A 72,089-nucleotide genomic window follows, 5' to 3' on the forward strand; every position below is an offset into this window, starting at 1 on the left:
CGTCTACAATGCCAGCAGCAACCGGACATTACACAACAGCCAGAGATCACCTGTGTGTCTGATGTTTTTGTGTAAATGCCATTTGAAAATTAATTCAACACTCTCCAATATTTCCCTGACGGCATACGTTCTTCTGCCAACTTTTTTTTTATTTGTAAAATGTGTCGATATTTTGCATTCAATTCCCCAAGGAGCTACTAATAAGACATTTATTAAAAAGCTTCAACCAATCAAAAGATAATAACTATATCTGAAGGCAGCATTTACCGTTACACTGTTTGTACCAATCACTGGCAAATATGAGTTGAGAGTTGCTTGTTTACAGTTTGTGGGCGATGGCAGAATTGTCTAATGACACAAAACAGCGGGAGAGGCGGAAGCTCACAGTTGAGTGACATCGAGCGGGCGAGTAAGAGCACACCCAACTTAACCTCTCATCCTATGAGCTTTCTGTGTTTGTTAGTGGGCGGTATCCACGCTTTGGCGGGCTGTTGCGAGCTTGCAGGGAAAGGAAGCAGAGATGGAGGTCAGCGGCTGCAGCGTTTTGGAGTTGGAGGAAAATAAACGCGAACCCGAACCCGAACCCGAACTGGAACTAGAACCCGGGACTGGGAACGACGCAGATATCGGGGATGCGGCTGAAAAAGCAGGCCCTTCGGAGGCAAACGGTGATGGCGGTGCGGACGGGTCCGAGAGTCGGGACACCCAGCAGAACTTGAACCTGTCGAGCGGGCCGAGCGGTTCCGGTTCGGAGCCCAAGAGGACCCGGCTAAAGCTGTTCAACAAGGTCATGGAGAAAAGTTTGCAAAGACTAATCACGGACGCGAGGTGAGGAAAACATATTTGACAGAGTATCCTATTATTATTATTGTTGTTATTATTATTATTATTATTATTGTTATTATTATTATTATTATTATTGTTGTTGTTATTCAGGGTCTTAATTTAATTTCTCTGTAATTACTGTGCTGTCAACTTGATGTGCACAGTGCTACAGTTTTTTACGTATAGAAAATGCGAATACAAAATAACTGTTTACTGTTCTGAAGTATATAACTATATGAATCCACAATCTACCGCAAATGTGGTCAAGAAAGGACTGATAAAAAATAAATATACATTTGACCTTTTTCTTCTGTTGTTCAGAAATTAAAATTGGGTGAAATTAATTATATAGGTGTATTGGAGACCAGTATTGATCATTTGATAGGAAAGACTAGTGCTTTTGAAATGCAGACTGTTCATTGAATCGTTTGAAGTAAGATTGCCCGAGAACCAATCAAGGTAAGACGTGTTTCAATAAGCGCTTGAGGAGTAACTGGTTTAAATTGTTTGTTTAATGTTTTTTTTTTTAATCCGTAAAATAAATGTGTGAAAAAAAAAAAAACATCTTACAAATAGCATTAACAATTACAATAAGAATGTTTGTTTTCACATGCCTTGCGTGTGTAACTGTCAGGGTTGGCTGATTTAAATCAAGTCGATTTAAATCACTGATTTTAAATCATTTGATTTTTTAAAAATAAAAATCGTTGATTTTAAATCCATCTGTTTTCTTTTACTACCTATTTTATATAGTTTCTCAAGGAAAAGGCATGAAAAGTATGTTTTAAAAACCTTTTATTAACACAAACATCTTAAACTCTTACTGTCTATAAACTAAAACTCTATGGCTGAATTCTGATCACAGCGCAAAAGGCGCATGCCACTGAAATGGTATTCTGAAGACATGTCTTGGCCTTTAAAGAGCGCCTGCCCCATCATTAACATATTAGCCGAAGCGATTCTGATGACAGTGCAATTGGGTCCCAAATAGACAACTGAGCAAGACCCGCTGAAACCAGGTTTATTTAGTGGTGCAATGAGGAACTTTAATGATTGAACACACTATAAAAAGCAAAGTAATCCTAAGTAACAACTGCGTTTGTTTGGACTGACTCAGAAAGAGGAAAGAAAAGTAAAAGAAAAGAATGACTGGGATGATGAGTTTTTCTCTGGCGTACTCCATCGCTAAATTCTTGTAGTTCCCATATTGTAGTTCACATTTGGAGGATGGCACAAAGATAAATCATTGGTTTTGTTCATGTGTGCATTTAAGATTGAGTAATTTTAGTTTGGTATGTAACTATTCACAAACCACCATTTCCAACATCCTTAAATTTACAGTTTGGAGGTACTGTAGAGCTACAACTAGGATGCTATCAAAAAAATCTGATTTTAAAAATAAATTAATTAAAAAATCGCCAACCCTGGTAAGTGTAATGCAGTCGACTTGCTTAAATAACATTCAATAAAACCGTAGACTAGGCAGAGTAAAGGCTGGCACAGTACAATGCACTACGGCAAGCCCTTTTAATATTTAATCCTCAATTTCTGATACCAGCAATTCTCAATATTATTTTTGATCTCACTAGAATGGTTGATATAAAAAATGGTACCTTTTTTATTTGATCTCAAAAACAGAATTGTCGATGTCAAGCACTGCAATGTTTGACGGGCGGTTCCCTGTGTGTCAGTTTTCAGCGGTTTGCCCACACCTTCCACCCGTTCTACAAGCTGCAGCCCCGTGTCACCCAGAGCATCCACAGGACCTTCATCTCCCAGCTACAGACCTCCATTCAGGTGAGGAGAGGGCTGGCGCTCCCTGAGTAATTGCAGCTGCACGCTTCTCCCTGCGATCACAGCCATTCACTATAGAGGTCTCAACAGGTTTGTAAAGAAACACCTGCTTTAGCAAACCCATTGTAACATTCACTTGCACCAGGGAAATGCATCTTTTCTAAAATACACAGGCCACTTGCATAAGTAAGAATATGAAGTGAGGGCATGGTCAGGTGTTGCCACTGCTTTAATTGAGTCCTGTGTCTGTGTGTGGCTGGCTGGCTGTGTGCTTGGCTCTGTGTGTCCTTGCAGGATGACATTTCCCAGATCATGGAGGAAGGGAATTTACAAGCACAGCTGGACGAGTTGGACCGGCTGCAGGAGGAGGCCTCAGACACAGCAGAACCAGCCTGGTGAGGACCACGTGCACTTTCAGATCACTGGCACTGCTTCAGAGGCCTTGAGACGCTTCATTTCAGTTTGCGCACCACAGCACCGAAAGGGCATTGTGGCCATAGAAAGAGTTCAGCAAAGAACAGCCACACTAATCTCAGGGTTAAAGGACTGAGCAATGAAGAGAGAGTCAAGCATGAATTGATTCAGCCTAGAACAAAGAAGAATTAGGGTGGGCTTGATTGAGGTCTTTAGAATCTTAAAAGGAGGTGACAAACCCTAAGCAATACTGTAAGCACAGAAACCAGGACCAGAGCACGCAGTTGGAAACTAAGCTGAGATAGATTTAGGATGTAGGGTAGGAGACTCTTCTTTGTAGAGAGTGGTGAGTGAGGGTGTGGAATGGGTTACCTAGTCATGCTGTTGACGCTGAATCCTTTAAGACACCAGTTTGACAAGGTTTTGGGATCAATCCACTACTAGGAACCGGACGAGTGCTGATGGGCCGACTGGCCTCTCGTTCGTAAATTTCTTATCTTACAAAACGTTACGAGGGTGAAGTGCCTTTAGATGTCACTGTACAGCGATGGCCAAAAGTGTTGCATCACCCTATATAATTAACTAATTTTGCTTCATAAAGTCAAATGAAACCTGCTGAATAATGTTATGTTAACATATTTAATTACATACCACTTTGCAATTGTTCCATATACTTACACAGACAACAATTGAAAAATGTGACATTTTGAAATTGAACATGAAATATGGTAATACTATTATGGCTCCTGGTACACTTTTGCGATATCATTTTGTAGTTCCATTGATTACATGATGTTTGAACACAGCCCTAGTGCTCTGATGTATGTGTTGAAGTGCTCTGATGTGTGTGTGTGTTTGTGTGTTTCAGGCGCCCTAGCGGGGTCCCAGAGCAGGATTTCCAAAGCTTCCTGATTCCCTATTACCTGCAGCAGCAGGAGTTCCTGCGCAAGGCTGTGAAGTCGCTGGAGCAGGAGAACGGCAGGCTGGCCCAGTCCGTGCAGGCCGGGAGAGAGCGGCTCAGTGAGGCTGAGAAACAGATCCGGGAGAGCCTGGGGGAGTGGCAGGTACTGCACTGACACACAGTAGTCTTGTCTTCTTTAGATATACATTTTTTGTAAAGCACGCTGCTTTCACATTTGTTAGCTTTGGTTTAACAAGATCACAGCACAGCTAAGGAAAGCAATTCTCAGAATGAATCTGTTTAAACTGTCTATTCCTTGCATTGTGCTTGTTCTGTTAGAAGGGCCACGGAAAATTCACAATTTCATGGAAATCGTGTATTTGACTGCCTACCGTGAAGTGTTTTTTTTTTTTTTTTTACTCTTCACCAGCTTTTATCATGTAGAAACCATAGACAACTACATAGAAATGTCTGCAACAATAATAAAACTACGACTAATAATAGATCTTCTATTTATCATGGTGTCAGTCTGGATGTCACATCTTTGCCACTAGATGCAAACCCTGATTTCACAAGCTGTAGAGATGAAATTGAATCTTACAAGCACCATGCAGCTGAAAATGACAAAAATGTCAATATTGTTGATTTCTGGGTGAGGTCTGAAATCACATTCACAAACATGGCAACAATTGCACGCTGTTTTTTGTCAATTCCACCAAACTCTGTGGATGCAGGAGGAGCAGTTTCCGCATATGGACAGGTTTTTACACCACAAAGACAAACCATGAGTGTTGAAACTGCAACAAGATGCACAATGCTGGCCTTCAACAAATAACTAGTTTTGTACTTACGGGCCAGATCGTTATTGTGTGTGTGTGTGTGTGTGTGTGTGTGTGTGTGTTAATGTGTGTGCGCACAACACGCTAGATGGATAAAAAGTCGCGTACGATTTCTTCTTGTTTTTCCTGTTCTTGTTCTTCAGATTATTTTGTATAGGTTGATTCACTCAAGTAGCACAATGTTGGTTTTAAAACGTCATCTATAATTTAGTGTGTAAAGAAAAACACAAGTTTCGGTTTTGTCACTTGCACTTAACCCTGTTTTTAACATTTTGTTTTTCAAAGTCAGTATAACGCTATACAACACAGTCTGTTTAATTACTGTATGAACACAGCCTAAGTTTTAAACGTTTCCAAAACTCGACAATGTTGCTGAATTTGTCATTCAAACTTGTTTTGTTTTAATCAGTTTTGGCTGCTTGTGACTTTTTTCAACCAACACATTTAAATGACCCTTGTTTGTTACATTTTAAAAGATTGTTTTAAACGTTACAATGTAAATGTTGACTCAGTAGCTACTATTAAATATTAAAATGTTTCAACCTTGGTGATTTTCTTTGCGTTATTAATTTTAGGCAACTTACAATATAAACTTTTTTAAAAAAAAATAAAATGGCACTTCGGTGAAATGTATTTTTTATATTTATTTTTTTTATTGTCATTCGTGAAATTCTTGAAAAAGTACCGTGAATTTTCCTTGGCCCTACTCATTAGGACTCCAGGACTGCTGTAAGCCACACCCTTGCCCTCTTCAGGGACTCGTGGGCTCCTCTCCCATCCTCACTCGTGGAATAGCCACAGCACACCGGGACTGTTCACGGAGTACATTCTGTTTGTTCAACAGATATCTCGCTGATTTCACTTTTCTATTCAAACGCTGCACTGTGAAAATTGCCTGCAATCTGTCTTGACTGTTTGCGTCACTTTCTTTCAGGTCTCTGAGACGTTCTAGAAGCGCAGCAGAAAGGAAGCCTCTCCAAACCAGGGCTTGCTGTTGCAGGTGAAACTGGGATCCTTTTTTTTTTGGGACCTCGGTCTGGACAGTGTTTGGGGCAGGGTGGCTAAATGTGGTTCACACTTGCTTTTATATACAACGGTGCCCATAAGAATTAAACCTCTATTAATGTCAGTATCATTCTCCAAAGCAACAAGTTATACATGTTGATTTAACACGGGTAGTCATGCTGCCATTTAAAAGCGAGTTTTGAGATTTCAAAGTCCTGTCTGATTCAGAGGGCAGCTACTATAGGAGCAGAAATCAGTGGGGTTTTTGATTAACTAGTAACAGCACATTCTAAGGAGGCTGTGTGGTCCAGTGGTTAAAGAAAGGGGCTTGTAACCAGGAGGTCCCCGGTTCAAATCCCACCTCAGCCACTGACTCATTGTGTGACCCTGAGCAAGTCACTTAACCTCCTTGTGCTCCGTCTTTCGGGTGAGACGTAGTTGTAAGTGACTGCAGCTGATGCATAGCTCACACACCCTAGTCTCTGTAAGTCGCCTTGGATAAAGGCGTCTGCTAAATAAACAAATAATAATAATAATAATTCTACACAAAAAGTTTAAAAGATGAAAAATTCTAGATATTAAAAAAACATATATGGGATGCTGGCTTTGTGGAGGATCTCTTCACGTTGATTGCTATTGGAATGAAGTCAGCTCCTCAAGTGGCGCGGGGGTGGGGGGTGGTGTTGGGCTGTGCACTGAAGCCCACACTCCCATACTGTAGGTAATTGTAAGCTGTGGAAAAGGGACAGTGCTGAAGTTTACACTGTGTGCTCCTGGCTGCCTCCCAGATACATCCACCAATCGGAGCACAGTCTTGTAAAGGTCACCCTCGGCTTCAAATGGAACCAATGCTGGTTTCAAGTGTGAGTGTCTCGGTTCAGAAAACAGTTGTTCAGCAAGTAGTGGGAACACATTACACACTTTATGTGTATAATACTAATATAGTGATTTAATGGAGTCCAGTATTAACCAGGCCTGGGTTAAATCCGAATGATGCCAGCGCTGTATCCGCAGCCATGCCTTTAATTGGGGTCATGAAGCAAGTCTGCTGGTGTCCTTCTGTGGGAATGAGCGGATCGGCTCCACTGAGGCTTAGTCGAGGTTTATGGGGGCGCCATATCTATGCTTTTGTCATGTTTTGAAAAAAAAATAATGTTTTGAACATTTTAATGTAATCCAGCCTCGAGTTCTTTCATAGTGTGCTTTCCACGTTTTTAAAAGACTGTTTGTGTTGTCTGTTCCATAATAAAAAAAAAAATTGTAAATACTTTATTTATTTATTCATTTATTTATTTATATATACATACATCAAATGAGAGCATTTGAGAGCGATTTCGACTAAGCAGATAAACTTATAGTAAAAATATTTGTCTGCAAGAGTAAATTTCCTTGAGCATGTAGAAAGCACAGTAAATGGATAAGAAGGATTTCAAATAAGAGCAATTACACAAAATTTGAATGCGGCTACCTTTAAGAGTAAAATCAAGAGCAAGATACAGAAAATAGTTCTAATTGAGAGCAGTAGCACGTAGTTAAGTGCAGGTACAAGATGATGCAAATACTGAAACAACTGGGCACCGTGTAGTCCAGTATAGTTGAGAGTTGTAAGGTTAAATATTGTAAAATATTACCGCTGTTTTTTGTTTTTTTTTTAAACCTGATGAGATCAAGTTCGGCAGGTCCAGGAAAAAAAAAAACAGATATTCAGAATATAGTGTAAAATTACATTCTCCAGGACTGTCGGCAGAAAGTCTTAAAAATAAATGCAAAAACAATTAAAATTGGACTGATAGAGTTCTTCAATTGGTGAGGAATAAAAATGACAAGCGTGTGTGTGATTCGTAAAAATATCCGAGACCCTCTAATGTTAAGTTATTATAACAAACTAAGATGAACAGAATGTTGTGGTCAAGGCTGTCACAATCCGTTCAGACAACTGACTTTCATGTTCAAAAAGTAGAGGGTTTACTTACTTCTAGTTTGTCTGCTGTGACTGCATTAGCCCAGGCTTTAATTCAGGCAATTTCTAATTCTGAAACACAAAAAGGGAGACAAAACCCAACCAGGTAACTACAGACCAATAAGCCTGACTTCTATTATATGTAAACTTAGATCCAAAATGGAAAATTACCTATATGGTAACAGTATCCTCGGAGACAGTCAGCATGGTTTTAGGAAAGAGAGATCGTGTCTAACTAACCTGCTTGATTTTTCTGAGGATGCAACATCGACACTGGATAATTACAAAGCATATGACAGTTTATTTAGATTTCCAGAAAGCTTTTGACAAAGTCCCGAAATAAAAGATTAATTCTCAAACTGAACAGAGTAGGGATTCAAGGAAATGCACCTTTTCAAATAACGAAGACAGAATAACTAAAACAGAGGTCAGAGAACCATTGGCAAACGCGGACCACAATATGGTCTCATTTGAAGTGATTTTTAAAACCCAAAAAGTAATGACTAAAGCTAAGGTTTACAATTTTAGAAAAGCAAACTATGAATGTATGAAACAGAGACTAATAGAAATAGATTGAGTAAAATAGAGAAAACATCCACAGAAAAAGGATGATTGTTTTTTTTTAAAATGTAGTACTAGAGGCGCAAAACAATTGCATCCCAAGAGTAGATAAATCTAAACCTAAAACAAAATGGTTTAATAGATTAAAAAAAATATTCAGCGAAAAAAGGCACTTTACAGAGCGTTTAAAAGGGACCAAAAACAAAGTACACAGAAAGAGTACTTGGAACTGCAAACACAAGTCGAAAGAAGTTAGAAAGGCCAAGAGAGAGATAGAAATGAACATTGCTAAGGGGGCTAAAACCAATTCCAAAATGTTTTTCCAATATTATAACAGCAAGAGAACATTCAAAGAGGAGGTTAAATGTCTAAGAGATACAAATGGCAAAATCATAGACGAAGAAAAAAAATAGCAAATATATTAAATGGTTACTTTTCACAAGTTTTTACAAAGGAGGATACGGACAACATGCCCCACATGTCGACCTGTTCCTATCCAGTTTTAAATAATTGTAGCATAACAGAGGCAGAAGTGTTAAAGGGACTCGGAGCTCTTAAAATAAACAAATCCCCTGGGCCGGATGAGATCCTCCCAATAGTACTCAGATTCTGGGATCAATAAGCTACGAACAACCAAACAAGCAAGATGGGCTGAATGGCCTCCTCTCGTTTGTAAACTTCCTTATGTTCTTATCAGCAATCTTACCAGTCCCGGCAGTGTCAGCACCAGTCTTACCAGTCCCAGCAGTGTCAGCACCAGCCTTACCAGTCCCAGCAGTGTCAGCACCAATCTTACCAGTCCCAGCAGTGTCAGCACCAGCCTTACCAGTACCAGCAGTGTCAGCACCAGTCTTACCTGTCCCAGCAGTGTCAGCACCAGTCTTACCTGTCCCAGCAGTATCCACACCAACACCAGTCTTACCGGTCCCAGCTGCATCAGCACCAGTCTTACCAGTCCCAGCAGTGGCAGCACAAGTCTTACCAGTCCCAGTAGTATCAGCACCAATACCAGTCTTACCAGTCCCAGCAGCATCAGTACCAGTCTTACCAGTCCCAGCAGTGTCAGCACCAGTCTTACCAGTCCCAGCAGTGGCAGCACCAGTCTTACACCAGTCTCAGCATTAACTTCAGTAGCAGTGAACCAAACCCATGTCTTTCAATGAAGGTATAGCTACTTAATCATATTTTGTCTTGTCCTTTTTAATATCACATAGTTATGACGGTGAGAATAGGATAATTTTAGGTTAGTGTGTTTTTTGCTGGGAGATTTGTTTTAAAAAATATGGGTCATGACATTTTAAACATTATTCAAGGTGGGTCACTGTGTAAAAAGAGTAAAAATCTATTCCTAGCTACGCCCCTGCTCTCCATAGAATATTTTTGCCGGAGCGCTCTCTAAATCCCATAATTCTCTGTGCGGCGGGTGACGGAAATAGTTGGCAATCTTGGTTAGAACATCTGTGTGTTAGCACAGCTCACATTACGAATTCTCGCGGGAAGTGATTATCTCGCCAGATAATAGCTGACATTTTCCTGTAGATGTTTCCCTGAATCAAAAATACCGGTATTGTTCAAATACCAGTTATTGTATTGCCTGATGAATATCGCAGTATACCCGTATATCGGTATTATCACACACCCCTAGTTACAGGCTGTAGTGGGGGCTTTACACATTACTACAGCTCCTGAACTTCAACACTGGAAATATCAAAAAGTAAAATACAAACACACCATTTCATTATTTACAGTAAAATACAAACACACCATTTCATTATTTACAGTTAGCACTCAGAATGTTAGCAACCGTAATAGATAAAGGCGACAATACAACTGTCATTTAATTTGAACACGGGAACGCAGTTTCAGTAAAGGCTTTATTTTATTTTAATGAATCCAATATGGAGGGATACTGGCACACTTTAACTCTGCATATACTATAGTAATCCTGCTGGTGTTTCACCACCAAATGGAGGATTTATTTTGACCCCCTTGTTAACATTGCTGGAGACCAGAACAACATTCAGATCTGCACCTGTTCAGAAACGTTATTTAAAAAATCGCTATATCCTGAAATAAATCATATCAAATAAGAAAAGTACCAGGCGATGTTCAACACAAGAAAAGGTAAGAAAAATATTTTAAAACCTTTGATAACTGCAGCTTTAGAGAAAGGATAAGGGTCTATAAGATGGACAAAAATGAAATATTTACTCTGAAAGTTGTTTCACGTTAAATAGATATGGTATATACAGTCACAGACAAAAGTATTGGCACCTTCTACTTAATATAAGATCATTCAAGAAAGAATGTTAAATACAACTATTTAGTGAAAACCAAAATTCACAATTTCTGGTAGTTTAACAATCCATTTCTATAAATAAAAAATAAAAAAAGAAAGACACTTCCATACCTTCAATGAAGAAACCCATTCCTCTACAGTTAAAAATGGAGGTGGTTCAATCAAGACATTATTGGTTCAATTATATGATATTATTAAAGTGTGCCAGACAGCTTTATCCAAGGCGACTTACAGAGACTAGGGTGTGTGAACTATGCATCAGCTGCAGAGTCACTTACAACTACGTCTCACCCGAAAGACGGAGCACAAGGAGGTTAAGTGACTTGCTCAGGGTCACACAATGAGTCAGTAGCTGAGGTGGGATTTGAACCATGGACCTCTTGGTTACAAGCCCTTTTTCTTTAACCACTGGACCACACAGCCTCCTTGTATAGGGAATGAATGCAGCATGTATCGGAACATGCTGCACCGTACAGTGATGTCCTCTGCTCAGACAGTTTTTCTTCCAAAATGACAGCGACCCAAAGCATACGGCTAAGTCAACACTGGAATTCTTCAAGAAAACAAAGAGAAGTTCTGATGGCCTTCGCCTCAATCCAATAGAAATAGAAGCTGACTTCTGCAACCCTATGGCTACAATGCATGAGAAATGAAAAGCTCATCTCCCAATGGTAGAAGTGAAGATGGAAGCTAACGTGGGGGGGATGGGGCTGGGGGATGGATTTGACTGAAGTCCTTTGACTGTGTTCGTGCCGCTAAGCAATTGGAGCACATCGTCTCTAATGCACAGAGGGAAAAACACTCTTTCATTTCCCATCCCTTTTATGTGGCTATCGTCCCCAGGATTAGACGGCATCTCCAGCCAGATGAAATCAATGCCATTGATTCCTCCTCGTCTCAGGAAGATTTTCTGATCTCCCTGTCACTGTTCAGGACCATGCCTTTCTACAGCAATTAGAGAAGCTTTCTGGTTTGTTTGTTTCTTTTCTTTTGCCGTCTTTCTTCTTTGAATGTGAATGTAGACCAGCACTCTAAGCCTACACTGGAGTTCCCTGCAGTCGTGTTTAATGCTGCAGCATCGATTCCTGGGTGTCTGTGTTACCGTAGTCTTCTGTTGATATTTGTATTATCTCAATAATTGTGTTTTGTCATTTTGCTTTGCTAATGAACTATTCCAGCCTTCTGAAAAGACTCCTCAGGTGAGGCTGGGGGGTTAGCATTGCACTGTGCACTGAAGCCCACAGGTGAAGCATTGTGCATGAAGGAGCCCCTGGACTGACAGGCAAAGCACCCGAACACAGCCTTATCAAACAATACAGAACACAATACTTGAGTAACTGCAATAAGAAATACTCTGAGTGATTGCAGTTATTGTTAAAATGTAAGGGGGCAGAAAAAAAACAGTGCAGGCAGATACTGATAATCACAGAATAACCGCACAGCACCTGAGAGGTTAAAAACATATATTAAAAATCAAGCTGATCCGAAACATCTACAGGAGGCTTGCAGTGTACGGCAGATGGATGCAATCAGCATAGGGTCTTCACTGAATGAGAAGCTTCTTTACAAAAGGTTGCTATAGAAAGAGGCTGCTGTATTGAAGGCAGCCCCAGTTATTGATCCGGTGCTCTTGCCTTGCTGTCTGGTGGGAGGTGTGGGCAGTGGTGGTTAAGTAATGGGTCAGGCGGTTAGCAGTGGCTGTCTGCAGACTCCCCACACCACAGCCAGAAGGTCAGCATGTCAACTTGACCCTGGATCTCCAGCAGGGGCTGCCATTCTATTGGCTGCTGCTTTTAAGGTGGCACTATTGGATTTCTCTCCCTCTTGGAAGGAGGAATGAAAAAGGAAAATACATCCAGTACTGGCTTACAAGGGAGACCAGGGGTGTCAAACTCCTGGAGGACTGCAGTGTCTTCTGGATATACTGGAGTGTTCTGAAATCCCATTGACTTTGGAGCGGTGTAATGATGTATAATATTATGAGTTATTTAAAGGATATTGCTGATAAATAAAGTTTGATGAGAAAAGTTTGGAAGTGAAAATTGACCTTCTTTAACACAAGTTATTGGGAGTGTATGGAGTCTGTCTGTCTGTCTGTCACACACATTTTAGCTAGAATCTAGGGAACTGCTTATATAAAAGCATCTGTTTGTCAAACTTACATGCGCACACAATAGATACTGCTCACTGTGAACTTATTTATCATACTGATGGTTCTCATACTGAACGTACAGCCGTGGCAGTGGGGGATGAAAGTCACTGACATGCTTGTTATTATTAATCTTTTTCTCTGCGAAGTTTTCATCGCTGCCTGGGAGAGGGGGAGCTGCTTTCCTTTTAATCTGCTCCACTCCCACAGATAATAGGGTTAACAGCTTGTGAAAGTGACACCGTGAAAGGAGTGTGTGGCTGTGAATGGGGGCTGGGTCTTGCTTGTTTGGTTCTTAGTAGCTTATTGATCCCAGAATCTCATCAAGCAGCTTCTTGAAGGATCTCAGGGTGAGATTAAGAAGCTCTGATCATCACTATGGGTTACCACGAGGTCATTATCTCTCTAATAGGATAAAAGGCCGGGGTTCGGCTGGCAGTGGCTGGCGACGGGCACTTAATAAAGCTGTGGGACAGCCAAGAAGAGAGAGAATACGAGCTGAATGCGTTACACCGGGGAGCAGGCACAGCCAGGTGTAGTGTAGTACTCAGTGGCTCTGGAACCATTTTTATAATGGTTGTAGAAACAGGTTGAACAGTTCTATTTTATTTACAGTAGTCGTTGAAGACAAGGACAGTCAGAAAACTTCAAAGGGTGATTTGTGCTCAGGTGTCATGCTGATGAGTTTTTCTTTAGAGAATGGATACCTAGCGCATCCAAAATGACACTGTGTTGGAGTTTAGTATTGCTCCACAAAGCAGCACCCCCATTTAGCAGCATTGGTGACGAGCTGATTTGACAGGCTGCAGCTCTCCTCAGTGTGACAGGCTGCAGATCCCCTCAGTGTGACAGGCTGCAGCTCCCCTCAGTGTGACAGGCTGCAGCTCCCCTCCACACACACATACACAGTAAAAGCATAGCAAATTGTAATAAAGAACATTGAAAGCATGGTAAATCACAGGTAAGCACTGTAAAGCCCATAGCGGTCTGGTAAAGCATATTAAAAAACAAAGAATGGGGAAAAGCATGACGAAAACCGCAAAATTCCCATGCAAATTTACCAGGTAAACTTTTATAAGGGCCTGTTTGTCATTCAGTCATGGTGAAACTTGATCTGGACGTAGTCTAACCCAAGCTATGGAGAGGATCAGAATCTGGGGGTGCATGAAGGCAGCTGTCTGTCTGTCTGTCTGTCTGTCTGTCTGTCTGTCAAACCCACATTCTTCCACATGCATACAGTGGGTCTGCTTGTCTATGGTATTGACGACTCTAATTCTGAATTTACATGCATGGCAATGGGGCCTGAATAAAAGTTGCAGTTTGATTTGGGCAGGATATTTCTCATTGATTATCCTTCTGTACTGGAGAGACTAAGGAATGAAAGTGAGCCTAATACCAGCCAGCAAGTCCAATGTTGTGAAAGAACCTCTGCCTCTGGGTCTCTCTCCGGGTCTGTGCTGCCTCATAAACACCACACAGCCTGCGGTTCTTTTCAGCCCATGCTGTTGCGCCTTCGCAGCCCCAGATGAGTCTGTTAATGCCGGGGTGCAAATTTGGCTCTATGGCGCTTGATTCTAGCACCAGGGTACCTCACATAGCAATGTTAAATTCTGGCACCAGTAGACATGTTTCATTTTTTTTAAATTCCTTAGCAATGGATGATGATAGTTTCTCAATGGGTCTGGACTACTCACATGACCCGCCCACACTCATCATCATACACAGGAGAGGTCTGTGTGGTGTGGGAAGTTTAACTGCAGAAACTGGTCACAGACATGTCTTCACAGCGCACTTTTACCCAATTATCAATTAAATCAGCAAGTCAAAATCATCATGGTTTGAATAGATTCATTTAATTGGGGATTTAAATTAAAACCAAATCAGTCGTTGCAGCTCATTGTAAATCTAATCCATCAGTAAGATTCATCAGCAGTGTGCACAGCTTTCCTTTTAACTATCGGCTGCAGCTGAATTCATGAGCTCTTATTTCGTTAATACGTCAAACATTTGGGCTACTCAGGTCTTCGGTTTCTTAATATTGCAGTTTTGGTTTTAAGCGATTATACATACAAATATAGAACATACGATTGTGTCTAATACCGTTTATCAGTAAACACTCATTGAAGAGCAGTGTGTGTGCGTGTGTGTGTGTGTGTGTGTGTGTGCGTGTGTGTGTGTGGGGGGGGGGTTAATTTAGCATATAGTGTGTTCATAATATATTGTCCTGTTTTCTATGAATGGGATCATACACAAGGTCATTTGTACTGTACTTAGGATAGCCACCACTGACGTACAAAAAACTCTATTTAGAAATCCTATTCATCCAAAAGGAAACACTGATAATAATATTACGACTATAATATGACAACCAATTTATATTGCGCGTCTACTGCGGTAATATTGTATCCTGATTTATCAAACACGCGCTCGATTTAACTGGAATTTGGACAAATCCTTAATGGCGGCTGGTTGATTTCTCACCCGTGATTTATAATATATATTAATAATCATCAAGCCACTCCTAGCCATTCCAAACGCTGGATTCCAGAACATTCCAGATAGATGACCAGCTGACAAAAACTCTAAAGAACTTGACAGAATCACTTAGCTTTGCTTTGCAGTCCTTTAACCACCCAAAGTGCTCACGAGGAGACTCTCCTATCCCACAGTGCACAGGGTGGACTGTACATACCAACTTCTACACAAAGGATTGTGAATAGAAATGGAGTTCCATCATTCCATGCTTTCTGTCCTGAACCCTGATGGAGATGGGGTTCCATCATTCCATGCATTCTGTTCTGAACCCTGATGGAGATGGGGTTCCATCATTCCATGCTTTCTGTTCTGAACCCTGATGGAGATGGGGTTCCACCATTCCATGCTTTCTGTTTAGAACCCTGATGGAGATGGGGTTCCATCATTCCATGCTTTCTGTTTTGAACCCTGTGAATGGAGATGGGGTTCCATCATTCCATGCTTTCTGTTTAGAACCCTGATGGAGATGGGGTTCCATCATTCCATGCTTTCTGTTTTGAACCCTGTGAATGGGGTCTTGAGGCTGGCTCGAGGACAGTCCTCTGGTCTCGGATGCACATTTAATTCAAAGACTTGAATGGCTTGCGTTTCTAACGGGTCATATCAAAATCCCCATGCTGACAACTATCATAAAAACCATGTGGAATGACCCTCCAGAACTGGGATTGGACACCCTGCACTAAAGGGACCACCCATATAAAGAGGTGATATCTACAAAGGGGGCCGAGTTATATACAAAACATGGGCTGTAAAGATGTAATGTAAAAGTTAAAGGACACCCTCCATTTTATTGCAGTAGGAACCAGTAGCAACAAGAACAGAATGAATGGAATGGATTGGACGCGCCGCTGAGTAAATGCTGGGAGCTTTACTGGCAGGAGTTATTTTCTACTTTGGTGGAATACAGTGTTTATATTTGCATTTTCCAGTTAAGAACATAAAAACATAAGAAAGTTTACAAACGAGAGGAGGCCATTCAGCCCATCTTGCTCGTTTGGTTGTTAGTAGCTTATTGATCCCAGAATCTCATCAAGCAGCTTCTTGAAGGATCCCAGGGTGTCAGCTTCAACAACATTACTGGGGAGTTGGTTGCAGACCCTCACAATTCTCTGTGTAAAAAAGTGCCTCCTATTTTCTGTTCTGAATGCCCTTTTATCTAATCTCCATTTGTGACCCCTGGTCCTTGTTTCTTTTTTCAGGTGGAAAAAGCTGTAGAAAGGTGATGAAAACTATCCACCTTTAACCCAAACTCCCCTTAATAAACAGGACTCTGTGTGTGAGTTTGTCTCATACGTGTTATTGACATTGACCTCGGCCTAACAGGCTCCAAGACAGCCTGGCCTTGAGTATTTTGGTCCTTTCATCCTAATGATCTGGAACCCGATACAGAGCCTCCGTGCTGCACTGTGTAAAGAATGGCTCTATAACTAAACACATTTAATAAAGGAGGAAGTGCACCATTGGTTCTGTGTTCGCACTCTGAGGGAAGAGCCAGTAATCACCAGCACTGGTCTACTGTTGCAACATTGTAAACTGCTGTGCCATTCTACCACAGTAAATTTGGGTTGGTGACCGTCAGAGCTTCCGAAGATCCAGTGACTGAAGGGGGAAAGGGGAATCCCCTGTACCGGCAGCCGAAGCATGCTTTGTGGTCACTTCAAAATGAAAATCGCACTCGGCTTGGGGTCTGCAAGACGCGCGACTCCGCCCTGCTGTCTCCCCCGCCGCTCTGCCATTGGATGCTTCGACAACCTGCCTTCAAGCCCCAAAGCTGTTATATCAATGTCCATTCATTGATCTGGAAGGGGGGGGGGGGGGTGTCAGGGTAGGAAAACAATACCCGAGTAAGAAATCTCCGCTGCCCCCCCGCGAAGAGGATCACAGACGAGAATAGAGAGAGACGGGGCATTGCTAAAGCCAGAGCAGGCGCGAGCTCGCTACCCGGCAGATGCGGGATAGAAACAGTCATTTAAAAGAATAAGAAGATCATGTTGTTTTGAGGTTGTGTTTAGCATTTTAAAAAGTTGTGTCTACTTTTAAAGAAGCGCGTTCCTTGCTGGTGTTTTAAAAAAATAAATAATTGGACACCACCGTGTTTTTGGGGGACTTTATTCTGGAAGACGGTGTTTTTTGGGGTGATAACGGATTTATTTGGTTCAGTCATGTTGCGGTCCGGCCTGTGGATAGCTGTATTGGTAGCGGCGTTTACTACAGGTAAGTGGACGCTTTATTTATGGATTTATTTCATCTGATGGGTTTCACGTACCTATTGTTTACTCAAAGTAACCATTGCTTATGCCATATACCTGAACGCCAAATCTATTGCTAGCTACTAAACTGATACGCTGTAAATCAAGTTTGTTAAAATAATAATAATAATCTAAACTCCATCTCGCTTCTCAGTCGTCTTGTATTATTGTCCCCGGTTACTTTAAAATGATATATTACTTCACAGGATGGAACTTGTTCAGTGGCTAAAAAAACAACAAAAAACAGAACCAGTTGTTTTAAATGATATGTTCTTGTCTATATCTATTTGTGACAGGACTGTCATATTCTTGTAATATTGTTATGGGTTATGTTCAGTGTTTAGAACACAATATCAATGCAATACGTTTCTAATTGCAGTGGCATTTTCAAAGGACACAAGCTAATATATATGCACGGCTCTGGACAAACGTTTTGCATCACCTATAGAATTTTAGCATTGAGACATAATTAAAACAAATATATGAACATAATTTAGATATTTTATTTAACATCATGTAATCAGAGAACCTACAAAATCATATCGCAAATGCCTAAAAGAATCCGTAATAGTAGTACAGTATTTCATGTTAGATTTCAAAATGTCACATTTTTCCATTTTTGTCAGTTTCGTTAAGTATATGGAAAACTACAAAGCGGTAATGTAATTCAACGTGCTAACATAACATTATTCAGCAGGTTTCATTCGAATTTCTGATTATTTTGTTAATTATATAGGGTAATGCAAAACTTTTGGCCATAGTATCTGTTTATATTAATATAAGCATGTAAAACGCAAAAGTTTCATTACCATTCAAGCACAATTCTCTGTTGTTCATGCATATTGGTAATAAAGATTCGATAATGGTAGATGACGGCTTCTGAACTTTTCTGTGTAGAATATTAAAATACTGCTGATAATATCTTATAGGAACCCTGTGAGGCTCAAAACAGTAGAACTGTCAATTTATCATAACTACAGCTCGCGCTTCGCATTCCATCGACTTCAGCCTCTCAAGAGGCTTCTTAAAGGTGAAAATCACACGTTAACGTTACACAGCTGCAAAACAAACAGCGCTTAAGAGAACCACATAAAAAATGCTTTAAAAAAAGGAGTAATTTTAAAGCTGTAGGAGCCCAAACGTTTGTCTGCTTGACTCAGTTTTGGTATCGCGTTCTGATGGAGATGGAGCGTTTTGAAGTTATAGATTTTATTTAACCATGCCCGTTCCATAATAAGAAGAGAGTGAGATAGCTATGTTTTACCTATAGATTATGTACATGACCAATGGCCATACATTATCATTTGATTTGTGTCAGACTATTAGATTATAGCGTCTAGTAGCCTCTTGTATTATTCTCTGCTAGGTTGTACTTAACTGTGTGGCAAAGTGTTGCAATGCGCGGCACAGGAACGTTTCAGCCTTTCAATGTTGCGCCTCTTTTGGTGAAATCCTAGAACTTTCTATATGCACTCTGGGATGGTTGTGCGTGTAGAGTGTAGTAGGGCAGCAAGCTTGTCTCTTCAGAGGTGGAGAGATCCCTACATTTAGTATTTCTTTGGGTTAACCTGGATGTTCTCCTAACGTAGTACAGTACAGTACTTCTCTTACTCGATGTGTCCATTTCCTATACGCGAAAGACGATGTATTGTTTAAATAGACCTAGTAGAATATTCTAGGTGTGCCAGACTGTGCATCTCCAAGCATGGCTGCGCTGAGCGCTGTGCGTAAGCGCGTAAGTGTGTGACCCGTTTAGGAAGCACGACTGTTTAATTAGCCTGCTAATTAATTAGTGGCGTTCGCGTGTGTAGGAAAGGGAGGGGTTAAGTAATTGGGGTTATTGTTTACAACTCTACTGCGCATGCACGTGTGATCATTACAATTTATTCATAAGAAAAATCTATAGGATTTCTAAAAAACAGACACGAATGCAGTAACACTATCATTATATATATATATATATATATATATATATATATATATATATATATATATATATATATATATATATATGCGCGTCCTACAGTATTTTAGGCAAAATAGTGTTTTATGTATGCATTTATTTATTTATTTATTTTGGCCGCATTAATAAATAGCCAGTAACTTAAAGTGCCTGTAGGGTTTATGTTACCCAAATCCGAGAACATTACGATTATATGGCAACAGTCTGATAACTGGACAACGCTGCACGCATAGAAAGACAATACTATATCTGTAACATAGATACACGCAAAAGCTTGCTATATTAGTAATTATTAGCAATAGAAACTTAAGAAATAAAAACATGTATTGTGTCGTATAAGACGATAATTACTGAAGAAGATATATATTTGTATATAAAAGTTTTGCTTTTGTGGATAAAGAAAACATAGCTAAAAGAAACAGATGTCTAAAATTTTTTTTTTTTTTTTGCAAAACTCCAAAAAAGCTAATTAAAAAGTATTCATACCCTGACAAGGAAAATGAAATGAATAGGTAGTTGGGGTACCTTTAGCAATATTTGTCAATGAGCTTTTGGCACGATTCTTTAGTGATCTTGACCATTCTCCAATGCAAATTTGTTCAAGCTCATTAGAATTCCGAGGACTTCTCTCGTGCGCAGCCTTCTTCAACTCATACCAAAGATTCTCAATCGGATTTAGATCGGGACATTGACTAGGCCAGCATTTTCTAGACTTTTCTAGAATTAGGTTCTGCATCATCATATCTAAATTTCTAGCACCTTGTAGAGAGAGTGCAAGGAAATACACAAGAGGAAACATTATTGAGCAATGGATCTTGACTTTGGACAGGTGTTTGCTTTTGTTTTCCAGCTGATTCTAAATTTAAACACAGTGAAAGGTCTTTATTAAGGCCAGCCAAGAAAACCAACAGAATGTGCCTCATAAGAACATAAGAGAAGTCTGGGAACGAGAAAAAGCCATTCAGCCCATCAAGGCTCGCCCCTTGATAGCACACCATTCTCCACTACTGGGGGGATCTCATTTAAAAGCTCACAATCTAGTCTTTCTTTAAAAGTGTTTTAGATCCTACTACTTCACCTGGTAGGCTATTCCATGCATGTTAACTCTCTGTGTAAAACAGTGCTTCCTGCCTTCTGTTCTAAACTCACTTTTACTCAGCTTCCAGTTATGCCCTCTTGTTCTTCTCTTTGTGCTAAGCTGGGTTAATTTATCTAAACCATTCATTATTTTAAAAGCCTCAGTAGATTCAATGGACTCAAGACAGTAACAATACCGCCCTGCTCTGCAATGCCTACAGATCAGCTGTCTGTGTCTGTCTGTCCAGAATGTCACAAAATAGCTGCAAATCTCCAAGTGGAAGGATTGCCTGAGGGGGAAGGGAGAGCCTAGCATGGGGGGCTGCAAATCCAGCTGATTAAACCCTTTAGCCTGCTTGTATCCCAGTCGGGTCAGTTTGGGAAAGACCCCTGGCACAATGACAATAGCCCCCCAACACAACGGCTGCCGGGCTGAGCCTCATTACCATGTGACTGGCCTGGACTAGGTCTCCTGATTGAGATCTTATTATGGGATGGAAATTCAGCAGCATCTGCTCCAGTGCTGGGATAACTCCCAATGTGCTCTAATCCATTAACACATGATTCGATAAGCAAGGCTGGGCAGGTTCTCAGTGCTCTAGGGTTTGTAATGGGTTTAGATGGGTCCTGCTGCCAAGACATCTTTATATTGAGGCAGACTGAAGCACTGGGTTAGTCTGAGAACAGTTTCTTAAGGAGTGCTAACCAAGGGTTTTAAAATCTCGTTCTAGCGCTGGCAACATTGTAACTGGTCTGAAGTGTGATTTATTTTTGGTTCTTACTTTTCTGATATTTTTGGGGCAGTTATTTCAAAGACAATGCTACAGAATTAAAAGTTGCACCTGCTTCCTGGTACAAAATCACTTCCTGTGTGACCTACAGCACGGGAAGTAATTACATACCAGGAAGGAACTATTTACCCTATCCCTTGTGTGGTTCTTGAAAAAACACACATTTAAGTATTAAAAAGCTAAAAAGCAGAAGAGGGGATATAGACAAACAATGTATTTTATTACATTTGTCCATAGCAGTTTATGCACTGTATCATGTTGTTGACAGTCCAGTTTGTTTGCATTCCCCAAATGTAGTTTTAGCTGTATGCTGTATTCCTCGCTCCTATGCTTGCCAATCTGTCAGAAGAAGATGTGTCTATATGAAGCTTGGGATAATTACAGTACTAGATTTTCTTAAGACTGTCCTTTTAGTATTTCATAAATATTTTATGAAATGAGTGACCATACGGCTGTAGGTTCAAACCTAATGCATTCTGGTACATGTAGTTCGGCATCTGTTGAAGAAAAGAGATTCCTGACTGCATTGGGTTGGAGATACAAATAAGCAGCTGTTTGCTCTTAAATGATACAAATGTGACAAAAACAGCATATCAGCTTTGCTTCCTGAACCTGCTACGATTGAATAAGATTTATAATATATAAACAACCCTAAGCTGCTGCAAGTTAATTATATTACAAGTTCATCTGACTGTGGAATCTCAGTTTCAGACGAGTTAAAGTGGTGTATTGGTAAAATGTGTGCCAGGTACCTCATCAAATTCCCTATGAAAGAATGCACAGTTAAACACTCCTCTGTGCAGTAGAATGGGTGTTGCTGATTTCAGAACACATTCATGCTTTAGTTTCTTTCTGATCCAGTCATTTATAAATCCTGTCATGCAAACATAATCATTTTTGACACCAAATACATTTCAAGCATGATACCCACTATCATTTTCCAAAAACTAGCACCACCAAGTAATATAAATCAAAATCTATTCTCTCAAGTTGTTTGTCACACTTTGGAAACAGTAAAACAGGACTCAATGACTAGAAGTCAAATAAAACTAAGCAGTACTGCAGTAACTCCTGGGAGGATCACCAGTGGCTTGTCCCAGAACTCCTAACTGAGCTAATCACTTTTACAATGTCCCGGAAGCTGTGCACATCATTAATGGCTCTGAGCTAATGATCCCAGCAATAATAATCAATCTTAAACAAAGCCAACACTCTGGGTGCTGTTGTTACCAGCAGTTTGTTTGCTTTGCAGAGTCTTTCTATTTAGTTTCTTGAGAGCCAGTGAGTTTAACTCCCATTAGTGAAACAAAGCACTAGTTCCTGAGCTCACAGCTTCCAGCAGCCCAGCCGATCGGAGCTTCTTTCCAGGGTCCCAGTGTCCTCTCCGCATGCCCCACATTCAGCTATTGTCTGGGAGAGGTCTCCAGCAGGTTTAATGGGAGATAATAGAAACAGGCTGTGAAAGAACAGGAATTCTCCCAGAGCACATGCATTTGTAATCCTCCACAAAGGCTGTGGCATTTTTAGAGGGGGAGGAGAAAGTTTCAATGAATTATAAATGATCACTTTGGTATTTAGTATTAAGTATTAGCTGCATTTCTTTTGTTGAAGATTTTGTTTTTTATCTAACCAACTAGTTTTAAATTGTATAGGACCGAACAACTCAGTCATACAGCTCACAATCTCTTATGCACTCGTGCTCTATTTATTTCACCTCGGTCAACATTAACGTTTAAAAAAAAAGAGTAAAAATCGCATTTTGATACAGACATATTCCCTGTGAACCTTAAGAGTTCTAAACCATGTTTAGCAATTACATCTAATTCAAAACAAACTATTAGTAAATTATTTTAAGGCGTTAAGAAAAGTAATAACTACTTGGTGAATCTCTTGGGAGTCTGTGTGTGTGTGCGGGTGGGGATTCAAGTGCCATCAGTAAGTAGATGAATAAACACAGGGATTAGCCGTTGCTGAATGCTGATAGCCAGTCTTGTGCTTACTGGAGCTTAGCAGTGCTGGGGCCACAATAGCCCAGAAGTTCACGGTCAAGCCCAGACAATAGAGGAGTGAGCGGCATTAGTGTCCGAGGCTCAAGCAGTCCCAGTGCGGCCCCTTCCAGCCAACTCTCCCATGACCCCCTTCAGCTGCGGGGTCGGAGGACAGGAGGGGACATTCACGCCTGCTGTCTGTATCGCCCTGCAGATGAGCTGGGTGGAAGGGGGGGGGGGGGTAGACCCAGCAGCTGGAAACTGGAACAGCATCATTTCAGGAGCAAGTTCAAGCCCACATTCAATCTGCAGAGCGGGGGGGGGGGGGGGTGGCTGGGAGGCTTGGGGACACTCCTGCTCCAGGTCAAGGTCTAAGTCAATGGGGGAGGAATTTAGAAGAAATCAAATGGGGCGCAATTGAGTGCAGTGACTCGAAGGGGTGAGGTCTGAGTGGTGGAGTGGCATGGGAATCTTGGAGAGGAAAGGAAGCTGGGGTGGGGGGCTGGGAAGGTGCAGATGGGTAGGGGGGGATATTGGGGCTGCTACTGCTGCCTTCTCAAAGGAGCCTGGGCTATTGTCATGCACCCGGAGTCACAATGGACCCAGGTCAGCCCAGTGACCCCTCCAAACACAGCCATTGTCCTGCTATCCAGCTCACCAGCTCCCTCTCTCTGTCACTCTCAACAGCTCAATAGCTGTGGGATTCCAGCCTCCTATTGTAACAGCCGGCCTATAGATCTGTTCTTAGAGGGGAGGAGGGGGGCAGTAAAAGAGCTATCAATCAGAATATCGGAATGTCAAGTGCACCCCCTACCCCCAAAAAACACAGCACAGCCACTCTCCCGCTGGGCCATTGTGCCATTGGAGTCGCCCCCACCCCCTTCTCCCACCCCTGCCTGGGAATGAAGTCTTCAGAAAGGAAGCGCTCACTGCTTTAGCCTTTGGTCTGTCCAGCACTCTGAGAATATCAACGTAACTATCTGTGGATTGGGTGCCCCAATATTGTAACCATTTTAAGGGGCCCTTTTTTAGTTTATTACTAGTCAGATCATGATGGACCGTTTTTTTAAAAGACAACAATAAAATGAGATAGGGAGAGTATGTATTCAACTATAAAACACACTTATTCTTCATTCAAGAGCCACTTGGTGAGCTACAATGAGCTACGGTATGCTATTACAAAATGAAACATCATGTAAAGAGATACACAAAGAACTGTTACACCACAATTGTTTTCTATAGTGAAAATATGAGAGCTGTACAGCTCCAGCAAAATCAGTACCAAGAAAACATTAAAATGCTGTTGAAAAGTGTTCAGAAAAACTAGGGAAGTAACAGCATGGTATCCTTTCTCTGATCTATACAATTGTAAAAATGATATACGGTATTAATGACTAAGAGATTATATTTATAGTCCTCCCTGCAGTCATATCACCTCCCCTTATTATAAAATAAATGAAAGATGTCAAGATGTACTTTATCACCTCATAAACTTTTATAACCTCTTATGACCTTTCTTTTACTTGTTTTGTTTTGTAAAGATCGCAAGTGTTATGTTAAAAAGATATATTTTTAGCTGTATAGCCCGGCAGTCACAGTGAGCAGGGTTAGCTGTATAGTCCAGTCATAGAGAGCAGGGTTAGCTGTATAGTCCAGTCACAGTGAGCAGGGTTAGCTGTATAGTCCAGTCATAGAGAGCAGGGTTAGCTGTATAGTCCAGCAGTCACAGTGAGCAGGGTTAGCTGTATAGTCCAGTCACAGTGAGCAGGGTTAGCTGTATAGTCCAGTCACAGTGAGCAGGGTTAGCTGTATAGTCCAGTCACAGTGAGCAGGGTTAGCTGTATAGTCCAGCAGTCACAGTGAGCAGGGTTAGCTGTATAGTCCAGTCACAGTGAGCAGGGTTAGCTGTATAGTCCAGTCACAGTGAGCAGGGTTAGCTGTACAGTCCAGCAGTCACAGTGAACAGGGTTAGCTGTATAGCTTTATATATAAGAATATAAGAACTTAATCAAATTTATGAACGAGAGGAGGCCATTCGGCCTATCTATGCTTGTCCAGTTCCTGGTAGCTGATTGATCTCATAACTTGGTCAAGTCGGGTCTTCAAAGATCCCAGTGATTCTGATTGATCTCATAACTTGGTCAAGTCGGGTCTTCAAGGATCCCAACGATTCTGATTGATCTCATAACTTGGTCAAGTCGGGTCTTCAAGGATCCCAGCGATTCTGATTGATCTCATAACTTGGTCAAGTCGGGTCTTCAAGGATCCCAGTGATTCTGATTGATCTCATAACTTGGTCAAGTCAGGTCTTCAAGGATCCCAGCGATTCGGAGTGATACTGCTCTGAATCAATAGCAGTGTCTGGAAGGTTGTGTAGGGTGTGTGGGAGTGATGCTGCTCTGAATCAATGGCAGTGTCTGGAAGGTTGTGTAGGGTGTGTGGGAGTAATGCTGCTCTGAATCAATGGCAGTGTCTAGAAGGTTGTGTAGAGTGTGTGGGAGTGATACTGCTCTGACTCAATGGCAGTGTCTGGAAGGTTATGTAGGGTGTGTGTGAGTGATGCTGCTCTGAATCAATGGCAGTGTCTGGAAGGTTGTGTAGGGTGTGTGGGAGTGATGCTGCTCTGAATCAATGGCAGTGTCTGGAAGGTTGTGTAGAGTGTGTCGGAGTGATGCTGGTCTCTTCCTGTCACTCTGAGTGTCAGACAGACAGAGAGTGAGAAAGAGACAAAGAGACAAGAGCTTCTTCACACACTGGAGGTAGTGATGCAATATTCCACCTGCACTGCACTTCAGAGGGCTGAGTTATGAGGAACTCATCTGCTAAACAATAATGAAATTTTATGCAAATATGGTGGAATTGATCATTCTAGGGGTCTGATGTTTACTGAATAGTTTCAGCTGGCTTGTTATTAGTTTAAAAATGGATTTGCGTGAAGTAAATGTGTGTTTGTGTGAATAAACTAAAACAGGATCAGAAATCTGCAGACTGTCAATGTGTCGACTGGAAAGACTCCTGTGTGGTTAAAGAAAAGGGCTTGTAACCAGGAGGTCCCCGGTTCAAATCTCACCTCAGCCACTGACTCACTGTGTGACCCTGAGCAAGTCACTTAACCTCCTTGTGCTCCGTCTTTCGGGTGAGACATAGTTGTAAGTGACTCTGCAGCTGATGCATAGTTCACACAACCTAGTCTCTGTAAGTCGCCTTGGATAAAGGCGTCTGCTAAATAAACAAATAATAATATCTACACAAGGTGATCAGCATGAATATATCGCACCCACACTCAGCGCTGCCTTTAAACATCTTCCCTTTTCTGTGAGTTCAAATGGGATAGATATTAAAAGATGATACAGATTTTCAGACGGCACATTATAATATAGATGCAAAGTAGGACCTTAAAATGAGCAAAATTACACAAATGGGTTTCAATACACATGGAAACAATAAGACAATAGAGAAGTCCTGCAAATATACCCCTTATGGTAGTTTCATTATAGGTGAGCCACTGCCACAGGACAGATTTCATTTTAAGCCCTTGTCAGTTAGCACTGCTTTAATGGTCAAGAAGTCCCCAGTAATAATATGGGACACAGCAGCTGTACAGCATGTGATTTTATTGGATATCTTTGCTCCGGAACTCTCTCTCCTCTCCAGGATTGGCTGGCAGCCCAGAGCTGGCATTCCTGGTGGAGCCCAGTGATGTCATCGCAGTGAGGGACCGCCCCCTCATGCTGAACTGCCAGGTGGAAGGGGAGGGGCCTATCTCAGTGACCTGGCGGAAGAACGGAGTTGCTATGGTGACGGGGCAGAGAGCCAGCGTCCTGGTCAATGGCTCTCTGCTGATTCAGAACTTCCACAAGCGGCGCGACGGCAACGAGACGGACGCGGGCGAGTACGAGTGTGCAGCGCAGAACCGCTATGGCATGCTGCTGAGCAGGAGGGCACGCGTGCAGCTGGCATGTGAGTGACACGGGCGCCTAAGCTCATGACACACCTTCAACACAGAGAGGCAGGGGAATACACTGATACACAGAGCGCTCATGGTACACCTTCAACACAGAGAGACGGGAATACACTGATACACAGAGCGCTCATGACACACCTTCAACACAGAGAGGCAGGGGAATACACTGATACACAGAGCGCTCATGGTACACCTTCAACACAGAGAGACGGGAATACACTGATACACAGAGCGCTCATGGTACACCTTCAACACAGAGAGACGGGAATACACTGATACACAGAGCGCTCATGACACACCTTCAACACAGAGAGACGGGAATACACTGATACACAGAGCGCTCATGGTACACCTTCAACACAGAGAGACGGGGGAATACACTGATACACAGAGCGCTCATGACACACCTTCAACACAGAGAGACGGGGGAATACACTGATGCACAGAGCGCTCATGACACACCTTCAACACAGAGAGACGGGAATACACTGATACACAGAGCGCTCATGGTACACCTTCAACACAGAGAGACGGGGGAATACACTGATACACAGAGCGCTCATGACACACCTTCAACACAGAGAGACGGGAATACACTGATACACAGAGCGCTCATGGTACACCTTCAACACAGAGAGACGGGAATACACTGATACACAGAGCGCTCATGGTACACCTTCAACACAGAGAGACGGGAATACACTGATACACAGAGCGCTCATGACACACCTTCAACACAGAGAGACGGGAATACACTGATACACAGAGCGCTCATGGTACACCTTCAACACAGAGAGACGGGAATACACTGATACACAGAGCGCTCATGACACACCTTCAACACAGAGAGACGGGGGAATACACTGATACACAGAGCGCTCATGGTACACCTTCAACACAGAGAGACGGGAATACACTGATACACAGAGCGCTCATGACACACCTTCAACACAGAGAGACGGGAATACACTGATACACAGAGCGCTCATGGCACACCTTCAACACAGAGAGACAGGGGAATACACTGATACACAGAGCGCTCATGGCACACCTTCAACACAGAGAGACGGGGGAATACACTAATACACAGAGCGCTCATGACACACCTTCAACACAGAGAGACGGGAATACACTGATACACAGAGCGCTCATGGCACACCTTCAACACAGAGAGACGGGGGAATACACTGATACACAGAGCGCTCATGGCACACCTTCAACACAGAGAGACGGGAATACACTGATACACAGAGCGCTCATGACACACCTTCAACACAGAGAGACGGGAATACACTGATACACAGAGCGCTCATGGTACACCTTCAACACAGAGAGACAGGGGAATACACTGATACACAGAGCGCTCAAGGCACACCTTCAACACAGAGAGACGGGGGAATACACTGATACACAGAGCGCTCATGGCACACCTTCAACACAGAGAGACTGGGGAATACACTGATACACAGAGCGCTCATGGCACACCTTCAACACAGAGAGACGGGGGAATACACTGATACACAGAGCGCTCATGGTACACCTTCAACACAGAGAGACGGGAATACACTGATACACAGAGCGCTCATGGTACACCTTCAACACAGAGAGACGGGAATACACTGATACACAGAGCGCTCATGGCACACCTTCAACACAGAGAGACGGGGGAATACACTGATACACAGAGCGCTCATGACACACCTTCAACACAGAGAGACGGGAATACACTGATACACAGAGCGCTCATGGTACACCTTCAACACAGAGAGACAGGGGAATACACTGATACACAGAGCGCTCAAGGCACACCTTCAACACAGAGAGACGGGGGAATACACTGATACACAGAGCGCTCATGGCACACCTTCAACACAGAGAGACTGGGGAATACACTGATACACAGAGCGCTCATGGCACACCTTCAACACAGAGAGACGGGGGAATACACTGATACACAGAGCGATCATGACACACCTTCAACACAGAGAGGCAGGCGAAACCCTTATACACTGCTGAACACACAGCAACGAGGGGTACATTCACTGCAGAGCACACAGCAACGAGGGGTACAGCACAGTGCAGAGCACACAGCAATGAGGGGTACATTCACTGCAGAGCACACGGCAATGAGGGGTACAGCACAGTGCAGAGCACACAGCAACGAGGGGTACAGTACAGTGCAGAGCACACGGCAACGAGGGGTACAGCACAGAGAGATAAAATAAAGCATTGGGAAGGCAAGGTAAAACATTGGGAAGAACAGAGAGGTAAGGTAAAGCATTGGGAAGCACAGAGAGGTGAGGTAAAGCATTGGGAAGCACAGAGAGGTGAGGTAAAGCATTGGGAAGAACAGAGAGGTGAGGTAAAGCATTGGGAAGAACAGAGTGGTGAGGTAAAGCATTGGGAAGAACAGAGAGGTGAGGTAAAGCATTGGGAAGAACAGAGAGGTGAGGTAAAGCATTGGGAAGAACAGAGAGGTGTGAGGTAAAGCATTGGGAAGAACAGAGAGGTGAGGTAAAGCATTGGGAAGAACAGAGAGGTAAGGTAAGGCATATTGAGAAACATGGCAAACCATGATAAACTATGGTGAATGCATAATATAACCATGGAAAAAGCACAGGGGAAACTGCAAAATGGCTGCTAGATTTACTTCTATCTGAAATTCTCAGTTTCCATGCCACCCTGAGGAAATCCGTTACCCTAGGTCATTTTACTTCAGTAGTGTCTTCAGGGTCATGAAAGGATGTCAGTCAATAGGGGAGCAGATGGAAAGGGGCCATTGAAAGGGATGGGGAAATGACCAAGGAAGTGCGATGCTTTCTGATTTGCAAACACAGATCTCTTTAACCTTGTGTAGTACCAGATCTCATGTTTACTATAATATGTGTTTCTTTCAAAACTCAACATTTGAGACCCATATGATAAACAGAAGCGCATAGTAATACTACAGCTCGGACCAAAAGTGTTGCATCACCTAGAATTTTAGGATTGAGTCATAATTAAATAAAGGGGAAAAAAAACTATATAAACATCATTTAGATATTTTATTTAACATCATGTAAATATAGAAACTACAAAATGATATTGCGAAAGTCTACTGGAAGCCATGATAGTATAATAATAATAACAGTTAGATTTCAAAATGTCAATTTCTTCCTTTTTGTCAGTTTTTCATTACGTATGTGGAAAACTCCAAAGCGGTATATAATTCAATATTATTCAGCAGGTTTCATTCGACTTTATGAAGCAAAATGAGTTCATTCTATAGAGTGATGCAAAACCTTTGGCCATAGCTGTACAGCACAGCACCAAATCCACCACTGCAGTCATTGCTTTGGGAAGGGGGGTTATTTGCCTAAATTAGACCCTAAATCTCTTTTTTTAACAACAAAAGAAGCCTGTTTTCTTTTCTCTTTACTATCCCCCCCTGTGATTTTTATTGCCCCCACCCCCTGCCCTCTCCAGGACCTTTCTCTAACCTGGAGGGTGCTGTTGACCCCTCCTCTACAGCCTCATACTGTCCGAGTGCTGGGTTAATAGAACTGAGTTATGGGTGACGGGGGTGGGGTTATTGTTGGGGGAGCGGTTACCAAGGTGATACAATTTCATTTAGAGGAAGCCCTCCTTTGACACCCTGCCTCTCTCTGCTCTCAGCTCTCCCCAAGTTCCACACTCACCCCCAGTCGATGCTGGTGGAGGAGGGAGGCGTGGCCCGGTTTCAGTGCCAGGTCCAGGGGATCCCGGAGGCTGTGATCAGCTGGGAATGGAACCGCACGGCTCTGCAGACCAACGATCTGAGGTAAGGACTCCCACGAGTCTGAAACATCACCCAATAGATTCCTCTCATTTACAATCGCTGTGTATGCTGTTTCACTCATCCTGGTGACTTTTTAAAGCCATGTGTGAGAAATATCTAAAAGTACAGCCAGCACACCAGAGTGTCGCCTTCAACCTGTCCCCCTGTAGCCCCCAGTACATGTAATAAATACACCAGCGTGGAATAAATGTTTCTTCCATTGGGGTGTTGCAGGGGGGGCAGGTTAAGGGCTGCACTCTGGTGTGCCGGCTGTACACATGGGTACTTTAAACTTTTTAAAAGGTCACCAAAGAATGAAACAGAACAGAAATGATATACAGAGAGATTGTAAATAGAAAGAAGCGTGAATATATTTCTACACAGCTGCTCTTTTAAGCTGCTTGCTTTTTCGTTGCTGCAGCAAGGCTGTAAATGGGTAGAATTCGTTTTCACGCACCTTATAAAAGTTAAAAGCGTAGCAAAGTGTAATAAGGCAAAGTGAAAGCATGGAAACGCATAGGTAAGCATTGTAAAGCCCAGAGCAGTATGCTAAAGCATATAAAAATAACATTGCATTACATGGTAAATGCATTATAACCATGGGAAAAGCATGGGAGAAACCTGCAAAATGACAGCGCAAGCACACCGTGGTAAACCTTTAAACAGCATTTTTGTGTTCGTATTCATAGATTGACATCAGGGCTGAAGAAATAAATCATTTTATTGTATGGTCCTTTTAGAGGAAAGGAACTGGCAGTTCTATTCCCAGTTCCGCAGGTGATATTAAGCGGAAGGGGTTCTGGGAGCTGTTTCAATTCTTGCTTTCCTTGCAGGTACACCCTGCTTCCCGCCGGCATTCTTCAAATCACCGGAGTGCGCCGCTCAGACTCCGCCCTCTACCGCTGCGTGGCGACCAACATTGCAAACACGCGCTACAGCCACGAGGGGCAGCTCAATGTGTCTGGTGAGCACCAGTACTGGACCCCGTGCACAAGGACTGCTGAAGGACTTGTTAACGGTTTCTGGTTCATTACTTCAAGCTTGCAATTCAGGAAACCATTTTAAACTGTTTCAGAGAGGGTTATATTCTCGTTTTTCAAAGCACTGTTTTATCTAAGAGACAACAATCCTTAATTAGTCCTTTATAATTTTTAGTTTAATATTGTTATTTATGAGTGCTGTAGTGTTTGCAGTAGTAGTTGTAGTGTTGGTAAAATACTGCTCCCTGATTGCCCATGTTAACTGGCTTGTAGTATTTCACAATCCCTGTTTATTATCTATTGTGGAATGATTTACAGAAGCAGTTCATTCTTCATGGTGTTTCTGGTTTCATTTCTTTGCTAGTTATGGTTCCGAAGACCTACAAAGAGCCATTCATCCTCTCCGGACCTCAGAACCTGACTCTCACCGTCCACCAGACCGCCATCTTGGAGTGCATCGCCACCGGCAACCCTCGACCAATCGTCTCCTGGAGCCGGCAGGGTAGGACAGAGCCCCGCCCACTTTACACACTGTTGTTCCTGTAATAGGTTGTGCTGCTGGATTAGCTCACACGATGAAACTAGGATTCAGAAACCGTGTGCTTAAAACTGTATGATAATATTGCTGATGCCAATAAGAGGCCAGAGAATGGATTTCAAAACCGTGGGTCGCGCTTCCTTTAAAGGTACAGCGGTGGTAACAGCACTGGTACTGACGAGAGTCAAGGAAATGGATTGTAAAGTTAGGGTTAGCGCTCCTTTAGATTGCCGCCTGTGATAACTGTCCAAACTCTGTGTCTCCCTGGCAGATGGGCGCTCCATCGGCGTGGAGGGGATCCAGGTTCTTGGGACTGGGAACCTGATGATTTCGGATGTTTCACTCCAGCACTCAGGGGTGTACGTGTGCGCAGCTAACCGCCCCGGGACCAGAATGAGACGGACCGCGCTGGGGAGGCTCGTGGTTCAGGGTAAGAGGCGACTCCACGGCTTCTTCTATGAGAACTAGAAAGCTGCACTGAACCACTGAGCCCACTGCTGTGGAACTCAGAAAAGATCTTTTTAAACCCATCGAAATACATGCTGTCCGCAGAGCTGGTGAAGTTATTTTCAAGATGTAAAATCTGTTACAGTTACAAGTTTCTTGAACAAACTACTTACAATAACTTGTTACTTTACATTTTTTTTGCTTGTTGCAGTTCCAAATAGTTACTTCTCAGACACAGTTTACAAGTTACAGAGATATTTTAATTAGGTCAGGCTGCAGCCCTAATTATTCTTTGAGGATCCAGCTATCAAACCCTTGTTCCCTCCTCTGATACCATTTCTACGTTCATGTGGAGTGTGACTTGCACTGCTGCAGCACTTCAATGTAACTAAAAGTAACTTTTTCACATAAAATGTAATCCATTGCCACATTTTGTTACATTTACAAGTTACTGAAAAATGTAATCAGATTACAGTAATTAATCACATGCAATGCGTTACTCCCCAGCACTGGCCCTCCCCAACACTAAAGATTCCTATGATACACTATACTGCACTATACTGTAGAACTATAGTATTTTTTGGATGGTTATTAGTATTTTTTATATGGGAAGTACAGACCTGGAAGGTCTTCATTGGTTTAAAATCAATAAGTAATCAATCAGTTAGTACCCCAGTCTATGGTAATGTCATGTGAACTCATCAAAGCAATGTGAACCCAAGGAAAGGGTCGTGTAATTACATTACATTCATAGCTGTAATGTTAAACAGTCAATGACTAATACTATGATGTGAAACTGAAAGCATGCGCTTATCCAAGTCTTCATGTTCCTGAATAACAAACAACTAAAAGACCTTCAATTCATTTCTCTTGTAGTTTGGAAACGTAATCAAATGAAAATGACAACTATCAGTATTATTCCAAAATGTAATCATGTTCATAGCCTTTTTATAATTTAATTTGTATTATAAGTCTATAGGTCTTAATAATACATACTCAACATACATATGGATTAAGAGCACAAATGACTAATTGTGGACACACACATTTACTAGGCGATTCATCCATAAACATTGGAGCTGCATGCTGTCATACTGAAAGAAACTTCTACAATCCAATGACAACCGTTTCGACTCGAAGTCTTGGTTTTAGAAACAGTAAAAAAAAAACTTAATAAAATCAATGACAAACGTTTCGACTAAGACACTGAATACATTCAATGAAGTCTTTCTCAATGTCTTCAATGTTGCAAAATGACTTTATCTGAATGTATCTTTATTTTAGTATTTCCCTAATTTAGCACTATTGAGTGTTAATAACTATGGATAACTATTAGATTGCGTTGCATACCGACAGACTGGAGAATTGCAAACGTAACACCGATCCACGAAACAGGAGACAAAACCGAACCAGGTAACTACAGACCAATAGCCTGACTTCTATTATATGTAAACTTATGGAAACTATAATAAGATCCAAAATGGAAAATTACCTATATGGTAACAGTATCCTGGGAGACAGCCAGCATGATGTGTGTAACTAGCCTGCTTGATTAACTAACCTATTATTATTATTATTATTATTATTATTATTATTATTATTATTATTATTATTATTATTATTATTTATTTCTTAGCAGACACCCTTACCCAGGGCGACTTACAGTTGTATACAAAAAATACATATCAATAATTACAGTATAATTAAGAGTAAGATACAAAATACAACGACTTCAGTCCTAATATGAGCAAATACAAAACACAGTATGATTTGATATCGGGGCAGTTCAAGAGCAGATAACAGCGTTGATAGTTACATCAGGGTTAGATACGAGTGCAAGTGAAATACAAGATCCTACAGATTGGGTTCAGTGCAGGATTAAATACAGTAAAATAGGGAGCAGATAAGTGCAAGTTAAAGTGCATTAAAGGCAGAGTGCTATATTGTCCAGAAGGGGAGAGTTGAGTTTTACAGGTCCTGTCTAAAGAGGTGTGTCTTCAGGAGGCACCGGAAGGTGGCCAGGGACTGGGCAGTCTTTTTTTTTTTTTGCCCATTATTTTTTATTATTTTTCCCCAATTTTGGAACGGCCAATTATTTTTATGCTCAGCTCACCCCTACCACCCCTGCGCTGACTCGGGAGGGCGAAGACGAACACACGCTGTCCTCCGAAGCGTGTGCCGTCAGCCGGCAGCTTACAGGCAAGCCCGCAGGCGCCCGGCCAGACTACAGGGGTCGCTGGTGCGCGGTGAGCCGAGGACACCCTGGCTGACCTAAGCCCTCCCCACCTGGGCGGCACTCGGCCAATTGTGTGCCGCCCCCTGGGAGCTCTCGTCCACGGTCGGCAGTGGAATAGCCTGGACTCGAACCGGCGACCTCCAGGCTATAGGGTGCATCCTGCACTCCACACAGAGAGCCTTTACCGGATGCACCACTTGGGAGCTCCACATGTCACTTTAAACAATTTCATAGTAAGTTTCTTTTAATACTCACAGTGCCCCTCCTGCATAGCTCAGCTCAGGATTGTGAGGAGTGTGTTTGTGCCTGGATTGTGAGGAGTGTGTTTGTGCCTGGATTGTGAGGAGTGTGTTTGTGCCTGGATTGTGAGGAGTGTGTTTGTGCCTGGATTGTGAGGAGTGTGTTTGTGCCCGGATTGTGAGGAGTGTGTTTGTGCCTGGATTGTGAGGAGTGTGTTTGTGCCTGGATTGTGAGGAGTGTGTTTGTGCCTGGATTGTGAGGAGTGTGTTTGTGCCTGGATTGTGAGGAGTGTGTTTGTGCCCGGATTGTGAGGAGTGTGTTTGTGGGGCTGCCCTTTCACACAGCCTCTCCTGACCCCTCTGTCAGGCTCCCCTTGAACTCCAGCCTGCATTGACTCCCATTCACCTTGAGAAAGCACCTCATTGCATATGCTGCTGAGCGCCAGGCAGCTGCAGTGTGGAGCTGGACAATAGAAGCCATCTGACCAGCCTCAATGCACAAGGAGAGGTGGGGGAGGTGTGTGTGGGAGAGGCGCTAACATTCCCCTCCGACCCCTGACCCCGGACAGACCCAGCTGATGAATCGGATGAACTTGGCTGTTTTAGAAGCGGTCGGAGAGATTGATGACAGAATGGCAGCGTGCTGGGACAAAGAGGCCGGTCAGCGGCATTGTCTGCAGCAGAGAGACAGAGTCAAGATCAGCACTATTGAGAAAATCAGGATAATCAATGGTATAAATCAGAGCGCTTTCAGGAGGTACAAAAGAGCTGTGGAAGGGAACTTTAATTCTGAAGTTGCAGAAACAGTGAATACAACTCTAACATAGGCTTGGTTTACATGCACGTGAAAATCGACTCTACAGTCATGATTGTGTGATGTTGTCACGCGAACACATCGTGAAACAGCAAAAGGATGTCCTTCTGGCAGTGCGACTTTAACGGCATCGATTTCTCATGATAAAAATAGCTGTAAAAACCCACGTGAACCGGAGCAGGAATCGTGCTTGTGGCTCACGAGATTTCAGCAGACAAGATCACATTCTTCTGACTTACTCTCACCTAATCTCCCCCTATTCTAAGTAGTAAAACTTGCACTAGCAGAAATTATATTTTATATAATTTTGCATGTGTGTGTTGGAAAGGTAACCAGACAAACAAGTAGCTTATGTCTGCGACAACACGTGAATTCATTTCTCTTGTTAAATGTTTTTACCTTCATGGCAACGCATGAAGCTCTCCTCACGATATTCAGAGTCGTTCTTTTCTTAGTAAGCAGACACGGACATTTAAATATCCCCTCCCCTGAATGACTATGAATTAAGTAATCTGCATTGGTACGGACGATTTTTTTCCTAAATCAGAACTGCATAGCAACGCATTTCCTGAAAAGTACAGCAAACACGTTGTGAGGAAAACTGTCATGACTTGTGCATGTAAACACCGCCATACTGCATTAACCAGCACACACACAGAGACAACTCTAACATACTGTATTAACCAGCACACACACACACACACACACACACACAGTCCTCATAATCGTACGTGAGGATGGGGAAAAACTTAACTTGGACTCTGAATGTTAAAAAAATAAACAAATCAATGCAAGACCTTCACAAAGCGTGTGTTTTCGGGTAAACGTTTCGTAAACACTATCGACCGTTCAGGATTTTTATTTTTAACCGTTTACAAGTTTACATTTTCACAGCCTGCACTGAAATCTGACAAAGAAACATTTGGGAAATGTATTTGATTTCCTTAAACTAGCTTGAAGAATCAGTCCTCTTATAAAATGTCACTGTGGTATACTATGGTAAAATTAAAGCACGCAACCCCAGTGTAATCACTTGCAAACCGGCTGCAGTGCAGCCCTGCACACAATGCTGCGGAGCTGTCGAAGGGAAACGATAGCAGCCATTGGGAGAATGCTACCACAGCAGGTCATATATATAAAACCCAATAGTATGAAAAACCAATACCCACTGGTACCCCATTGTCGCTCCACAGTACCACACCAGGACCAGACACACAGTGTGTGCGAGGACGAGGACCACTGCTGTGCAGGAGCGGCTCCATTCTGCTGTCAGTGCTTCTGTGGTGTGTTAAACAGTCCCGCTATGCAGGGTTTCTTCAGGGTGATATACGGGCATTTTTCAAAGGTTTCTTTAAACACAGAGCCCTGCATATGAACCCTGCTGCGGTTTTCCATTCCAGAGGAGCTGTGTGGTGCTGAAGATAAACAAACCACTCTGAACTTCAAGTGTGAAGGGTTCTCCCCCCTCTCTCTCCTCCCCCCTCCCCTCTCTCCTCTCCTCTGGCCCGGCTGAGATTAATTACAGTGTGAGGGGAGCACTTCAGACCCCAATTCAGAAGCTCTATAGCCGTTGGAGTCCCATTCAAGTGGAAAGAACATCAGTCTTAACCCCCGACGAGCTCCTTCCACCTGCTCCACAAGCACTCAGGTGGCTTAGAAACACTTAACAAAACACTGGCTGCTGTGAACCCACAGCATAGCAAAGCGCACGGGCATTGCATTGGTATTGCACTATACAGCTATGGGCAAAAGATTTGCATCTACAATTTTAGACATAAAAAACCTATATGAACATAACTGAGATCTTGTATTTAACATCATGTGATCAAAGAAACTACAAAATGATATTGTAAATGTCTACCGGAAGTCATAATAGTAGTACGGTACTTTTAGATGTGTTAGATTTTGAAATGTCACATTTTTAGAAAATTCCAACGCGGTATGTAATTCAATATGTTAACGTAACATTATTTAGCAGGTTTCATTCAACTTTATGAAGTAAAATTAGTTAATTCTATAGGGTGATCTTACTGGGAAAGTAGGGAAGATCAAACTGCAAGATTTCTTGCCAAACCATGTTTGAACAAACGCAGGTCTCTGATGATACGATTAGGGCTTCTGTTTTTCAGAGTTTATTTCATGTTTCTGTGTTTTATTTTTAATCAATGTATAGCAGGGCTTTTGTTGTGTATTCCACGTTAAAAGTGAAGTATTATGTTTAAAAATTCTGGAGTTCTGATGTGTTGAGGCATCATGAGAACTGAACAGATCAAGTGACAGAACAAATGGGAATGAACCAGGGGAGAGGAGAACCAGGGGAGACGAGAACATTGCACCCTGAACCAGGGGAGAAGAGAACACTGCACCCTGAACCAGGGGAGAGGAGAACACTGCACCCTGAACCAGGGGAGACGAGAACACTGCACCCTGAACCAGGGGAGAAGAGAACACTGCACCCTGAACCAGGGGAGAGGAGAACACTGCACCCTGAACCAGGGGAGAGGAGAACACTGCACCCTGAACTAGGGGAGAGGAGAACACTGCACCCTGAACCAGGGGAGAGGAGAACACTGCACCCTGAACCAGGGGAGAAGAGAACACTGCACCCTGAACCAGGGGAGAAGAGAACACTGCACCCTGAAACAGGGGAGACCAGAACACTGCACCCTGAACCAGGGGAGAAGAGAACACTGCACCCTGAACCAGGGGAGAAGAGAACACTGCACCCTGAACCAGGGGAGAAGAGAACACTGCACCCTGAACCAGGGGAGACGAGAACACTGCACCCTGAACCAGGGGAGAGGAGAACACTGCACCCTGAACCAGGGGAGAGGAGAACACTGCACCCTGAACCAGGGGAGAAGAGAACACTGCACCCTGAACCAGGGGAGAAGAGAACACTGCACCCTGAACCAGGGGAGATGAGAACACTGCATCCTGAACCAGGGGAGAGGAGAACACTGCACCCTGAACGAGGGGAGAGGAGAACACTGCACCCTGAACCAGGGGAGACCAGAACACTGCACCCTGAACCAGGGGAGAGGAGAACACTGCACCCTGAACCAGGGGAGAGGAGAACACTGCACCCTGAACCAGGGAAGAGGAGAACACTGCACCCTGAACCAGGGGAGATGAGAACACTGCACCCTGAACCAGGGGAGACGAGAACACAGCACCCTGAACCAGGGGAGAAGAGAACACTGCACCCTGAAACAGGGGAGACCAGAACACTGCACCCTGAACCAGGGGAGATGAGAACACTGCATCCTGAACCAGAGGAGAGGAGAACACTGCACCCTGAACGAGGGGAGACGAGAACACTGCACCCTGAACCAGGGGAGATGAGAACACTGCACCCTGAACCAGGGGAGAGGAGAACACTGCACCCTGAACCAGGGGAGACCAGAACACTGCACCCTGAACCAGGGGAGAGGAGAACACTGCACCCTGAACCAGGGGAGACGAGAACACTGCACCCTGAACCAGGGAAGAGGAGAACACTGCACCCTGAACCAGGGGAGATGAGAACACTGCACCCTGAACCAGGGGAGACGAGAACACAGCACCCTGAACCAGGGGAGAAGAGAACACTGCACCCTGAAACAGGGGAGACCAGAACACTGCACCCTGAACCAGGGGAGATGAGAACACTGCATCCTGAACCAGGGGAGAGGAGAACACTGCACCCTGAACCAGGGGAGACCAGAACACTGCACCCTGAACCAGGGGAGACGAGAACACTGCACCCTGAACCAGGGGAGAGGAGAACACTGCACCCTGAACCAGGGGAGAGGAGAACACTGCACCCTGAACCAGGGGAGACGAGAACACAAAATATTGTCTTGGAATAAATCAACAGTAGATTAAAAAAAAAACCTGACCTATAGCTTTTGTAAAACCCAGAAACGTTTCAGTTCAAATATTTCAAAACTAAAATAACAAATATAATATCTAATACTCAGAAACATGTTTCAGGGTAAGAAAAGGTCATTTTTCACAGGGTCAGCGCAGTACTAAGGTTCAAAAACCATACAATACAATAGGAAGAGCAGTGCCTTTTTATCAAAGAAAGCTAATGCAAGACCAAGGGGCCTAAGAATGGGGGGTAGGGGGGTTACATGAATTCTCCAGATTGATGAATGATCCCATATTGAATAGTGCAGCCACTCCTCCAGTGCGGTTTCTATAGCAGTTTGGAGGCTTTATTCACACTGAGGTGATAGATCAGCTCTGGAGCGCCTAATTAGATGCAAGGGAAAGGCAGAGCCATTTGGCTGCCATTGTCCCCCATTGAGATCAATGTCATATGCTGGCAATGGGGCACAGCTGTCCCACAGTCACAAGCTCGGGGCTGGGCTATGGGAGGGTGTGGCTACGAGACAATGGGACGGAACCGAAGGGAGGGGTCAGAACCGAGTGGGTGTGGTTAGTGAACGGGGCTATGTTGTGGAAAGTCTCATTTTGAGGCGTAAAAGACAGAAGATACTAAAAGTTTACTTCCATTCTGTTTGTTGAGTTTCAGACTTGAAATCCATTTTCTGACGTTTTCTTTCTCAATGTTAAAATAATGCATTCGTGTTCAAAAGCATGGCTTGTATTTTGCAATGGTTACCTGAAATTAACATTGCACACAAAGGACAATATCCTGTTTGTTTGATGCAGAAGGATTTTTTACTGAATAGTGACTGATCAATGACAGCTTATAAATATTTAGGAAACACGTTTTTTAGAAACCTTCAATAGGCACAAATACTTTAATAAATATCACTAAATTCATGCTAATTATTAGATCAATAGTTGTATAAAACTATAGAAATGTTGTCCGTCATGATAACTTTCATTTAAAAGATGCCTAAACAGATATACACCAGAGAGTTTGAAGAATTAATTCTTTACCAGCTATTAGAAATGAGACCCACTTCTCCACACCCAAGCATGCTTGTTCGCAATAGCACGTCTTTGTTGCCCTCTGCAGGACAGCTTTGGTAGTGCAGAACTGCCCTAAACTGGATTTCAATACTCTGGTCTATAGGAACCAGCTCGGCTAGAAATATTACATGACAAACGTAATACATGTAATGAGAAACGCTTCGACTGGAAGACAGGAGCACTATTGAGTGTTTAAGAGTTATATATAAGATCATTTACAAATGGAGAAATTCCTCTCTGCATTGCTACAACAGGTTTTTATTGTTCTATTGTGCTATGTAGAAATCCGTCACTGTTTTACAGCTTTCTATTAATAGATTGATGACTGCAGAGAGGAGGTGTAGCTTTAGTAAACGTGCATTTCAACTGTATATAGAATGCATGGGGGCTGATTTTCAAAACCTTTTTTCTAAATTACCAATTTCTGACAAAAAGGGGACCAACGTTTAAAGTTGCAAAATAATGAATAAACAACCTTATTACTTACACTGCCTTTAAATGTTTCTTTCTAGTTCTGTAACTTTAACACTTTCCCAGTCCTTTTGAAACTCAAACCCAATGTGTTACGTCCTGCATCTCTCACTCCCTCCCCCTCTCTCCTCCTCGCAGCTCCGCCTGAGTTCCTGCAATGGCCGCAGTCCTCCTCCAGGCCAGCAGGGAGCAGTGCAGTGTTCAGCTGTGTGGCGCAGGGGGTTCCGGAGCCCCACCTCATCTGGCTAAAGAATGGCAAGATCCTGACTCCTGGAGACAACGTTAAGCTCACCAACAACAACAGGTACGAGCACCAGGGGCAGCTCTAACACATGTTTAGTAAATTGTAAATGTTATTATTATTATTATTATTATTATTATTATTATTATTATTATTATTATTAACCAGTGTTTAATACTGTAAGTGGTTAAGGGCGTTTTATGTGAATAACAGTTCTACTCTTCTGCCACCAGAGGTCACTGCTGTTCTGTCTTTAGTAGCGGATCAAACAAACAACTCAGACGAATGATATTTGCTGCCGCTATATGGGGGACACAATAGATTTAAAAACACTGATTAGCACCCCTTTAGCATTGTAAAGTACAGAGTGATGGTAGAGGATAGGAAAACGTTGGAAAGCACAGATAGGAGGCTGTGTGGTCCGGTGGTTAAGGAAAAGGGCTTGTAACTAGGAGGTCCCTGGTTCAAATCCCACCTCAGCCACTGACTCATTGTGTCACCCTGAGCAAGTCACTTAACCTCCTTGTGCTCCGTCTTTCGGGTGAGACGTAGTTGTAAGTGACAATTGGCATGTATTGTAAAGAACAGAGAGACATAGGGAAGCGTTGTAAAGTACAGAGATGTGTGGTAAAGCATAGGGAAGCATTGTAATGCACAGAGAGACATGGTAAAGCATAGGCAAGCATTGTAAAACACAGAGGTATGGTAAATATTTAAAAAAATATGGCAAACTATGGTAAGTGAACATTTCCTTTTAGAAGGGTGGTTCCTTCAAACAGAAGCAGTGCTAGTAGATCTCATTCCTCTAGGAGCTGGTTTGTGGTGACTGTGTTCAGTGAGTGAGTGTTTCTCCCCTCAGCACCCTGGCCATCACTCGCATCACCTCGGAGGACGAAGCGATCTACCAGTGCATCGCCGAGAACGGAGCCGGCACCAACCAGGCCAGCGCCCGGCTGGCAGTGTCCCTGTCCAGGGAGCTGCCGGACTCCCCGGAGAAGCTGTCCGCCTCCCCCCTCTCCAGCACCTCCGTCCAGGTGACCTGGGCACAGCCCCCCACGGAGGTGACTGACGGCATCATCGGATACGTCCTGCACATCCGCAAGATCGGGGGTAGGAGCGGCTCTGTGGTCCGGTTGATCTGAGCCCCAGCCCTGCGCTCCTGTGTGACTCGTGTGATTCTCTTGCTTTGTTTCAGAGCCGGACAGTCAAGAGCTGCAGGAGGCCGTCAGTAAGACCACGTTCCAGCATCTCTTCAGTAACCTGGAGGCCTCCACCACCTACTCCATCTACCTGAAGGCTTACTCCCCGCTCGGGGCCAGCAAGCAATCCCTCAGCGTTGTGGCAACCACCTTGGGAGATGGTGAGTCTGCGTTGCCAGGGAAACGCATGGGGGTGCCTGGGGGCTGTGGCAGGGTGGCTTCCTCTAATTGAGTTTTCTATCAGGCCCTGTTGTTGTGTTAGTGCCCACAGAAAATGGATATTCAGTCGTTTTTTTAAAAAATAATCATTTTAAAAGTCTTTGTAAAGAAGTTGCCAGCTTTCAGACTATTATGTGAGCGGAATGATCATCAAACGTTTTTGCCAACTAATGGCTTGTAATGTAACAAACGTTTTCTTTACTTTTCAAGTTTTCTTAAGTAACGAAAGCCCTGTTCCTGCCACAACCCTCCAGTATACATTAACTTCCTTCCTGTGGCACAGGTAATGCGTCCCACCTGAACTATACACTGGTGTTCTAAGGTTCCCATAGGAAGCTGTGTGGGTCCTATTGCCTGTAAGACAGGAAGAAAGAGAATCCAGGCAACTTACTGAGCGCTGTGCTGAGCACAGCTGCAGGGTGTGCTGTTATCAACAGAGGTGCTTTTCCACTCAAGGTACATTTGACCTTGTGTATGGTCTGTGTCTGCAACAACATTGTAACTCCACGCCAAGAAAGGAATAGATATTGTTAGGAAAGCAGAAATGTAGATATTTCTTGGTATGTATTTTATTTTGTATACAACTGTAAGTCGCCCTGGGTAAGGGGCGTCTGCTAAGAAATAATAATAATAATAAATGTTAGGAAAGTGGAGTGTAAGCAGACTTCACAAAGTTCCGCTTCACACGCACGCAGTTAGGTAAGATATATAAGACAGGCACTTGAGAGCACGAGTGAGAAAAGCTACCTGAATCCTCTCCTGATGACAGACCATTATTATTTTATTATATTTGTTTATTTAGCAGACACCTTTATCCAAGGCGACTTACAGAGACTAGGGTGTGTGAACTATGCATCAGCTGCACAGTCACTTAGAATTACGTCTCACCCGAAAGACGGAGCACAAGGAGGTGAAGTGATTTGCTCAGGGTCACATAATGAGTCAGTGGCTGAGGTGGGATTTGAACCGGGAACCTCTTGGTTATAAGCCCTTTTCTTTAACCACTGGACCACACCATCTCCTTACCTGAGTTTTCTCCCAGAACACCAGCTTATCTGATTTCTGTTTATAACTGTGCCACATTGTTTGTCTAACGCTAAATGTTGAAGCTCTGTGTGTAAGCTCTGTGTGCAAACTTCTCCATTGTGCGCACTGCTTTGCAGACATCAGATTTGTTTCCTTACCCCTCCTCTATCTCCCTCTCCTCCCCTCCAGTTCCAGCCACGTGTGGCTTCTTCACCAGGGTGCTGAACTCCAGTGCTGTGCAGGTTTTCTGGGAGCTGCCTCACAAGCCAGGCCGGGTGCAGGGCTTCAAGCTGTACCATCGCAGGCTGCCTCACCCAGACTTCCAGGGGCCACAGCTGCTTCCCAGCACCAGCAATGCCTTCGTGTTCACCCAGCTCGGTCAGTCCTAGTGCTGGGGCTTTTATACAGGAGCTTCAGAAAGGGTGCTGTGTCCTGTTTGAAAAGGGCTGCAAGTACAGCTGGAATTCGTTGGCATACAGCACAGTCTAAGTACATGGAGATAACAGGTCTAGTAAATCTGAACTAATATGGACAGCTGTGGCTAAAAGTTTTGCATCACCCTATAGAATTTGCTTTATGAAGTCAAATGAAACCTGCTGAATAATGTTACGTTTACATATTACACACTGCTTTGTAGTTTTCTGTATATTTAACAAAAAACTGACAATTGAAAAATGTGACATTTCAAAATCTAACATATAATACTGTACTGCTGTTATGGCTTCCTGTAGACTTTTGCGATATCATTCTGTAGTTTCTTGGTTTAAATGAAAGATCTAATTTATGTTCATGGATCCTAAAATCCATCACGTCGTAGAGCACACATGAAAGATTATGTTAAACATGTATAGGATTTGTAATGGGGTTTCTTTTTAAGCTAGTGTTTTAGCCACAGTATCCACCGTCTCACTCGCTCAAATGTTCTGTTCTCAGCATCTCACACCTGGGTGTATTTCTCATAAGGTCAGGGGCCATGATAATATTTCTCTCCATGTTTATCTAACTTCATATTCCACAATATAAAATACAGAAGCAATCCCAGGACAGCATCTTTACACATTCGGAATACTTTCTTCCAGAGACCTTTTCCCAGCTTCCTGAGCTCAATTGCACCACCATTGTAACAGACTCTGCATTCAATCTCGTGGCAAACTCTCTCAATGAATATGGTGTGACTGTAAGAGAAGATCCGTGTTAACTGAAATACAGCAGCATTCAGCACAGCACCCTTTATCTCAGACAGAGTAGAGGGGGCTCTAAGAGGGGGCCCGGGAGTGCCTGGGCTGCTGTGACTGTGCCTGTTCTGTGTTGCAGAGTCCATGGCAGTGTACGAGATCAAGCTGTTGGCTTACAATGGAAACGGGGATGGAAACAGCACGGTCCGCATCGTCTCAATGAGGGAGGAGGACAGCAGCGACAAGACCAGTACAGGTAGGCTGTGCTTCCATCCCAATACAAATCCATACATCTTACCTGCCCTGTGCTTCCATTGGCTACACAGCTCTCAAGTGTGTAGTTTTGAAAGAAACACATGTTATAGAAAGCTTGTAGTTTCATTTTAAAACATCTGGTACTACATTAAAGAAAGTTCTCAGTTTCCATGCCTTATACACAGGAAATAATTTGCACTTCCTAGGTCATTAACCAGAGCAGTGTCTTCTGGGTTGATGTTACTGGCTGTAAGCCTGTCAGCCAGTAAAGAAGCAGCTAGCTGGTTAGTGGCAGGAAAGAAGCTGTTGAATGGGGTGGGGACAATTTCACGCTCAAGGTAAAATGACCAAGGAAGTGCAACGCTATGTGAAAGCATGGCATGGAAACAGAGATTTCTTTAACCTATTGTAGTACTGGATATCATTCTTTATCTATTCTTTCAAATCTTCACATTTTATACCTATATAACAAATAGAAGTGCACAGCAGGTAAGATTTGTGATCTTTGTTAGCTACAATGACTTTGTCCGGTAACTTGATGCTCCTGAACGCATGGCCTCGATGGATACCTGTGGTACAGCGAGGTGCTGCCTGCACTCCCCTCTCTGTGTCATGGCTGTATTGGGTGGAGTGTGCTGGGGCTGTTGCATGCCCTGTTATTTCAGTGTCACTGTGTGTCCCTGCTCTGCAGGCAGCGAGGCGGGGTGTAACTGCAGGCAGGACAGCGACGGCTCCATGACAGGGATCGTGGTGGGAATCCACATCGGCATGGCCTGCATTATCTTCTGTGTGCTCTTCCTCATGTTCGGGTACCGGAGGAGGTGAGAGAAGGGCTGGGGAGAGGAGAGGAGAGGAGAGGGGCTGGGGAGAGGAGAGGAGAGGAGAGGAGAGGGGCTGGGGAGAGGAGAGGAGAGAGAGGGGCTGGGGAGAGGAGAGGAGAGGAGAGGGGCTGGGGAGGGGAGAGGAGAGGGGCTTGGGAGAGGAGAGGAGAGGGGCTGGGGAGGGGAGAGGAGAGGGGCTGGGGAGGGGAGAGGAGACGAGAGGGGCTGGGGAGGGGAGAGGAGAGGGGCTTGGGAGAGGAGAGTAGAGGAGAGGGGCTGGGGAGGGGAGAGGAGAGGAGAGGGGCTTGGGAGAGGAGAGGAGAGAGAGGGACTGGGGAGAGGAGAGGAGAGAGAGGGGCTGGGGAGAGGAGAGGAGAGGAGGGAGAGGGGCAGTGGGGAGAGGAGGAGGTAGTGGCTAGGGAGAGGAGGAGGGAGAGGAGGAGGGAGAGGGGCTGGGGAGAGGAGAGGAGAGGGTCTGGGGAGAGGAGAGGAGAGGGTCTGGGGAGAGGAGAGGAGAGAGAGGGGCTGGGGAGAGGAGAGGGAGGGAGGGAAGGGCTGGGGAGGAGAGGAGGGAGAGGGGCTGTATGCGTGGCACACTGACCCCTGGCTGTTTCCAGTCTGTTCTGCAGGAAGGGGACCCAGGAGAGCTGGACAGTGCCCCGGGGGACGGAGGCGGCTCAAGGGACTCAGCTCAACGCCGGACACAAGAAAGGAGTCAGCCGACCAGCTGAAGCCATTGAACTCGTCACACAGGTGAGGCCCAGTCAGGGTGCGCAGTGTCTCAGTTACCACCAGGGGGCTCTCTTTCCGATTTGCTGTATTGCTGTTGAAGTGCTGTTGCTGTTGATAAAGGTTTGGTTAACATTTAAACCATCCAGTCAAAAATCCTACACATGTATAGCCTTTACAATAGCTTGGGTCTGTGTATTCTAATGTTGTATGCAGGTATGTCTTTATTGGTATTGTTTGGGACTGTGTTTTATAGCAGCAGTTTTGTGTTCTTTAGGGACAGCGTGTTGTTGATGTTGTATTATTGTATATAACACAGTATGCACAGCTGACTCCTGTGGTGCAGTATACGTGTGAGCTTGTATGAGAGGCTGAGGGGGGCTTCATGGTTTATAATATACACCAGGGGCAGAGTTGTGCCAATTTATAATTCTGTTTTTTTTGTGTGTGTTTCTCAGAACCAGTCATCAGCACAGACGCAGAGTCCTTCGCAGTGTGAGGTCCTGATTGAACAACACCAGCCTGGACAGCCAGGCTAAACACAACCCCCTCTGATACCCCCCTAACCAGCCCACCCCCTCCCACCTCTCCCCCTGCCTGCCTGCCTGCCTGCCTGCCTGCCTCCAGCAGCCCGTAGGTTCATTAAGACATGTTCAGCTCACTCTGCCAGATTTTGTTAGCTGTAGGAAAGCGCATGTAAAGAAGTTCTGATCACACTCATATTACCTGTATTATGGTATTATTAGCCTTAGGAAATACTGCCCTATACTGTGTCAGATTTCACATGCTGTTTTCCCATCTAAGAATGTTCTATAAGCAGACACATAGTGGACTTAAAGCCAAAAGTGCTGTGTGTGGAATACTGAAGCTAGTCAGGTGGCTGTGGCACTGTGTAGTGCTGCTCAACTGTGTTTAGCTGCTGGTTAGTACAGCAATACCAAACACTGTCTCCAAGCTGCTATAACTTTATAGCAACAATGTGAAGACACAGTTTAGTATTCATTAGAACTAAGTAACCAAATTCTTATTTATTGCTGCTAAAACTAATTTAAAACATTTTGTTAAAGCTGCTACAAGTTTAATCAAGGTCCTTTATTCTCGGTTTTGTTTTATTTATTTTTTACAGATTTACCATTTTATATATATATATATATATATATATATATATATATATATATATATATATATGAGAATCAGACAGTCAGATAGGCACTCGTTTTGGTTAGGGGCCTTTCCTATGTTCTGGCCAAAACGTTTGCCTACATGACAGTTTTGTCCACAATTTTGATTGTGTTTCGTAGTTATGGATGTTTTATTTTTATATAAACACTTACAATTCCCAGTAAATCTTATACAAACAAAACCAAAAAATAAACAGCCTTGTTTGTAATACAGGAACCTTGCTACCAGAACTAAATGCTTTAGTAAGCTCAGAAGGCCAAACACACCTGATACTTTTGGCTTTATCCACACTAAACTACCAAACAATTGAAACGTTTGGTGAAGCAGGCAGGCAGGCAGTGGGGTGAGCCAAACCTCGTTACCTCCAAAGATAGCTACCTCACCTGATGAGAATGTCGAAGCCAAAACCACAAAAGGGTCTGGAGCCAAGAGCACGTCGCCATGGCGACGGCCAAAAGAAGACTACCTCAAACCTGCAAGTGCTGATGCCAGCGTGTCACGTGCCAACCAACGCCTGTGTTTCCATGGATACCGAGTTCCGCCTTGACGAAATAGCCATGGGAGGCGACTCCCCAACCCCCCTGCTACCAATGCCTTGAAACCAAAAGAAATCTCTAAAGTAGAAAACTACTCACACTGGATCTCAGATGTCTGGTGCCTTCGCTGCTCCAGTGGGTCCTCCCAATACTAAATGTTTTATAGATTTTTTTCGTTTGTTTTCTAACACACTCTGCAATAATTCAAGCAATAATATTATGAATTTAGAAAGAAAATTCTGAAGCACAATTGAATGAATACAACCAGAAGCATTCGGGTTACAGAATACTACAGACAGATTCTCAGCTGGAATGATCCCGGCCAGTCCAGCAGTCATTGGTCAGTTCTCCAGTGACATCACCTTCCCCAACCTATCGTCTGACTCCGCCCACCCCAGCGCCCATGTGATGTCAGCCGAGGGTGCGATCCAGTTTCGCCAGGCCTTGGTATCGTCTGTGAGTAAACCAGGTTTGACACTGCTTATGTGAAAAGGACTTTTTTGTAAACCTATCCAAATATTTTATATAAAACCAAGCGAATGCTGTCCAAAGATGTAGATTTCTAACAGTGTTCATTTTATATATATTCTAAAACAACAACAATGGGATTCACACAGTTCTGAACTTTCTAAGGGGGCTCCAAGTAAAGTGGAGGTTGATCATTTCTGAGTCGTACGTTAATAAAAAAACATGTACAATAGTGTGACTGACTTGCTGCATTAATCTACTGAACTTAAACTCAGATGGTCTCTGATAAACTTTACTTGATGCCCCACAGAATGTTAGAGCATTTTAAAATTTACAAAATAGTATAAAGAGAGATATCTTTTTTATAGAAGAGAGTTTCTATGTTATTAAAATATATCTCCACGGAAGTCTGCTTGCATTCTTCTGTTACAGTAGAGTTGAAATTTGCCAAATACTTCTTAAAATGACCAAATACTTCTCTCATGTTTAACATTCATAGTCTTTACCTTATGTCACATTGAGCCATTACCAAAGCACAGGAATTCTGTGAATTTCTTCCGACAGTAAACACTGAAGACAGTAGGGGACGCCTGTGTTTTTTAGTTGACCTTTTAAAAAGAAATATTCCCAGTTTGATAAACTGTTCTGTGTGGAAGTAGCTGGCTCTCCGATCACCAGTACTGAGTTCTCTATATCATACAGTATTTTTATTTTATATTATTATTGAAACACAAAACAAAAAATCTACATAATAAAGCCTACACGCTCCACAGTGAAAACAACAAATTAGGAATTCAGAAATTTGGATCTGTCAAAAAAAAAAAAACCCGGGTTTGAACCCCAGATTCACAGAGACCTCTACAGTCTACAGTGTTCAAATGCTCCCCAATGAGTGTTAAAGGCATACAGAAATTACAGCAGTATTGTTACGTATACATCTCACTGTTTCTCTATTTATATGTGAAACAAACAACTACCAAAAGAAAAGTGTTGTGTGATGGGAGAGAATTTTAGTGAAGTAGTTACAAAAAAAAACCTAGATTTGTTTTTCGTAGAATTCCTTTTCTACTTGTGTACTTCCTGTTATGTATGGAAACGTTGCCAAAACTGAGACTTTTTTAAATGTTCTTTCTCTGTGAAGTTATTATGGATTTGTTTTTTTTTTTTGTTCCGACTGTAATTATTTGATAGAATTTTTTTGTAGATTAAAAATGTAAAGATGCTGATAGATAGAAAAGGTGGTTCTTGGGATGGGTGGCCAGTGTGAAAGGGCAGCTGTGTTAGAGGTTTGTGTTCGATTGGGGATTAACCAGTAGGCAACTCTTCAGCCTTCACTGGAGTTAGAAAAGCGATTAATACAAGATCCAAAACGTTTGTCTCTGCCTGTAACACCAAGTCTACTTTATTCTTATTTAACCCTGTTCAAAATTGTTTGTTTGAACCCATTAAACCCCCTTCCAGACTCTGAAGGAGTTCATTATACCTGTTAAACAAACTGGAGTGGAATAGCCTTCCAGGGCTGGGATTGGACACAAAAGCAAACCAAATTACTTCCCTTCTGTGTCGATTTTAAAGGTTACGTAGCTTCAAATTAGATTGTCTTAGTTTGTGCTGTCCCTTACTGTACCTTTATATGCCATTTGCAAAAAGTGGTACTTACTGCAATTACTTAAATACTGTGTTTCATTTCAATTTGTTTTATAAATCTGTGTTAAAGTGTTTTCATCATGGTTCAGGAGCACTCTTCAGTTCTGGTTCTTGATTATATATATATATACACACACACACACACACACACACAGGCTAGATCAACCATCCATATAACAGTACAGCTACTTTGTATTATTTCCTTTTGTGTTGCTGGCAGTACACTGCTGTGCACAAGATGGCGCTGTCACTCAGTAATAGAAAGACACTGGCTGATCTAGCCTATATTACACATGTCTATGGCAGGCAACTAGAAATGAAGAGCAGCTCCTGAACTCCCATTTAAAGCAGCTCATCAACTGCAGTAGGAACCACTCAGAGCGAGGTTTTAAAAGGTCAGGAATAGTAACAAGAAAATATATTTCTTTAAGTTCCAGCCGTTTTAATATTTCCAGGTTAAAGATAAAGTTTCTGAAACTCTAACATGCTGCCCGTTTCACCCAATAGAACCACCAATTAGAACAAAATCTTAAAAAAAAGAGCGATCTAGAGATGCTAGAACCAATGAGAAAATGAAATGCTTTAACTTGCTTTTTTAAACTTCTGTATTGTTTTTTCTACTTGTTTGTGAAAAAAAAAGCTTTAAACTATCCAGATCCAGGTGGAGGGGAGGGTGGATTGCCCCTGGGGTTACAAAAACAACCAACAATTCGAAGCAGAGACCTCGGGTTAGTGCAGGACACGATAAGCGGGCCAGTTCAAACAGGACGTGCTTTGTGAAGAACTCCTTCAGTCTTCTTAAGGGTTACAGAATGAGTTTCAGTAAACTTAAAAGGGTATGCATCCTTCCCATTGCCTTTTATGCTGTTGTCAATCTGATGCTCAAATATTAGGACTTGGATTCAATCAAAATGGCAGTGCCATAGCCATTAAATAACATATAGATATGGTGCTCTCAGAGAAAGCCTTGTTGCCTGTGATTCCTGACTCTAGTGAAATGTTCAGTGGCCCCGGTGCTATTGTAGAACATGAAGGCAGTTGGAGCCATGCAGTGTCAAACGATTTCTCTGGAGACATGAATCAGACACGTTGACAAGCAGCAAATGCAAAGCTACTCAAGAGAGACGAATACAACTTAATACTGGATCAGCAGAGTGATGGAAAACAGCAGGAAGGGGGAAGCTGGCAAACCTGAATAATGTTTAGAGCCTTTAAGTTCAATTCAGTGTGTACAATAACTCCACATTATCAGCAACATAATCAAGCCCTATACATTCAACCCTAGACTTTGAGACCCTTTGTTTCATGTACAAAGAGGACAATAATCAGTATTTGTTATATTACAAATTGTTATTTCACAGAGACCACGCAAAGACACCATATGGTCTATTTATTATATATACACAGGGGGCCACAGTACAAGTTAGGGCAATGTGTAGCATAGCATGCCCCTTATCTGGTGATTTAAAACCACCCAGTATGAGTGAGCCACTCTGAACACAGATTTAAAGAGACATATTTATTCTTAATTTATGTTTTTATTATTACTATTATTATTATAATTGAAGTACAAAAAAACCTATTTGATGTACTCAAGCAATGCTGTTTAGAGACAGACCGACAACAAATGAAAGTTATTGCTGTTAAATAAGTCAGTCAAACATAGAACACGGTGCGTGCGTCACATCCGGCCTCAATTGCTTTAGCATTCTCACAACCATAACTACTGAAAGTCTGTTTTAAGGAATGTTTTGAGAAAGGTCGTTTTTTTAAATAACGTTTTGGTTGGTTAAACTGTTTTAGAAAGGGTTTATTACTTTAAATTCACCTTTCAAACAACTGTTTAAAGAGAATTGTTTAATAAACACTCTTCAAAACCATGCCTGAGAAAAACATTTTTTAAACCGGTCAACGTAGCATGTTATTCAGGTGTTTTAATACCGACATGGAATTGTCTTTAAGGTAACGTTTGAAAATATGCCCAATAGATTTGTTGACAGTATTAGATATTTGTGTTGCATTACGAAGTTACTGCGTCTTAGACACTGACAACCACTACTGTACACGTTTCAATACTGAGTTTATTTTGAAGACATTTGATTTCAGTGGGGATGGGGGGTTACCTGTTTCCCACACTAGCGCACTGCATCACAGCCATAACCAAAAATAAATAGTAATAAATAGATACGACTCTCTTTTTCCCTCAAAGGATGGAGGAAACCCTGCTCGTGCGCTAGTGTGTGAAACACAAGAAAGTAGCCAAATTAAAAAAGTTAACGGGTTTCTCCAAGAAAAACGACATTGAACAATTTAGTGCACTCAACCGAAACGAGGTCTCTGAAAATAATTGGTAAGAAGTAACCTATCCCTATTGGAAACCTGTCCTGTTTGTTTTTTTCTTAACTTCGGATTCATTTTTGTCTGAAAACCAAATAAAATAAAGAGCATTCATTAGAAACTCGTTGTTGTGTTATTTTCCTTTTTATTATTCAAGATATGAGCGTGTATGTATTGTACCGGACAACTGAGGACACACATGAGCGGCACATTCATATCGCTAAAAATGACTTGAGGAAAAGTGTCGCAGTGGCAGAATTTTAAATATTTTGCTGCTCAAACATTATCCCGCAGCGGCAAATCTGGTTCCAGCCAAACAGGGATACGTCATGTCTTGATAACTCGAATATCCATCAACAAGGAGAAGCTACTGACAGCTGAAATTTCTAAAAAATAAGAACATAAGAATAAAAATAACAATTTCAAGGACGTTGGTTATGAGCCTATTGAATGATCCAAAACAAATACTAACCGCTTACACCCCGCATTAATCCAGTTACTTGACATGCTGTATGATTTGTCAGATATATGAAATAATGAAAAAAGTAACTAAATACAGCAAATATACCTGCTATTGAGGTCCACTAGATGTCGCTGTTGCTGTATTCGGGCTGCTTGAAAACGTTCCACGGACGGCTCAATAAATGCACTTAATGTTTGGAACTAAATGCAAGTCAGGTCTATTTTAGGCGTTTAAATTGAAGAGCAATTTCCCCTGGGACTGTAGTTTTGAAAAATCTTTTCCTAACAATAATAATCCAGGTCTCAATCAATCAATCAATCAATCAACCTTTATTTAATATAGCACCTTTCACAAAAGCAATGCCTCAAAGCACTTCACATGGCTAAAACAGAAAATACAAGCAGGAAATACAATAATCACAGTAAATGAAAATACATGAGCAGGAGAGTAAATGCATAAATAAACAGATAAAACAGAAGGAAATAAAAACAAGATCAATAAAACAATACGAATGCAGTGGAATTAAATACATAAATAAGTAAATAAAAAATATAAATAAAAACAAGATCAGTGAAACCATAGACGATAAAAGAAAACAATCATTTTAAGATGAAAAAAGACAGATTATAAAAATCTGTGTCTTCAGTCTTATTTTAAAAGCTGCAACCGTTTGGTGCTTCCCTTACAGAAATGGTCAAATCGTTCCATGATTTAGGGGCCCTGCAACTGAAAGGTCAGCCAGCAACACTAGTTTTTAAAATGTTGGGAATAGTGAGCAGCCCGGCATCCTGGGATCAGAGAGGCCGCCTCGGAACATATGGAATTAGAAGATCATTCAGGGAAGAGGGAGCCAGATCATGTCAAGTTTTGTAGGTTGTAGGTTAATTCAGGGACACCAAGATATAAGACTATTTGGAAGATATTCCAAATAGTACTCTAAGAAGGCTCCAATATGTTCAAAATGCTGCTGCTCGTGTTCTAACTAGATCAAGACCCTACGACCACATGACACCCATTCTCTCTAAACTCCATTGGCTGCCTATAAAGTTTAGAATAGATTTTAAAAATGCTCTTTTAATTTATAAAGCCTTACATGGCATGGCACCTGCATACACTGCTGACTTGATTGTCTCCTATGTCCCCTCCCGAAATTGATGTTCTTCAGAGGCTGGTTTGTTGGTTTTCAGAAATCTAGGCTGTGCACTCAAGGGGATAGGGCTTGCAGTGTCCATGCTCCAAAACTTTGGAATTCCCTCCCAAATATTGTAAGAAATTCAGACACTTTAGTGATTTTTAAAACTCGTCTTAAGACGTACTTATTTGATTTTGCTTTTGTATAACTCTCTTTTTTTTCCTCTGTGAAGTGCCCTGGGATACTTGTTATGAAGGGTGCTATATAAATGAAATGTTGTTGTTGTTGTTGTATACAGAATATGGGAGATCTGAGTGGGGTAAAAACAGGCAAGAAATACTCAGCCTTTAAACATGGATTCATCTGTCCCAATACTTATTGGAGGGAGAGTGCGTGTGCATGTACAGCGCTTCTGGAAAATGTAATGAAATGTTGCCAGAGAACATATTTCTCCTTTTTCTCAGTGGCATTGAGAAATGGGATATAGGTCTTGAATAAAGTACAGTAAACAGATGGGATGCTAATTACTGAACGATGCAGCTAGGAGACATATTGGGAACCAGGGCTAGGTAGAGTACAAGCCAGACCCTGCAGGGGCCTGAGCCAACAGGACTGCGGGCTGCAGGGGCACTGAGAGGGTGGAAGAGTGGAGGGGGAGAGGAGGGGAGAGGAGGGGAGGGGGCTGGCTGCCTTCCAGCAGTCGATGGATTAGTAAATTAGGATGGCAGCCAAATACATGGTGCATTTTTATTCAGCTCAAAGGGGCAAGGTGAGGTGTGCTGCTGAGTCAGCTTTCAAGCAGCATTCCTGGAAATCTGACAAGAAATGAGTGAGCAGGTTTAGCTGTATAGTCCAGCAGTCACAGTGAGCAGGGTTAGCTGTATAGTCCAGTCACAGTGAGCAGGGTTAGCTGTATAATCCAGCAGTCACAGTGAGCAGGGTTAGCTGTATAGTCCAGCAGTCACAGTGAGCAGGGTTAGCTGTATAGTCCAGCAGTCACAGTGAGCAGGGTTAGCTGTATAATCCAGCAGTCACAGTGAGCAGGGTTAGCTGTATAGTCCAGCAGTCACAGTGAGCAGGGTTAGCTGTATAATCCAGCAGTCACAGTGAGCAGGGTTAGCTGTATAGTCCAGTCACAGTGAGCAGGGTTAGCTGTATAATCCAGCAGTCACAGTGAGCAGGGTTAGCTGTATAGTCCAGTCACAGTGAGCAGGGTTAGCTGTACAGTCCAGTCACAGTGAGCAGGGTTAGCTGTATAGTCCAGTCACAGTGAGCAGGGTTAGCTGTATAGTCCAGCAGTCACAGTGAGCAGGGTTAGCTGTATAGTCCAGTCACAGTGAGCAGGGTTAGCTGTATAGTCCAGCAGTCACAGTGAGCAGGGTTAGCTGTATAGTCCAGTCACAGTGAGCAGGGTTAGCTGTATAGTCCAGCAGTCACAGTGAGCAGGGTTAGCTGTATAGTCCAGTCACAGTGAGCAGGGTTAGCTGTATAGTCCAGCAGTCACAGTGAGCAGGGTTAGCTGTATAGTCCAGTCACAGTGAACAGGGTTAGCTGTATAGTCCAGTCACAGTGAGCAGGGTTAGCTGTATAGTCCAGCAGTCACAGTGAGCAGGGTTAGCTGTATAGTCCAGCAGTCACAGTGAGCAGGGTTAGCTGTATAGTCCAGTCACAGTGAGCAGGGTTAGCTGTATAGTCCAGTCACAGTGAGCAGGGTTAGCTGTATAGTCCAGTCACAGTGAGCAGGGTTAGCTGTATAGTCCAGTCACAGTGAGCAGGGTTAGCTGTACAGTCCAGTCACAGTGAGCAGGGTTAGCTGTATAGTCCAGCAGTCACAGTGAGCAGGGTTAGCTGTATAGTCCAGCAGTCACAGTGAGCAGGGTTAGCTGTATAGTCCAGTCACAGTGAGCAGGGTTATCTGTATAGTCCAGTCACAGTGAGCAGGGTTAGTTGTATAGTCCAGTCACAGTGAGCAGGGTTAGCTGTATAGTCCAGTCACAGTGAGCAGGGTTAGCTGTACAGTCCAGCAGTCACAGTGAGCAGGGTTAGCTGTTAGCCCAGCAATACAGTTCTTCTTTTCAAAACACACGTCCCAGGCAGTCAATTTCAATTCCATTTGAACGCAGCCCAGTAAAGTTAATGAGCTCAGTTAAAGTGATTTATCAGGAGCTCCCACTATAAACAGAGTGGGCGGGGTTATCACATTGGAGACGAGTTGCATCCATTTTCCCTCCAATACTGAACCCTCTGTTGATTTGACAGACAGGGCATGTTTTCTGAGCCCATGGGAAGCAGGTAAGTTTTAAAGCCGCAGTGCTCTTTTTCACAGTTTAACTCTAAATACAGAGTGTATTATAAGTTCAGCCTTCCATCACTGCCCCCTGTGTCGGGTATTATTGCTAAGGGGGCAGGCATTAATGTGACCTGCACCTACTTGAAGCTGATTTTCACTTAGAATCCCACCTTTCCTACAGCAGTGATTTCCACACTGGGGTCGGGGACGGGTTCATGGGGGATTGCTGATTACACAGTAATGTTTCCAGTGTAATACTGAATTATTATTATTATTATTATTATTATTATTATTATTATTATTATTATTATTATTATTATTATTATTATTATCATGTCTATTAGATTGAGATCTGCTGATTGTGAAGGCCATTCCAGAATTTTTCTCTTTGTTTTCTTCAAGAATTCCAGAGTTGACTTAGCCGTATGCTTTGGGTCACTGTCGTGTTGGAAGATAAACTGTCTGCCAATCAGCCTATGAGCAGACGGTATGTGTCATTGAGCTATGTAGAATGTTTTGATACCTGGCTGTATTAATTCGATCTTCAATCACATTAATTCTCCAGTCCCTGAACTGCTGAAACACCCCCATATCCATGTTTAACTATAGGCACAAGTCTTTCTTCATTGAAGGCTTTCACATTTTTTTTCATCCAAACATACTTTGGTCCATTTTTGGGGAAGTTCTCTTTTACTCATTGGACCAGCACATTGTGTTGAAGAATGCTTTAGATTCTTATTTCAGACGTTTGTTTTATGAATTTTCTTTAAAAGTGGTTTGCAGTGAGGTCTATGTGCTATCAATTCTGTGTTCAGGTGCCTTTGTACAGGTGCCTTTGCATGCTTCTACATCTTTCTTCAGGTCCTTGGCTGTTACTCTTGTTTTTGTTGTAGCTGCTGCTCGGATGATTATTCTTTCAAGCGTTTCATTTGAATTTGCTCTGTGAATCTTCCTGATTGTTGCTGTCATTGGATTTTGGTATTCTGTTTGATTCTGTTCTGTAGTCATTTCCTGTTCTAGTTCGCTACGAGTGCTTTACTCTTTTTATGGCTATTGACGTTATAATGCAGCTTAATTACTCTGCAATGGTTTTGAGTTAATTAATATATATATTTAATGAGTTATATTAAAAATGTATAGACTTTAAATGTAAAGGTGCAATACTTTTGTTATGAAAAAATATTTGAAATTGCTAAAGTGCTTTTGACTTTATCATTAATTAATGGCAAATATTCACTAAATACTTGCATTTTACATTTTTCTTCAATGATCTTAAGTGTAGGGAGCCAATACTTTTTTCTGTAATAATAATGCAATTATTATAAAAGTGAATACTACTACTACAATGAATAATAATAATAATAATAATAATAATAATAATAATAATAATAATAATAATAATAATAATAATTACAATTATAATGCAAAGCCGGCATTTAGTTAGTGCCTCTACATATCGTGTATATAACATACCTATGGCTGAGTTTGAAGTTAAAAAGTTCAGATAAGTTAAAAAAACACATCTTTATGTTCAATAGTTTGAGTACAGTCTTTATTTTTGTGTGATGTAATAAGGTAAGATCGCTGCATCCCTGTTACTGATCACCTGTACTTGAATCGACCCAAATCTCAACTCTCAGCACTTGTCTTGGTTCAGACATGAGCTGAGCTCATCACCAGGGAGGTCATGACAGCTCTCAAAACACACTTGGTTTTAAAGGCGGTCCCCTGAACATGCCTCGGGTGCAAAACACTTAGACCCCAATGGGAACGGTGCAGTGCAGCAGGGTTTACTGGAGTGCTCTTAACACTTAGACCCCAATGGGAACGCTGCAGTGCAGCAGGGTTTACTGGAGTGCTCTTAACACTTAGATCCCAATGGGAACGCTGCAGTGCAGCAGGGTTTACTGGAGTGCTGTTAACACTTAGACCTCAATGGGAACGCTGCAGTGCAGCAGGGTTTACTGGAGTGCTCTTAACACTTAGACCCCAATGGGAACGCTGCAGTGCAGCAGGGTTTACTGGAGTGCTCTTAACACTTAGACCCCAATGGGAACGCTGCAGTGCAGCAGGGTTTACTGGTGTGCTCTTAACACTTAGACCCCAATGGGAACACTGCAGTGCAGCAGGGTTCACTGGAGTGCTCTTAACACTTAGACCCCAATGGGAACACTGCAGTGCAGCAGGGTTCACTGGAGTGCTCTTAACACTTAGACCCCAATGGGAACACTGCAGTGCAGCAGGGTTTACTGGAGTGCTGTTAACACTTAGACCCCAATGGGAACGCTGCAGTGCAGCAGGGTTTACTGGAGTGCTCTTAACACTTAGACCCCAATGGAAATGCTGCAGTGCAGCAGGGTTTACTGGAGTGCTCTTAACACTTAGACCCCAATGGAAATGCTGCAGTGCAGCAGGGTTTACTGGAGTGCTCTTAACACTTACATCTCAATGGGAACGCTGCAGTGAGTTGTATGAGGTATATAGCCTGTGCAGGAGGTATATAACCTGTGCAGGAGGTATATAGCCTGTGCAGAAGGTATATAAGCTGTGCAGGAGGTATATAACCTGTGCAGGAGGTATATAGCCTGTGCAGGAGGTATATAAGCTGTGCAGGAGGTATATAAGCTGTGCAGGAGGTATATAGCCTGTGCAGGAGGTATATAAGCTGTGCAGGAGGTATATAAGCTGTGCAGGAGGTATATAACCTGTGCAGGAGGAATATAACCTGTGCAGGAGGTATATAACCTGTGCAGGAGGTATATAGCCTGTGCAGGAGGTATATAACCTGTGCAGGAGGTATATAGCCTGTGCAGGAGGAATATAACCTGTGCAGGAGGTATATAACCTGTGCAGGAGGTATATAGCCTGTGCAGGAGGTATATAACCTGTGCAGGAGGTATATAGCCTGTGCAGGAGGTATATAACCTGTGCAGGAGGTATATAGCCTGTGCAGGAGGTATATAAGCTGTGCAGGAGGTATATAACCTGTGCAGGAGGTATATAGCCTGTGCAGGAGGTATATAAGCTGTGCAGGAGGTATATATCCTGTGCAGGAGGTATATAACCTGTGCAGGAGGTATATAACCTGTGTAGGAGGTATATAACCTGTGCAGGAGGTATATAACCTGTGCAGGAGGTATATATCCTGTGCAGGAGGTATATAGCTTGACCTGTGTTTAAATCTGTGTCCACTGAAGCCTTGCAGCCCTAAGATTCCATTGGCATTCCCATCACTGGGATGCCACCAGGATAAATGGGCTCCTTTCTGTGTACAGGTCTATCAGTTTATCTGTTTAAAGCCGCAGTTAATCTCTGTGTTGCGGGATCCCTGTGGGCAGCAGGCTGTCAGTCATCTTGTACTTTCCTCCAAGAATGACACGTGACATGCTCACTGCAATGCCATTCTTGTAAGTCGTTTAACCAAATATCTTCTTTCTGTTTGTGTATTTATACTTGTTGTCTATATTTTAGGTTTGATTTTTTTATGTGTTTTGATAAACTTGCAAATTCTATGACCTGTTTGTTCTAATTGAATTTGTGTGTGATTTTGTTGTGTGTTTTTTTTTAATGCTGTAAAGACTACGCTGCACTGCACTGCACGGGTAGTGTGAATCGTCTACAGCTCTGGACAAAAGGTTTGCATCACCCTATAGAAGGAACTCATTCTGCTTCATGAAGTCGCATGAACATAGACATTACATTTTAGACCGTTAATAAGCAGTATCTGTTAATAATCACAAAGAAGGCGCTAAAGTGGTGGAGACAATTCCTCTCTCCTGGTAAATGGAAGTACTGAATAACATACCGCCTGACACTAATGCATTCCACTCTTGAGAATTAAAAGCAGCATTGTATTCGAGAATAAAAACAGCTGACAAAAGCATGTATTGCAGCATTTTTGCCTGCTTTAAAACCTTTAAAATACCATCTTCATGTCATCATCGAATTGCTGGTCCAGCTTGACTAGAACAGTTCAATATGTACAGCAGGCATGCAGCACACTATTATTATTTATTTCTTAGCAGACACCCTTATCCAGGGCGACGATATCACATTATTTTTACATACAGTTACCCATTTATACAGTTGGGTTTTTACTGGAGCAATCTAGGTAAAGTAAAGTACCTTGCTCAAGGTTACAGCAGCAGTGTCCCCCACCTGGGATTGAACCCACAACCCTCCGGTCAAGAGTCCAGAGACCTAACCACTACTTCACACTGCTGCCCCAGACTCTAAGGATGGAACTCATCATCAGACTCTGAGGATGGTACTCTTCATTCACAAGTTCTGATCATATGATTGTGTTGGAAGCTTTGAGGAATCTAACTGTAGGTACAGTGTAATTAATGCAGCTGTATTTAGGAGTGTCGTTTCTTTAGGTTACCTTAATATACAACAGCAGCCCTACCCTTATGGAGTGGTGCAGCAAAGGGGCTGATTGGTTTGCATGGCGAATGGGTCATGGCGTCCAGATCTATATCTACTAGCAGAACATATCAATGGTTTAAAATTGCTTCAGCGTCCCTTCATAGTCAGGTTTAATACTGCTTGCTGTTGAGATATTGGTACTGAGCCATAAAAACAGACTGATCACATGCATACAGGAGAATCTCAGCGTTACAAACACCTAGGGAATGAAGGCTGAAATGTCTAACTCTGAAAATGAGTTTTCAATGGTTTTAATAAATGTGCACACCTGCTATCTACAGCCTTCATCTGGAGAATAGTAGGAGGATACAGCACAGTGATGCAACACTCATATTGCTATGGTTTGAAAGGCTTTAAAATCGTAGTATACATGGGGGGTGGATGCTAAATTGAACTTACATGCTAAATTTAACAATAGCAAAAACACAGATTTAAATGTCCAGGAAATCCTGAGTTAACGTAGTCCGTGTTTATATTTTATTTTAAACAAATGCATTCGTGCAGCTTGCTCAGTTATTCAGACTCTTTTTGGCTTAAAAAAATCTGTGCTTTGTTTAAAACTAAAATGTTCCTAGTAAACTTGCCGGTACTGTACTAGCGTTTGAAATCTATTTCTGGATACATTAGTACAGTAATTCTGTCTTCTCTGTGACCAGCGCTCTGCTTGTGGATTGCTTTATGAAAAATCACCAGCAGCAGCAGCAGCATCAGCAGCAGCTTTGCGTACGATACATCTGTTTTCACTGCTCTGCTGTTTTTTGTCTCCTTTGCAAAATGCTGGATTTTTTTCTTGGTCTTTTTAAATATCACTTCCAATTTCCCAATACCGCATTCCCATTGCCCTGTATGATACAGATGTGAATTTGCAATGTTTTCTTTCTGGAAGTTTAACACGTTTGCGTTTCCCAGTTCGTACCATTTCAGTAGATTAACCTTGTGTTCTTTTAAACTGCATCCTTATTGCATTGGAGACGTGGTTGAGTGATTGCAGCTTTCCAGCTGAACGTGGGGTGTTCAGCTGACCGGTCAGTTTGTGAGTTTGGTGTTCTAATGAGGTTCTAATGCGTGACTTGAAAGCGGTTTGAAATCAGACTCATTCGTCTCCATCAGCATGCATGCCAACAGTCCCTATATGGTCCTGCGTCGCATAGGAAGAAAGTCCCGATATTTACCCATAAGAAAAAAATCATTTATTCTGCACAATAGAGTTCGTGAAAACCACACGTTGTGCTCTTCATGCGGCTGACACATCTGCTGATCACTAACTTATACAAAGATAATAATGCTTCATCAATCTATTTTTACTGTCATGATGGTCGTGTCGTGTTGAGTTGGGAAGATATGTCTACATTAAAAAAGAACAAGGGAAGTAATGTTAAAACTTTACAATGCATTAGTAAGACCTCACCTAGAATATTGTGTTCAGTTCTGGTCACCTCGTTACAAAAAGGATATTGCTGCTCTAGAAAGAGTGCAAAGAAGAGCGACCAGAATTATCCCGGGTTTAAAAGGCATGTCATATGCAGACAGTCTCAAATAATTGAATCTATTTAGTCTTGAACAAAGAAGACTACGCAGTGCTCTGATTCAAGCATTCAAAATTCTGACAGTTATTGACATTTTCGACCTGAAAAAAGAAACAAGAACCAGGGGTCACAAATGGAGATTAGATAAAGGGGCATTCAGAACAGAAAATAGGAGGCACTTTTTTACACAGAGAAGTCTGGAACCAACTCCCCAGTAATAAGCACATAAGAAAGTTTACAAACGAGAGGAGGCCATTCAGCCCATCTTGCTCGTTTGGTTGTTAGTAGCTTATTGATCCCAGAATCTCATCAAGCAGCTTCTTGAAGGATCCCAGGGTGTCAGCTTCAACAACATCACTGGGGAGTTGGTTCCAGACCCTCACAATTCTCTGTGTAAAAAAGTGCCTCCTATTTTCTGTTCTGAATGCCCCTTTATCTAATAAATTTGATTGTGCACGTTTTTTTTCCTCTCTCTCTCAATACTTCCAGTTAAAGGGTATTTTTGTCACCACACACACATACGCACACAGCACCCTTGACACCAGAAGCTCTCTGCTCTGTTATTCATGGATATAAATGTATCTGACTGGGAGCAGGCTCAAGGCGCCAGGGGGATTTTGTCCACTATCGCTCTGATAATGCAGCATGAATTCAGGATTGCTTTGGGCTGGGGAATACTGATGAATACAGTCCATCATCATATACTGATGGATACAGCACAACCTAAAGCTCTTGAATTCCTTAGCCTTATTGTTTAGCTAATTAAACCATTCACTGTAGTGATTGTCACAAACCAAATAATTCCAGAACCCTGTGTTGCACTTCCATGAGCTATACAGGCATGTGCAGTTTTGAAAGAAACACATGTTCAATTTAAAACATGATGTCTGGTACTGCATTAGGTAGAAGAAACTTCTCAGTTTCTATGCCTTATTCTCTGTATATATGCTACACTTCCTGGGTCAAAGCATGTTACAGGCTGAAAGTGTGTCAGTCAATCTAAAGAGGCATGTTAAATTCAGGTTAAAGTATCCTGCCATTCCTGCTACCCGCTGATTAAACACAGAGGCGTGTGCTACAGTAACCTTCTTCACATTCCTATTACCCCTGCTCAATCACATGCTCTTGATTGGACCAGTTTACACCCAGGTTTATTTAATGTCAGGTCTCTGTCTAATGAGGCTCTGTTAATTCGTGATTTTATTCAGGATTACAACATCAATATTCTCTTTAACTGAAACTTGGCTTGGACCGAATGACAATGTTTCCCATTGAGGCTTCTCCACCTAACTCTTCTTTTTTCCAGAAAGTTCGCTCTACTGGGCGTAGTCAACTTAGAATCAAACAGGAAATTGTTGAAGGTTATTCATCTTTTGAAGTTGTAACCATGACATTAAACAGTCCATTACCTGTTCATATTGTAAATATTTATCAACCACCTCAGTCAAACCCACTATTTCTGACTGACTTTGGGGATCTGCTATCTATATTGATAGTCAAATATGATAGGATTCTTTTATTGGGTGATTTTAACCTTCATGTTGACACTGACTCTGATTCTAACTCCTTGGAATGTTTGAAGCTACTGGATTCCTTAGATTATATCCTGCATGTCAAAGGTCCTACGCATAATCGTGGCCCTACTTTAGATCTGGTAATTTTTCGTGGTTTAGCTGTTAAGAACGTCATTACCCCAGATCTTACTATTTGTGATCATCTTGCCATTCTTTTTGAGGTGAATCTGCCAGTATCAACAAAGACTGTGTACCGTGCATTTTAATCCCAGGTAATTAATTCTTCAACTGCTGTTAAGCTTTCTGAGATCTTGAGCTCATTACCACTCTCTGAGTCCTCATCAGTAGATGAGCTGGTTAATACCTACAACATCACCTTGACTGGTATCTTAGATACTGTAGCACCAATCAAAACTCAGAGAGTGTCTTTTAAAAAAAGCTCACCGTGGTTTAATGATACAACTGGTAAAATGAAATATGAGGGTCGAAAAACAGAACGGAATGGAATGGAATTATAGGTTGACTATAGTAAGGCTCTTATATTATTAATTTAATTGAAAAAAGAAAAATAATCCTAGATTTCTTTTTGCTACCCTAGATAAATTAATGAATCCTTCCCCAAACAGTCCTACCCTTGACGTTGGCTCCTCTCACAGCTGCAATGAATTATTACATTTCTTTAAAAATAAAATACTAGACATCAGAAATGAGATTCCACTGACACCTTCAGTGACTCCAGCACAATTTTACCAGCTACACCTATTAAGGCTACTATGGGAGCTTTTTGATTACCTTACAGGGTTTAAAAGGCATGTCGTATACAGACAGGCTAAAAGAACTGAATCTATCCAGTCTTGAACAAAGAAGACTACGTGGTGATCTGATTCAAGCATTCAAAATTCTAAAAGGTATAGACAATGTCGACCCAGGGGACTTTTTCAACCTGAAAAAAGAAACAAGGACCAGGGGTCACAAATGGAGATTAGATAAAGGGGCATTCAGAACAGAAAATAGGGGGCACTTTTTTACACAGAGAATTGTGAGGGTCTGGAACCCTCCCCAGTAATGTTGAAGCTGACACCCTGGGATCCTTCAAGAAGCTGCTTGATGAGATTCTGGGATTAATAAGATATTAACAACCAAACGAGCAAATTATTTTGTGAGCACAGAGTTCTTTAAGAAAGGGTCGCGATACCGTGGAGTTCCCTTCTGTGCTGGTTTTATATTCAGTGCAATTTACATTTCTGAAGCCTCAGCCATGAGAGCATTCCAAAGGGCTGCTGGGCTCTCAGTGGGGCACACTGGAGAGGGGTGAGGCAGGGTGAGGGCAGGGTGAGTCACACAGTCAGGGGAGCGCAGGGGTCCCAGAGAGTCTCCCCTGATAAAGGCACTATGGTGTTGTGTGCAGGGTGAGTCACACAGTCAGGGGAGTGCAGGTTCCTGGCTGTGCAAAGTTGCTGATCCTTGCTGGGGTTCCACAGGGAGCACTGGCTTTGGCGCTAGGTTAGGGTGTCAATCTCTTTCTCCTCACTGACCCTACCAGCCAGGTGCCCGGTTAGCTCAAAGCTGACCCCTGATGAGCTTTGTCCTCCAGGGGCCGCTGTGGAGCTCTGGGTGTAAAGAAGTGACTGGCTCAAGGGGGTTGGAGGATGCAGTTGTGACATAATTGGGCATTCTAAATGTTAATGAAAGCCTGTGCATGACAGTACAGTAAGAGCCATCTGCACTAAAACCAGGACCTGCACAATTCATGTAATATCACCGCTTCCCTGAACCTCCCCTCCAAAATCAGAAACCTTTATAACAGGCAGAGCGATCAATGCCACTGCGCTCTATTGATGGAAAGGTGAAAGCTTGCAGTGTTGGTAATTGCAGCCCTGGGAGGTAGACACAGGAAGCAGTGTGCAATTAGAGTTCTTGGAAGAGCGTTTTACACAATACTGCATTTACCAGAGGGAAAAGAGGAGCCATTTACTACCGTATTCCGGAATATTGGGCTTCACATTATTATTATTATTATTATTATGATGATGATGTGGTCTGGAAACGGGCATCAAAACACAAACCAAGTGACTGTAGTTAACAATAGAATTCCATAAATCATCCTTGTTTTGCAAGTCTGCTAGCTCGGTGTGAAAGGTGCTGTTTTGATCTGGTTTTAGATTAATGAAGATTCTCAGTTTCCATGCCTTGGAAGATGAAGAGGTCTTGTTTTGTAATGATTGTCTCTTCTATATGTTGCTATGCTTTGTCTGTGTATGTTCTTCAACTCAATGTAAAGGCTGGCTTGTGGAAGGTTACTGATAAGGAAATGCATTCCTTATTTGGATATGGTATATGCAGGCTGCGAGTGTCTTGTACTCTTCTGTACTGATGTCTGTGTCTTGTAATCTCTTGCAGTAATAAATCTTATTAGCAATGCATGTTTCTGGATTCTTTTGTAGCTACAGACACTTTAAAGCCAGACTGTCTTGATAATGTTTTACAAGGCTGCAGAAACCAGCAGCATGAGTTCATGATGTCACTCTCAATTAACATCAACATTTCAGACCAGTCGTATCCTTATCCTTTTCACAAGAGCGTGATTAGAGACATCCACCAAACACTGATTACAAGTCATTAAATCAAAATAAAAAACCAAAGAAAACCTCATATCACCGCACTTCAACTATTTCTATCGAGCCTGTTGTGGTTTAAACATTTGTAACGCTTTGTCATTGACTCTCTGAGTGCAGATCTACTGTCTCAGTGAAATTATAAGTGGCGCTGCTGCTGAGAGCTTCCAATGGAGACGTGACTTACAATAAATTGGGTTGTATTTTTTTTTTAATGGTAAAAAATGGCTTCTTTCCCAGTCGATATTTCATGATTAAACACTATATATTAAAGCAGAAAAAATTAGATTTTTCACAGAGAGGGTGGTGAACCATTGGAACAGGCTGCCGGACAGAGTTGTTGAAGAAAAGACTATCGGATCCTTCAAGAATAGACTGGATGCTGTCATGAACAATGTTGTATAACCTTCTCTGTGACCATAATAAGATCTTTAGCTAGCCGCCTGTAAGAAGGGCGGTCTGTCTAGCTACAGACTCCCTGAGGTTTCATTTCCCCTACTAACCTGTTTATTGAGTTTATTGTTCCTCTCCTGAGTGCTAACGGATCACGCTGGCACCAAAGCAAGCGAGCATAGGTGGAATGAATGGTCTCTCCTCGTATGTCTTTATGTCTACCTTTAAAGATATTCTATTTTCACTATCAGTGAATTATCAAACAAAATAAAAACATCAACACATGTACAAATAAGAACAGACTTGTTAAATGTCCCCTTCTTGTACTGGACAGAGCGATCTAGCAGAAATATGTCAGACCACTAGGTGGCGCTGGCTCTTACTTCTATAAGGACACTAGCCGATATTGCCTGTGTTACATATATATATTGGGACAGTGAAGTCTAAACTGGGATTTTCACTATGATAATCATTTCTCCTGAAAAAAAACATGACTGATAAGTACAACTCCTAAGTGTTTTATTTTTAATAAAGTCAATTCAGTTCTATCATCTTGGGTCAATTAAACAAATTGATAGTGTTGAACCTCTTTATTTTGAAGGAGCAAAAGTATTGGGACAATTGGCTGACAGGTGTCTCTTGTTGGTCAGGTGTTTGTTGGTGTAATTAGGCACTAAAAGAGCTGTGAACATCCTATCAACCTGTCTCGCTTTGACATCAGTGTTTGGAGTCCGTAGTCGAAAATCAGTATGAAAACCAAAGAACGTTCTGTTAAAGAAAAGCAGGCAATTGTGAAGCTGAAAGAAAAGAAAAACTCAATCAGAACCATAGCACAGAAATTGGGCATACCAAAATCAACAATTTGGAATATACTGAAGAAGAAAGAAACCACCGGTATAATTACCAATCAGCCAAGACCGGTTCGGCCAAGAACAACAGTTGATGACAGAAAAATGATCAGAGCTGTCAAGGAAAACCCTAAAACAACTGTCATTGAAATCACCAACAACCTCCAGAGTGCAGGGGTGAAGGTATCAAAATCCACAGTTCGCGGAAGACTGAGACAGCAGAAGTACAAAGGCTACAAAGGCAAGATGTAAACCTCTTATCAGCACCAAGAACAGAAAAGCCAGATTAGAATTTGCTTGGAAGTACAAAGATGAGCCTGAAATTGACTGATTGGCTAGTGTCACAGACAGTTCTGGCACGTCCCTTTTATGCTACAAGTCATTAGATCCTTTTGCATGGAAGGCCTCGGTTGCAAGGGTGTGCGGTTCTTTGATGGACCCAGATTCAGTTAAAATGAGTTTGCCCACTGGCGATGGTAATGAGAATGTAGAGATGGGAGCCCAGCTAACAAGATTGAAGTTTTTGCAGGTATCAGACTTTTAAAGACTGTCACCCACACCTGTGAGCAGAAACTGACTCACTGAGAGCAGAAACTGACCCAAGACTGTCACAGCTGATCTTTGGGATACAAATTGAACATTTGTGAAACTGCAACAAATATTGTAATGACTGTAATGTGCTTTAAAGAATATGAAACCAGTAGAAAATATTATTATTTGTTTATTTAGCAGACGCCTTTACCCAAGGCGACTTACAGAGACTAGGGTGTGTGAACTATGCATCAGCTGCAGAGTCACTTACAATTACATCTCACCCGAAAGACGGAGCACAAGGAGATTAAGTGACTTGCTCAGGGTCACACAATGAGCCAGTGACTGAGGTGGAATTTGAACCGGGGATCTCCTAGTTACAAGCCCATTTCTTTAACCACTGGACCACACAGCCTCCATTATCTGTGTAAGGCCTTTGTGGAGAAGTTCATTGCGCTAAAGGTCAGACTGACCTGCTGAAAGTTCCAAACCTCCCTGTTACAGATATATAATGAGTTTTAGTTGTAAATCTTCCTCCCGACCTGTAAGGGCGCTAAGCAGCGAAAGGGAAAGGCTTTGGACGGGCTGACCTGACAGTTCTTTCCCCAGGCCGGGAAGTCGGTCAGTCTGGAAGAAGGCGAGAATCCGTTGTAGGAACGTATTGACCCAGAAGGGAAACGATGTAGCAGCTGCAGACAGTAGAGACAGCTGCACTCGTTTACCAAGGGGTGATGCATGATAGCATAAAGGGGACGGAGGATCGTAACTCTTTTCCTTCACTTGGTTCAGAGAAGCACGGAACTGGAAGGACTGGGAGAGTTCCCAAATTGTATTGTGAAAAGAGTTTGTGAGTGTTTTGTTGCTGTTAGTTATTGTCTTTTGTTTTTGTGAAATTCACTAGACGGCTAACACGTCTCCGGAGCTGTCGCCTTGGGCCAGCACTACCCAGAGCAACAACACCACAGTCACTGTTTAATTATTATCACCCACGACGAGCACTACTGCACGCACCCAGGACTGGTGACCATGTTAGTATATTGTGGGACGGATATTCAAGTTTATTTGGGACTGTAACCCTGTTGTTATTTACTCTGTGCTCTACACATTGTTGTGTATTGCCGGGGGATTACTGTTTGGTCACCAGACCTGGATACAATTAAAAACTGTTTCAAACTGGATTATAACTCTCTGTGTTTCATTACTGCACTGCATCACCCCTGCACTTGCACGTACCACTTACCACTTTGCCACACTCCCTTATCAGGCAAAAGCATCTTTTTTAATTAGACTTAGTTTGACTATAATAAGAAAAAACAAAAGCATTTAAATAAATAAGAAACCTAACATAATAACATTAAGTAAATGTATGAGCAGTCCTAAGTTTTAATATTCAAGGTTGCATTTGCTGCTAATTAAAAATTAACCTTCTGTGAATACACTATGTAACACAATTTTTGTTCCTGGGTAGTAAGTGTTATTTCCTAATTGTTATGCCTCAAAAGTATAGAAAATGGCTATTATTCCCCACAAACTTTGCTTTTGTGACCAGGACAGTGATATTTTGAAATTTACCTATTTCCAATGAGAAAACGGGCGAATTTGTGTCTTTTCGTTCACATAAAGTCAGAAAAAAACAACATATGAATCCAAATTAACATGTATTTATACTAAAGTAATACAAAAATGATTACAAAAGATTTAGAAGCGAGTAGTTTTTCGAGATTTACGATTATACTGTAAATCACTTTCACGAATCAGCCCCCAAATGTAGTCTCCCATCATGTTCTCGTTATACTGTCCTTGGTAGCGGCGTTCAAAGTCCAGTATATCCTGGTGGAAGCACTCGCCTTGCTCCTCCGAGTACGCTCCCATGTTCTCCTTGAATTTATCAAAATGAGCATCAAGGATATGGACTTTGAGGGACATCCTACAGCCCATTGTGCCGTAGTTCTTCACCAGAGTCTCAACCAGCTCCACAAAGTTTTCGGCCTTGTGATTGCTTAGGAAGCCCCGAACCACTGCGACAAAGCTGTTCCAAGCCGCTTTCTCCTTACTAGTGAGCTTCTTGGGGAATTCATTGCACTCCAGGATCTTCTTTATCTGTGGTCCGACGAAGACACCGGCTTTGACCTTTGCCTCAGACAGCTTAGGGAAGAAGTCTTGAAGGTACTTGAAGGCTGCCGACTCCTTATCTAGAGCTCTGACAAATTGTTTCATAAGGCCCAATTTGATGTGCAGTGGTGGCATCAGCACCTTCCGGGGGTCCACCAGTGGCTCCCACTTGACGTTGTTCCTCCCCACAGAGAACTCGGTCCGCTTGGAAGGGTCCACCATGCAGAAGTAGCAGTTGCTTGAGTGGTCAGTGGGTTCCCGCCAAATTCTTGGGATAGCGAACTTCATGGCACTCTTTTCCCCTCTGTACCATCCTACAAAAATACATTTATTTCACCCATGACTAATGTGTAAGAGATTCTCGCAACATTTTTCATATATGATATATTTTTTCAATAACATTGAAAATTGTAAAACATTTTAAAATTAAAATCTTTTACAATTTTTAAAATTTTAACAAATTTTATAACATAAAATTCCGAGCAACAATTGTCCATCTTACCTTCCAGAGTTTTTTTGCAGTGCTCGCAGGTGAAATGAAGTGCCCAGGGTTTGTCTTGATCCCCGACAGGCGTGCCGAAATATGCCTTGTAGGCCTCACACATCTTAGCAGATGCTTCCACGGAGTACTTTTTCGC

General features: G+C 42.5%; 2 protein-coding genes across 2 annotated transcripts; both read left to right on the forward strand.

Annotated features, from left to right (window-relative positions):
* The first annotated feature begins 393 nt into the window (after positions 1–393).
* Positions 394–7,050, forward strand: LOC131703147 (polyamine-modulated factor 1-like). The gene is made up of 5 exons (XM_059006091.1): positions 394–828; positions 2,517–2,622; positions 2,914–3,014; positions 3,902–4,097; positions 5,708–7,050. The coding sequence occupies exons 1-5, from the start codon at positions 521–523 to the stop codon at positions 5,723–5,725; spliced, it is 729 nt and encodes a 242-aa protein (XP_058862074.1). The 5' UTR covers positions 394–520; the 3' UTR covers positions 5,726–7,050.
* A 10,165-nt stretch (positions 7,051–17,215) lies between these two features.
* LOC117395206 (immunoglobulin superfamily DCC subclass member 3) lies at positions 17,216–48,525 on the forward strand. Its single transcript, XM_059006395.1, has 14 exons — positions 17,216–17,496; positions 27,005–27,310; positions 30,969–31,113; positions 31,944–32,074; positions 32,455–32,592; positions 32,900–33,058; positions 41,903–42,068; positions 42,865–43,115; positions 43,201–43,365; positions 44,639–44,827; positions 45,764–45,880; positions 46,571–46,700; positions 47,318–47,453; positions 47,888–48,525. Exons 1-14 carry the CDS (start codon positions 17,445–17,447, stop codon positions 47,966–47,968), a joined length of 2,166 nt encoding a protein of 721 aa, XP_058862378.1. The 5' UTR covers positions 17,216–17,444; the 3' UTR covers positions 47,969–48,525.
* The last annotated feature ends 23,564 nt before the right edge of the window (positions 48,526–72,089 follow it).

This window comes from Acipenser ruthenus, chromosome 32 (assembly GCF_902713425.1).
Source record: "Acipenser ruthenus chromosome 32, fAciRut3.2 maternal haplotype, whole genome shotgun sequence".
NCBI classification, from domain to species: Eukaryota; Metazoa; Chordata; class Actinopteri; order Acipenseriformes; family Acipenseridae; genus Acipenser; species Acipenser ruthenus.

Coding starts and splice junctions, on each gene's coding strand:
- LOC131703147 (XM_059006091.1), top strand. CDS start 521: ATGGAGGTCAGCGGCTGCAGCGTTTTGGAGTTGGAGGAAAATAAACGC. Junction 2,623..2,913: donor AGCTACAGACCTCCATTCAG/GTGAGGAGAGGG, acceptor GTGTCCTTGCAG/GATGACATTTCCCAGATCAT. Junction 3,015..3,901: donor GACACAGCAGAACCAGCCTG/GTGAGGACCACG, acceptor TGTGTGTTTCAG/GCGCCCTAGCGGGGTCCCAG.
- LOC117395206 (XM_059006395.1), top strand. CDS start 17,445: ATGTTGCGGTCCGGCCTGTGGATAGCTGTATTGGTAGCGGCGTTTACT. Junction 32,593..32,899: donor CGTCTCCTGGAGCCGGCAGG/GTAGGACAGAGC, acceptor TCTCCCTGGCAG/ATGGGCGCTCCATCGGCGTG. Junction 47,454..47,887: donor CCATTGAACTCGTCACACAG/GTGAGGCCCAGT, acceptor TGTGTTTCTCAG/AACCAGTCATCAGCACAGAC.